At 43.3% G+C, this 72,089-nt stretch overlaps 1 long non-coding RNA gene across 1 annotated transcript; it reads left to right on the top strand.

Moving 5' to 3' along the window:
* The first annotated feature begins 34,596 nt into the window (after positions 1 to 34,596).
* LOC126991808 (uncharacterized) lies at positions 34,597 to 68,864 on the top strand. The gene is made up of 3 exons (XR_007745863.1): positions 34,597 to 34,728; positions 49,340 to 49,418; positions 68,778 to 68,864. It is a non-coding gene; the product is annotated as an uncharacterized LOC126991808 (long non-coding RNA).
* The last annotated feature ends 3,225 nt before the right edge of the window (positions 68,865 to 72,089 follow it).

The raw sequence follows: 72,089 nt of genomic DNA, 5'->3' as shown, positions 1-72,089 counted from the left end.
ATGTACATATAACTACCCCGGCCCGTAAGTCGTTTAGCTAGCTTGAATCATCCCCCACAAACAAATACGTGCACTCACTGGCAGCGACACTCGCGATTAACTTGAAGATGTGAGGGAAGCACAAGCCTAACTAAGACGTACCTGGGGACTCGGGTTTGTACTCCCAAAAGATGGCAACAGGAGAAGACTGGAGAGTCGAAGGGTAGCCCACGCCGTTCGACTTACCAGGGAACGACCAGCAGACAGAAGAGCGATGGTATCGGTGTGGAGTCTGGCTGTGAGTTCGTTCTGTGGACGCGCTGGCTGGGTAAGAGGCAACTTCTCATCGGCTTCAATGAAGCAACCGGCTGAAGCTCTGAAGCACCCCCGAATCCGGTAGAGGGAAACGAGCGGTCGGCCGAGGGCAATCTAACTAGCCGACACTCCCTCACACGCGCTGAGGCCAATGAAACAAGCACTCTGCTCGTTCAGGAGGCATGGAAAAGTGATTGCCTTGACACGGCCCCCCAAACAAGAATCTACTGAAAGTAGATTAATTAAAGGTAAGATTAATAGGAAATACCCAACAAAAACTAAAGGAACAAAAAAATAACCCCGAAGTATAATCAGAATTAAAAAGTTACCAAGCCCTGCTTAGGAGATCCGTCCCTAAGTTATCTTTTCCAGCAATATGAACAATGCGGAACTTGTAGGGCTGTAAACTCAAGGACCATCTGAGTAACCTGTTATTCTTTCCTTTGAAGGTTTCCAAGTAGACCAACGGGCGGTGGTCTATTTCTAGTAAAAATTCCTTACCTCAAAGGTAATAATCAAACCTGAGGATGCTGAACACATGGTACATAGAATAGCGTTCTCCCGGTCGAGCAACTTCCGGCTGGCGTACAAGACAGGATGTGGCTGGTCCTCATAGTAATGGAGAAGAACCGCATCCAGTCCATGATTTGAGGCATCCGTCCTCAAGACGAAAGGCAGCTGAGCGTTAGGAAGCCTCAACACGGGATCCGCGACCAACGTCGACTTGAGATAGGCGAAGCGGCTGAGGAGGTCGGGACTCCAGCGAGTGACTTGCGAACGTGTTTCTTGAGGAGGTCAGACAAGGGGCTGGTGTATTCAGAAGCCTGAGGAATGACGAGCTAGTAAAAGGACATCAGTCCTAAAAAAATACGGAGCAGTTTATGGTGGCCGGAAGAGAGACGTTATTCAAGGGTGCCACTTTATCATATAATGGCCAGATATAACGACCATCAAGCCAGAATCCAAGGTATTGAATGGACTTTACTCCGAAGCGGCACTTGGAAGGTTTGACGGTGAGGTACAAACCTAACTGGCAGCAGGTGGGTGGTCCACTCCTGAGAGTAAACAAAGATATTGTCAAAGTAAAAGGACACATTTGACAATCCTGCTAATACCATCCTCATCAGGCGGATGTAAGTGGCGCAGGCGGTGACGAGCCCGAATGGCATCCGACAAAACTCCATTAAGCCCATATGGGTAGGAAAGGCTGTTAAGGGCTGAGCCTGGGAAGAGAGGGGTACCTGGTAGTAAGCCTTGGATAGATCCAGTTCCGAGAAATACTGGGCTCCTGAAAACTTGCGCAAGTCTTCTTCCATGTTGTAGGTAGGCTCGGCATGGCAGCGAGTGATGGAATTTAATTGTCGAAAGTCAACTGCCGTCCGATACGTTCCATCCGCCTTCTTCACCATAACGACAGGAGAACAGTGCTGGGAGAAGGAACGTTGAATAATGCCCTGCTGCATGAGGGTTTCTACTTCCTTTTCAAAGAAGGCTTTAAGGTGAACTGGCACAGGATAGACCTTCGTCTGTACTCTATCGGTGGTGGTTAACTTGATGTCATGTTCGATGGTACTTGTGCAGCCTGGTATATCGGAGAAAACGTCACCAAACTCTGTTAGAAGGTCCTTCAACTCACCCTGTTGAAGTGTTGACAGGACCGGACCTATCTCAGGATGGCGGCTAGTCGGTGGATCGTCGGTTAGGCCATCCGGAGTCACGGGCAGAGTTACTGCTGGATCCACGTCAGGATGGTAGTCGTTTTGGAGGACAGCAGCTACCGTTTCCTGGTCGGCTTCTTCATCCAGGTCGGCTAGAGGGGAAATTTCATCAAACACAGAAGCCAGCCCAACCTGTGCGCGGCGGTAGTAGCGCTCTAGGATTTTAACATGATACAATTTGGGTCCCTTGGGTTCGGCTATGACATAGTCGACCTTGTTGCGCCTTTCCATTACCTTATCAGAGAGAGAAGTAGCCGCTTCTTGTCGCTTGGCAGCAACACCAGCACTTCGTCTCCGGGCTTAAACTGGCGATCCTGGGACCTAACATCAAAGTAGGCCTTGTATCGGGTGGTACTCACGTCGGCATTCCGGGCAGCAATCTTCGCGCACTCATCCAGTTTGTCCCGCAGCTCGATGATATACTGGAAGGTATCACGCTCTTGGTCTTCAATGCTGCGGTCTTCCCTTAGGTCCCGTAGTACTGTTAAAGATCCCCGTACAGAGCGGCCATACAGCAGGTCGAAGGCTGAAAACCCGGTTCTGTCACTTTGTATCTCCCTGAGGGCGAATAAAGTTGGTATGAGGTAACGGTGCCACTCACGGGGTTTGTTCTCACAAAACTTCCTTAACGAGGCTTTCAGGAGTCCATGGAGTCCATAGATCCTGCCATTAAGTGCATGGGGTAGGAAGGGCCCTCAATGGAGGGTTGCGCAGAAGAATCTCCAGGTTTGGCATCACAGTGTTGATCAGGCGACGCAACAAAAATTAGCTCTTCCTTGCGCAACTAACCTTACGATGGAAAGGTATCATATTTTAACATGCTGTCTCATGAGAAATGTTGCATCCGAGGAAAACTGATCGGATGCCTCAAAATAATCAATTGTTATGTGATTTTACGAATGTGGACAAATATAAATTGTTTATGATCGACAACACGTTTCGAACGATATATAATGGCACAGAAAAGCGCAGACAAATATATTAAAGCTGTACCATTTTGTCCCCATCAGCATTGTAATACGAGAATGGAATAAACTCCTTCCTTCAGTGGTCCAGTGCAACACGATTGATTCACTTAAAAACAAGCTCGAGCTTCACCTCATCCACCTTAATAGTCGCTCAAGAAGGAATGAAAAGTGTTGGTGGCCATTAGATGTCATGAAATTTCACTCAAGGTAAAGGACTGACCACCTAATTTGAATTATACGGCCTGTGTGGTCTAAATAGCTATGGAAACTCTCTCTCTCTCTCTCTCTCTCTCTCTCTCTCTCTCTCTCTCTCTCTCTCTCTCTCTCTCTCTCTCTCTCTGGATGCATGTCCCTCCTCCTCCTATTTAAGTTTTCTCTTTACCGTTCCTTTAATATCTTTCCCTCCTCTTCCCTCTATTCTCCTGTATGTCTTAATTTTGCCATACTTTTTCCTCTCTTTCTTTTCTTTTCTTACTTTATCCATTTTTTTTCATTTTCCTTATTTCCAGTTATGTCCATATTTTCTTTTCTTCCTTTTTTTATTTATTCTTTCCTTCTCGTGCAGGTCCGTATCCCTTGCTCTCATCCATCACCTATTCCCTCCCCTTAACAATATTTTTCTCATCTCTGAACTCTTTCCTTCCGTTTCTCGCAGATGAAATTTTCTATGTCCTTTTCCTCCCTGTCCAGCTCTTCTCTAGAATGAATCCACTTATCTCCATTCTTTCCTTTTCCTTCTAGCTTTCTCCCCTATATTTATCTTCTTAATTCGCCTCTGTTCTTATATTCTTTCTTCCCTTTCTTTCTATTTTTTTATCTTTTCCTTCCTTCTCGCCCTTCCCCTCTTTTCATCTCCCTGGCCTCCGTTCATATATTATCTGTCTGTTCATCCTTTCCCTGTTTCCTTTCCACGTCTTTTTGTTAGCAGTTCCTCTCCTTGCTCTCTCCTTTACCACCCTTGACCCTTTTATCCTCCCTTTTCCTTACTCCTACTTCCTCCCTCTCAATCTTCCATTTCGTGCCCCTCCTTTTCCTCCTCCTCGTCGTCAAGCTCATCCTCTTCCCTTACCCAAAGAGCTCAATATCCAATAGAAGGAAAGTCCTTTCACCCTACCTGCTCCACCTCCATCTCCTCGACCTCTTTCGTCCCTCTCCTCTCCTCCAACTTTTGCCCTCCCCCCCACTTCTAAGACGAAAGGCAGAGAATCAAGCCAAATACACGTGGACTGACTTATATAAAGTGAGTGAACCATCCCCCACCTGCCCTGCCCCGCCGCTGCCCCTGGAACGGCGAGTCAAGCCGCTATTTTAGTTTTATTCCGTCCCTTTCAATCTGCGAGAACCCGAATCCTCGAAGCAGAGCCGCTGAGCCAGAAAGGATGTGAAGTTGCGAGGCGTTTGGGCTTGGTATATTATTGGGTGTTGTTGTTTTGTTTCTGCTGTTGCTCTTGCTATTGGTGGTAGTGGTGAGGCAGCTGTTGTTGGTGCTGTAAGTGATGCAGGTGCTGCTGATTTTATGGTTACTTTTGCTACTGAGATGCTCCTATACATATTACTGCTTGTGATACTATTGTTTACAAAGGTTAAATGAAGCTGGAAGTGTCAAAGTGCAACGTTTATTGAAAAGCGGAAATGAAGGAAACGAAACCAATAAAGAGTTGGCTTTATTATCAATTTGGACTGCATGGAGCGTGTTCAAAGGTAAATCTAAAACAGTGAAAAAGGGGAGGCGGTGCCTGAATGGTCAGCGCGCTGGCGCGTCGTCCAGGAGGACGCATGTTCTCGTCCCGCCCGTTACTACAAACAAGCTGGCAATTATTCTGTTATCGCCGAGTGGTATTAGACTACCCATAAGATGTACTGAAGACTACCTATCTACTCGAACTTCAGATTCTCTCTGAGAGAGAATCAAACATGAGCCCTGGGGGCCAGCATGAGCCAAGCAAGACGGTGCCACTATATACACTTCCCTTCGCCATGACGCGTGCTGCGACCGACCACCAGGCCCCATCAAGGAAACCCACCTGCGCCATAGGCGAAATTAAATAAATAAAGTAACATTTTACAAATGTGTGTAAACCTTCCATTTATGTGCAGGGTCAGATGTATAAGCCGGTTGCCATTTATAGGAACCAGGTTTAGAACATTTTTTTCAAGGCGAGTGGAGCGGTTGGTCGTGATCCACTTTCCGAAGCTTTTATTTCTTCCATTTATCACACGATTTCCTTGATTCTAACATGTATCACCCGAGAACGCATACACATATTGCGTCGTTAAAATTGTCAAAATATTTCATCTACTACTACTTCAACAAAGCTACTCATCACTTGCTGTACGGTAAATCACCTGCAGGGGTGTGTCAGGCAGTCCATCTAGGATCATATCTTTCCATCTTTTCTTTTAGTTGTATAGTTATGGTGTATACCTCACTGATGGGGGTCCTCAGATTATATGCGACAACCAGCAAAGAGGCGGCGCGCTTCTTGCATTATGCTTCAGTTTGGTGGGATGACCTGAGGGTTATAATTTTCCAATTTCCTGTATAATGATTACGTCTTCCGGGACAGAGACCCTCTGTGCTGACACTCTTAGTATTATTTCCTTATGCCTCAACTGGCGAGTAATTGCAGGGATGACAATCGTAATAGTACATCTACACCTGCGTCAGGTAGCGAATAGTTACTAGGCCGATACCGTCAATAACACTGCCCACACCTGTGTCAGTGTAGGACTAATATATCCAATGGCACTGTTAATAGGTAGGTTAATGTAGGTAGGAACAACCCCTCACATAACTATTGCTTAAATGACACTCTCATAAGTAGGTCTGGGTGCGAGAGGGATTTAGGGGTCTTAGTGAGCTCTGATCTCCGTCCAAGGGCACAATGCATTCAAGCTAGAAATCGAGCTAATAGGGTACTGGGATTTATTTCAAGGAGCGTAAGCAACAGAAGCCCCGAAGTCTTCCTCAAACTATATTTAGCATTAGTTAGACCTCATCTTGACTATGCGGTTCAGTTCTGGTCACCCTACTATAGAATGGATATCAAAATGTTAGAATCGGTGCAGAGGAGGATGACTAAGATGATTCAGGGGTTGAGAAACTTGCCATACGAGGAAAGACTCAAACAGTTAAACTTGCATTCTCTAGAAAGGCGAAGGGTGCGTGGAGACATGATCGAGGTTTATAAATGGATGAAGGGCTTTAATAAGGGAGACATTCATAAGGTTTTGTTGGTAAGAGAACCGGGTAGGACACGAAGTAACGGGTTTAAACTGGATAAATTCAGATTCAACAGGGACATAGGCAAAAATTGGTTTACTAACAGGGTGGTGGATGAGTGGAATAGGCTTAGCAGTCATGTGGTGAGTGCCAATACAATTGTCACATTCAAAAATAGACTAGATAAATTCATGGACAGCGATAATAGGTGGGGTTAGATACACGGGAGCTTAGGGTCAAAGGAGCTGCCTCGTACAGGCCTACCGGCCTCTTGCAGACTCCTGCGTTCTTATGTTCTTATGTTCTTATAACTGATATATATCTGCGTCAGGTTGCGATGAATGATCTTGGATGACAATGCCAATAAAACTCCCACATATGCGTCAAATGGCAACGTTAGTGGCAGGGCGTTAGGTCATTAGGTCATTATTAGTGCCCAGGGTGATACTTTTAGCAACAGTCTGCATCATCGTTAGGAGACGAATGATGCCGTTTCTTTTTCTTTTATCACGAAAAGAAATAAAGCTCAAAACATTGTTTTAATAAACCAACTTTGGAATATTTTTTCACATAAGCGAAAGATGAGAAGGAAAATAGTATATAACTGGACATGTCAAAACCGAAGGTTTCTTTTATATTTAAGGTTAGAAATTACGGCGCTCCCGAGTAATTTCAGGAAATTTGAGGGCAAATGCTACAGTGGCGCGTGACCATGGTGGTCACTTCCGTCGCAGTGACTCTTGATCTTGAGCCCGTGGTTAGTAAGAAACCATTACCACGGGACATAAGAGACCGTGTGACATCCGGGTAACCACATTTTACCTTCACGAAGTTTCCCCCGGTACCCATTATCGCCCAATTCAAAATGGAGGATGAATAGGTGGGTAAAGTGAACGCCGACTCCAAGAGGTGTGATTCGAACCCAGTCCTGCCGATCCTGGCGATCTTCTTGCTCTCTTAACTGATTCTTGGTCATCCTCTCTTAGCCGTTTCGGTGAAACTTTCTCAGTTGCGCTAGACATCAAAAGCTTTCGATAGAGTCTGGCACAAGTCTGCTTTCTAAACTGCCCTTTCTCGGATTCTGTCCTTCTCTCTGTTCCTTTGTCTCCAGTTTCCTTTCCAGCCGTTCTATCTCTGCCGTGGTAGACAGTCACTGTTCTTCCCCTAAACCTATCAACAGTGGTGTTCCACAGGGCTCTGTTTTATCACCCACTCTCTTCCTCTTATTCATCAATGATCTTTCCAAAACAAACTCCTATCCACTCATACGCTGATGACTTCACTCTGCATTATTCAACTTCTTTCAACAGAAAACCCTCTCAACAGGAATTACGTGACTCCAGACTGGAGGCTGCAGAACGATTAACCGGGGACTTTCTACCTGAGATATTTTGAAAAAATGTTTTTTTTTTTTATTCGATATTCCAATCCTAATAAAAAAGACCTTTAATTTTGCGTAACGCAAATACGCCGCGTCGCACATTTAAAGGGCTAGCCGGGCGTGTAAAGGGCCGCTGACAGTTGTCAGTAGCTGTCAAATATCTTTAAAAATCCCGAAAAGCTGTTTTTTCAATGTGAAAGTGGTAATTTCTTCACACGCATTTTTTTTTTTTAGGCTCCCCTTGCTTCCTATACGTTTTCTCTAACCCGTGGCCGGCGATAGAGGATGGAGGAAAAGGAGGAAGAGGAGTCTTATCAGCTGATCAGCGGATGTGGTTGTTTACATCCGGGGAAACGCTGGTTTTTTTGTTTGTTTCACCATTCCCTACTCCATTTCCATGGATGGGAAAGAAGCACAGGAAACTGCAGAAGCTACAGAAGGGCTATAAGCAGTGGTTGGAGAGGAAAAACCGTGGTGATGACGAGTCAAGACCTACGGTGAGTAGCATACCACCACCACCTGTTGCTCCAGCTGGTCCATCTACTGCTACAAGTACTCCTGTTACATCTCCTACCTCTGAAGATGAAGATTTTATTAAAAATGTGGGTCTTCAGTCTACTTTGGATAAAAGAGCATCATTGAAAATGGGTCCATCAACTCTGGCATTCTTCATCGGCTCCAGTTGAAGGATAAGGCAAGACTCCGGCAAGCGCAACGCTCCACACCAAAGAAGCGCAAGAGGGAAGCCAGTGATGATAGCTATGCTGCAGGAGAGTTTTAGTGTGGCATTGGGTTGGATTTGCAGTTGAGTGAAGGGAAGGAGCCCACCACTGGTACAAAAACACCCTTTCACGACGAAACTGCTTATCCGAGAACCCCCAGTGGTGAGGTTCATAGAGGACCGGCAAAGGCTCATTAGGTTAGAAACACTGTATGCCATTGATTTATTTACATGTGATCAGGTATGTGTAGAAGTACTTCCATACCAAAAATCATAGTTGTAGGGCAAAAAGAAATGGAGTTATTAAAGAAATTGCAAAGTTTTTCTTCTTTTAGCTCTCCTGAAAAAAAGCATTTTTTCGTACTAAAACATTTAAATTTTCTATATTTATGAACCGATTTTCATGAAACAAAGTGCATTTTAAAGCTCAACGTGTCTGCAACAGCGTCAAAGGCGCCTTTTTTATCTATTGTGCTATTTTATATATTTTTTTTATTTTATTTAAATAGGTGTATACCCCCCTTTTTCAAAAAATTATAAAAAAAATCTATGATATATATAAAAAATCTAAGCCTTACACGTTATTAGAAAAGGATTGAAATATAACATGTTAAAAAACCATGATCGTAGATAGAAAAATGAAAGAGAAATAAGCTTATACGTTAACATGTAAAAGATAGGGGTAGAAAGTCCCCTTAACCTCAGACCTTACTATCGTTTCCGATTGGGGTGAAAGAAACCTTGTGTCTTTCACTATCTCAAAGCCCAATTTCTCCTCCTATTAACTCGACACAATCTTCCAAACACCTATCCCCTATTCTTCGACCAAACACCTATCCCCTACTCTTCGACAACACTCAGCTGTCACCATTTTCAACACTAAACATCCTCGGTCTATCTTTAACTCAAAATCTTAACTGGGAACTTCACATCTCCGCTCTCACTAAATCATCTTCCTCGAGGTTGGGCATTCTGTATCATCTCCGCCAGTTCTTCTCCCCCGCACAGTTGCTATCCATATACAGGGGCCTTGCCCGCCCTCGTATGGAGTATGCCTCTCACGTGTGGGGGGCTCCACTCACACAGCTCTCTTGGACAGAGTGAAGTCTAAGGCTCTTCGTCTCATCAGCTCTCCTCTTACTGATAGTCTTCTGCCTCTTAATTACCGCCGCCATGCTGCCTCTCTTTCTATCTTCTATCGTTATTTTCACGCTGACTGCTCTTCTGAACTTGCTAACTGCATGCCTCCACCTCTCCCGCGGCCCCGCTGCACGCGACACTCTACTCATGCTCATCCCTATACTATCCAAATCCTTTACGCACGAGTTAACCAGCATCTTCACTCTTTCATCCCTCATGCTGGTAAACTCTGGAACAATCTTTCTTCATCTGTATTTCCTCCTGCCTACGACTTGAACTCTTTCAAGAGGAGGGTATCAGGATACCTCTCCTCCCAAAATTTACCCCTCTTTCGGCCACCTCTTTTGATTCTCTTTAGAAGCAGCGAGTAGCGGGCTTTTTTTTATTATTGTTTCTTTTTTGTGTGCCCTTGAGCTCTCTCCTTTGTTGTAAGAAAAAAGAAAAAAAAATATATATATATATATATATATATATATATATATTTATATATATATATAAATATATATATATATTAATATATTTATATATATATCTATATATATATATATATTTTTATATGTATAAATATATATATATATATATATATATATATATATATATATTACAACAAGGAGGCAGCTCATGGGCACAAAAAAATAAAAAAAAGCCTGCTACTCGCTGCTCCCAAAAAAGATTTAAAAGAGGAGGCCGAAAGAAACATCAATTTCGGGAGGAGAGGTGTCCTGATACCCTCCTCTTGAAAGAGTTCAAGTCGTAAGCAGGAAGAAATACAGATGAAGGAAGATTGTTCCAGAGTTTACCAGCGTGAGGGATGAAAGAGTGAAGATGCTGGTTAACTCTTGCATAAGGGGTTTGGACCGTGTAGGGATGAGCAGAAAGTCGCGTGCAGCGGGAGGGAGGCATGCAGTTAGCAAGTTCAGAGGAGCAGTCAGCGTGGAAATATCGATAGAAGATAGAAAGAGAGGCAACATCACGGCGGAATTTAAGAGGTAGAAGGCTATCAGTAGGAGGAGGAGAGCTCATGAGACGAAGAGCCTTAGACTCCACTCTGTCCAGAGGAGCTGTGTGAGTGAAGCCCCCCCACACGTGAGATGCATACTCCATACGAGGGCTGACAAGGCCGGAGACGATACAGAACGCCCAACCTCGAGGAAGCTGATTTAGCAAGAAAGGAGATATGAAGTTTCCAGTTGAGATTTTGAGTTAAGGATAGACCGAGGATGTTTAGTGTTGAAGAAGGTGACCGCTAAGTGTTGTCGAAGAATAGGGGATAGGTGTTCGGAAGATTGTGTCGAGTTGATAGGTGGAGAAATTGAGTTTTTGAGGCATTGAAGGACACAAGGTTCCTTCTGCCACAATCGGAAATGATAACAAGGTCTGAGGTTAAGCTTTCTGCAGCCTCCAGTCTGGAGTCGTGTATTTCCTGTTGTGATGGTCTTCTATTGAAAAAAGTTGAATAATGCAGAGTGGAGTCGTCGGCTTGGACAGGACAGTTTGTTATGTAAAGAAGATCATTGATGAATAACAGGAAGAGAGTGGGTGATAGGACAGAGCCCTGTGGAACGCCACTGTTGATAGGTTTAGGGGAAGAGCAGTGACCGTCTACCACCGCAGAGATAGAACGGCCGGAAAGGAAACTGGAGATAAAGGAACAGAGAGAGGGATAGAACCCGAAAGAGGGCTGTTTAGAAAGCAAAGACTGGTGCCAGACTCTATCGAAGGCTTTCGATATGTCTAGCGCAACAGAGAAAATTTCACCGAAATGGCTAAGAGAGGATGACCAAGAGTCAGTTAAGAGACCAAGAAGATCGCCAGTAGAACGCCCCTTTCGGAATCCATACTGGCGATCAGATAGAAGGTTAGAGGTGGAAAGGTGCTTTTGAATCTTCCGGTTAAGGATTGATTCAAAAGCTTTAGATAGACAGGAAAGTAAAGCTATAGGGCGGTAGTTTGAGGGATTGGAACGGTCACCCTTCTTAGGCACAGGCTGTACAAAGGCATTTTTCCAGCAGGAAGGATAGATAGATGTTGATAGGCAGAGACGAAAGAGTTTGACCAGGCAGGGTGTCAGCACAGAAGCACAGTTTTTAAGGACAATAGGAGGCACTCCATTAGGTCTATAAGCCTTCTGAGAGTTGAGACCAGAGAGGGCATAGAAAACATCATTTGGAAGAATCTTAATAACAGGCATAAAGGAGTCAGAGGGGGGATGAGTAGTAGGAATATGCCCAGAATCGTCCAGGGTGGAGTTCTTACAGAAAGTTTGAGCGAAGAGCTCAGCTTTAGAGACAGATGAGACGGCAGTGCTGCCGTCAGGGTTAAGGAGAGGAGGGAAAGAGGAAGAAGTGAAATTGGAGGAGATATTTTTGGCTAGATGCCAGAAGTCACGGGAAGAATTAGAAGAAGCAAGGTGTTGACATTTTCAATTAATAAAAGAAGTTTTGGTAAGTCGGAGAATAGATCTGGCACGATTCCGGGCTGAAATGTAAAGGTCAAAGTTAGTGGGAGTTCGAAGGCTCTGGAACCTTTTGTGAGCTGCCTCTCTATCTTTGACAGCACGAGAACAAGCGTGATTAAACCAAGGCTTTTAGCATGAGGAGTAAAGAAAGTACGTGGAATGTGTGCCTCCATTCCAGAGACAATCACCCATGTGATGCGCTGGGCACACACAGAGGGGTCTCTATCCTGGAAGCAGTAATCATTCCACGGGTAATCGGAAAAGTACATCCGCAGGTCGTCCCACCGAGCTGAAGCAAAATGCCAGAAGCATCGCTTCTTCGGCGGGTCCAGAGGATGTACATTAGCAATAGGACAGGAAACAGAAATAAGGTTATGACCGGAGGAGCCCAACGGAGAGAACAGTTTGACAGAGTAAGCAGAAGGATTAGAGGTAAGGAAGAGGTCTAGAATGTTGGGCCTGTCTCCAAGACGGTCGGGAATACGAGTAGGGTGCTGAACCAACTGCTCTAGGTCGTTGAGGAGAGCAAAGTTGTAGGTTTGTTTACCAGGCTGGTCAGTGCAGGAGGATGAAAGCCAAAGCTGGTGGTGAACATTGATATCTCCCAAGAAGGAGATTTCAGCGAAGGGAGAGTGAGTCAAGATGTGCTCCACTTTAGAGTTCAAATAGTCAAAGAATTTTACATAGTTAGTAGAGTTAGGTGAGAGATAAACAGCACATATGTATTTAGTAATAGAATGACATTGAAGTCTTAGCCAGATGGTGGAAAATTCAGAAGAGTCAAGGTCGTGGGCACGAGAGCAAGTGATGTCGTTGCGCACGTAGGCGCAACATCCAGTTTTGGATTGAAATTTAGGATAGAGATAGTAAGACGGAACGGAGTAGAGGTTTCTGTCAGTAGCCTCAAAAACCTGTGTTTCGGTCAGGAAGAGAAGGTGGGGTTTAGAGGAGGAGAGATGGTGTTCCACAGAATGAAATATATATATATATATATATATATATATATATATATATATATATATATATATATATATATATATATATATATATATATATATATATATATATATATATATATATATATATATATATATATATATATATATATATATATATATATATATATATATATATATATATATATATATATATATATATATATATATATATATATATATATATATATATATATATTAGGGAGGCGATGACTGAGTGGTTACCGTGTGGGCCCCGAGTTCGCCGCGACATGGACGACGTGGGTGCAAATCCGCCACCACCACATAAGATTTTTCATTCACTAAGAATACCCACATGCTGTCCTGAAGACCACCTATCAACCCGGACCCTGGAACTGTTAAAGTGAATTAAGAATGAACTCCGGGGGCAGCATGAGCCAAGAGATGATGACTCCACTATAAACATTTGCCTGCGCTACAACAGACTGGGGCCGACCATCAGGCCCTATAGAGGTTTTGCAGCTGACGTCATTAGTGGGGGTGCGGGGGTAGCGCGGGCCTGCACGGCCATCTTGGTGGTCAGTGGCGGTCTTCACTTATCAAAGCAAACCTTAGTGGCGGCTGCACAAGTGCTCTGTGTGTTCGTCATGGGATACGTATGCTGTGCGGTTGGATGTTCTAACCGACACGGGAGAGCTACTGTGTCATTTATAGATTTTCAGCGAATCCAGAAGGGCGGGGGAAGTGGATAGCAGCTGTGAGGAGGGAAAACTGGCGGCCGTCTGCTTCATCTCGACTCTGCAGTGCTCATTTTGTCAGAGGTAAATATTACAGGAAAGACTGATTAAATTATTACATGAGGTAACACTCATTTAGGTATTGCCCCGGGTCCCCTAGCTTATTGTGTGGCGGTGGATTACTATGGAACGGGATTTACATGAGATGGCGGAGGTAAACACGCATGGCGGCGCTCAAGCAGGGGAAGAAAATAGGAAAGGAAATTCAGTGGAGGCAAAGTGCACAGAGGGACAGAGCTCAGTGCTGGGTGGAGTACATAAGTGTACGCAGGGAAGTGATCCTCAGAGAGTGCGTAGTGTAAGATGACTTGCCGTCACCTGCCCTCACGTACCTGTCGTCACTTGCCCTCACCTGCTTGCCTGCCTGTGCTGCCTACCTGGGCATCACTGGTCAGCAACAGGAGATCGGCCAGGCAGAGGGACAGCCAGTCGACCGACCAGCCAGACAGTCAGCCAACCAACCAATCAGCCAGTCAACCAGCCAGCCAGCAAACCAATCAGACAGTCAATCAACCACCCAGTCAGTCATCCAGTCAACCAGTCAGCCATCCAGTCGGTCAGTTAGACAGACAGTCAGTTTACCAATCAGCCAGCCAATCAACCCACCAGGCAACCAGTCAACCCACCAGTCAGCCAGACAGCCAGCCAGCTAGACAGCCAGTCTACCAGTCTCCTCCTCCAAAAGCACTAATTTGTTCGATATATCTTAGCTTCGCAGCATCCTCAAGCGATCTCGCGTAATCACTTAACACAAATGATGCTGAGGGTCCTGTCATTTGCCCGCGGGTAGTGACTTGGGGATGGGGCACACGTGGTCCGTCTGCTCACTCTGCTGGGGAGATGACCCCAACGGGTTTGCAGACGACGCACAAGGTACAGACGACGCTATTTCGTGACGTCACTGCAAAACCTCTATTAAGAAAGCCTACCGGCGCCACAAGCAAAAACGTTTTTTTTTTTTTTTTTTACGTCGCGACCTATTGCGCCGGTAGGCTTCTTCCCGGTGGATCCTGATGGTCGGTCCAAGGCTTCGTCCCGGTGGGTCCTGATGGTCGGCCCAGCCCGTTCTGGCGCAGGCGAGTGTTTATAGTAGCGCCATCTTGCATTGGTTCATGCTGCCCTCCCGGAGCTCATCTCTAATCCTAGAATCTAGAGTCCGGGTTGATAGGTGTTCTTCTGGACAGCATGTGGGTAGTTTTAAGCCACTCGGCTGCGGCTGAAAAATCCCAGCTTGGTGGCACCGGTCGGGGATTGAACTCGCGTCCTCCTGAACGCGGGGCCGTCTTGCTATCCGTTCAGCCACCGCCTACCCAATATATATATATATATATATATATATATATATATATATATATATATATATATATATATCTATATAGATATATATATATATATATATTTTGTTTCACGTGTTCGCCTATAGCCCCGGTAGGCTTTCTTCAAGGGCCTGGTGGTCGGTCAAAGCTCGTCATGACGCAGGCAACTTTTATAGTGCCGCCATTTATTCTTGGCTCATGCTGCCCCCCCGGAACTCATTCTTCATTCACTTGAACGGTGTCTTCTAGAGTCCAGGTTGATGGGTGGTCTTCAAGACAGTATGTGGGTAGTCTTAGACCACTCGGGGGCGACTGAAAAATCCCAGGTGGTAGCGTGGGGATTCGAACCCGCGTCGTCCAGCACGCGGTGAATGCAGAGCCCGCACGCTAACCACTCAGCCACCGCCTACCACCGCCACAGTATATATAATAATAATAATAATAATAATAATAATAATAATAATAATAATAATAATAATAATAATAATTTTATTTCGCCCATCGGCATATATATATATATATATATATATATATATATATATATATATATATATATATATATATATATATATATATATATATATATATATATATATATAAACAGACAAGTAAACGAACGAGATCAATCGAGATATATATAAACTTATAATTATATATGCGTGTGCACGGCACACTTATACACAATCTACACGAACAGAAGGCCCAGCCACTCCCGGCGGATAGATCCACATACATAGACCGAGCTCTGTCTGATGAAGATGATGATGGAGTTCCCCGATTGTTCCACATATTGTACGCTTCGTGGCGACGCAGCACAGCCAGACAGTTCATCCTGTGCCCAGTGAAGGCCACGGATGAGCTAGTCCATCTAGGAAGCCCCGGAAGCTGCTTGAGGATGTTGTTATGACAGACCCTAAGACGATTCATGGAGGCAGCCCTATACCGCGACCACAGTAGACGATCACTGTTCTCCCCCTAAACCTATCAACAGTGGTGTTCCACAGGGCTCTGTCCTATCACCCCTCTCTTTCTGTTATTCATCAATTATCTTTCCATATCAAACTGTCATATCCACCCATAAGCTGATGACTCCACTCTGCATAATTCAACTTCATTCAACAGAAGACTCTCTCAACAGGAATTACATGACTCCAGATTGGAGGCAGCAGAACGATTAACCTCAGACCTTGCTATCATTTCCGATTGGGGTAAAAGGAACCTTGTGTTCTTCAATGCCTCAAAAGCCCAATTTCTCCACCTATCAACTCGACACAATCTTCCAAACACCTATCCCCTAATCTTCAATAACACTCAGCTGTCACCTTCTTCAACACTAAACATCCTCGGTCAGTCCTTAACTAAAAATCTTAACTGAAAACTTCACATCTCTCTCACTAAATCACCTTCCTCTAGGTTGGGCATTCTGTATCGTCTCCGCTAGTTCTTCCCCACCGCAGAGTTGCTATCTATATACAGGGGCCTTGTCCGCCCTCGTATGGAATATGCATCTCACGTGTGGGGGGGCTCCACTCACACAGCTCGGACAGAGTGGAGTCTAAGGATCTTCGTCTCTTCAGCTCTCCTCCTCTTATTGATAGTCTTCTACCTCTTAAATTCCGCCGCCATGTTGACTATCTTCTATCGATATATTCACGCTGACTCCTCTTCTGAATTTGCTAACTGCATGCCTCCCCCCTTCCCGCGGCCTCGCCGCGCACAATTTTCTACTCAAGCTCATCCCTTTACTGTCCAAATTCTTTACGCACGAGTTAACCAGCATTTTCACTCTTTCATCCCTCACACTGGTAAACTCTGGAACAATCTTCCTTCATCTGCATTTCATTCTGCCTACGACTTGAACTCTTTCAAAAGGACACCTCTCCTCTCGAAATTGACCTATCTTACGGCCACTCTTTTTAGAAGCAGTGAGTAGCGGGCTTTTTTTTCGCTATTGTTTCCTTTTTCTTGCCCTTGAACTGTCTCCTTTGCTATAAAAAAGTATATATATATATATATATATATATATATATATATATATATATCAACAAACCACTTGTGCCAGGAATCGAACCCGTACTTTCTGAATAGAAATCAAGGCGCATACCAACCATGCCACCTGATGAGCTAAAAGACTTCACGCCAGAGGTTGCATTTAATCAGCCAACCTGACTTACCCTCTTACGAGGAATGAAAGGTGAAGAAGTCTCGCTCACGCTCGGGGCAGTCGGAAAGAACTTTAATCAATCCCAGACGACACAACGCCGTGGTATATATATCAAGAAACTGTCTTTAACCGACAGAAAAACATCTCAACAAACCACTTGTGCCACTTGTCTGGGATTGATTAAAGTTCTTTCCGACCCAAACCTCTGGCGTGAGTCTTTTAGCTCATCAGGTGGCATGGTATGCCTTGATTTCTATTCAGAAAGTACGGTTCGATCCTGGCACAAGTGGTTTGTTGAGATGTTTTTCAGTTAAAGACAGTTTCTTGATATATATATATATATATATATATATATATATATATATATATATATATATATATATATATATATATATATATATATATATATATATAATGGCAGAGAAACCTTACCCGAAATTACAAGCTCTCACCGAGGACTATGAGGAGTGGGTAAAGGGAAAGGACATTGACGTCAAGGATAACGGTAACTGTCATGTCAGGAGTGGTAGCAGTCTTCAAAGGGTGCTTGCTCCTCCTTCTTCTAAGCTGCATGAGCAACCAAGAGGTATTTACTTACCTTACTAATCCCACAATGGCTTCTGCCCCTAATCTCCCACTAACAGCAACAGCAGTTAGGCATATCCCAGGTACGGAGGCAGATTATTCGGTCAGGGACTTCTTGTTTCAATGTGAGGTTGTCATGAACATTTCATTCGTGTCAGATCCGGGAGATAAAATATCTCTCAGCCGCTCTAGGGTCAAACCCGGAACAGGAACCGCGGCTCTCATAAACTGGAGCGCGTTCACGGAACGGAAGAATTATGATGCGTTTCGGTTACTTTTTCTTGAAACATTTGGGGAAGATGGGGAACACAGCCTCGTAAAGGGTGTAAATTTGCTGTGGACACTGCAAACGAGTGGCCTTTTTAACAGGCCAGTGGACGCCTATCGGCTGTCTACTGATTTGATCTCGTGTTTAAAACAAGGATTTTTTTTTATAGAGTTCCTTGTGTACATGATTGTCCTTAAAGTTCCTCTTCGAAGGAGTTCAATGTCCCTTGACTACAGCCCCACTGACAACCTGCACTATTTTGTACTTAAACTCAAGTCCAAAATTGAAGAGAAGGACAATAGGCACAAAAAGGGTTCTCGCTCAGGGAAAACCGAACGTGCCCCCTATAACAACCCAGAGTAGAAACTCTGAAGTCGAATGGAAATCAGACTGCGATTGGGCCGAACGGTAGTACTTTGTTTGAATATATCGTGGCCGCGTGCAGTCAGCCAACTTTTATGGCACTTAAAGTAAATTTGGGTACTTTTGAAGCTTCTTTTGCCGTCGACACGTTCGTCGGGAAGGGGGCCTTCGCGACCCTCTGACCTAAACCTTTTTGGGTGTCACCAGCGGTAATAAAAAAAATATTAAAAAAATCCTTGGTGTGTTCTTTTACCCGTTCTTTAGGTATAAATAGTCAGATAAGTAGGTGGACGGAAATTTGAGCTTTACGATCTACTTTTTAATTCACAGAATTGTGCATAGTAATCGTCTCCAAAGACTAGCGCCGGCTTGAGGTTCAGCCTGACACTGCTTTGTCCTACTTTCCACCACACGACTATAACCTGCATCCTCGCATCTTTTCATGCGAGAGGGGAGTGCTTGAGTAATACTTTTCACTCTAACCCACTATTTTCTTTTATCGCTGAGTTGATGTAAGGCAGTCAGTCTTCTTAGTTTTTTGGAGCCGTAGAAACCGAGGGTGTAGAATAACAAAAGGATAGGAACTTTTTAACCTTGAACCTCATGTGCTTCTGCTTGAAACAGACATTTTTATCTGCCAAGACAGACTTAACTAAACTTGAGCAGATGCTGTCCCTAACTTATATTGTAACCAGCATGTGAATATCTGTAAGTTTTGGAAGTAAGCAGTCAAGTCTTATTTGCCCTTTTGCTTGACACACCACTGTTACCCGTTACGGGAATTATTTTTGACGTCACAAATGTCAGTCATCCACGTTCGTTACGATCGGGGGATAGGTGGAAATTTGTCTTTTTAATTGATGTTTATTAATGCTGGAATTATTTTAATCAATTATGCTGGAATTATATATTTCAGTGACACTTGTTACAACGGTGATTTCACAACTTGGTGACTGGATTTTTTTTTTATAGTACTGTAAACCTGAAAAACGGAGTATCAAGAGTCAGTGGTGCTGACAGCCGATGATTCTTAGGCTCTCCAGACTTGTCCTTGTTATCACATTGTAACTATTAGGAGACTCTACGGATAACATTACCTCTTTTCACACACCCTCATCTATTGTTGCAGACCCCGCCCGTCTCAAAGTCGTGCCGAGGGTAACGACACTGGCAATTAATTGTCACGCCACGGATGAGTGTTTCTCTGCGACAGTTTTGTGTCAAGGTGTGACTCGAAGGTTCAGTGTGTAGCAGATCTTCTTCAAGGATTTTTACTATTCCAAATAGCTCCATTACCATGTATCCTAATGACAGTTTAGTCAATTTAATTTTTCTAGGATGTATCATGTAAATAATTTTTCGAGCTATTATTTTGTTTTCTCGGAATAGAACTCAGCTTCCACGTCCATGACTCTAGCCCTGTTTACCTCAACCTGTATGTACATTACCCATTTCTTGTTACTTCCATGATTATTATCATTGGCATTTCCCTATGTTGTATCGTTAGGCGGGCTCTGACTTGTGTGATAATCTTTAAAGCAACTGTAACAAGACCACGCTTAGCTAGTACACATTGCGCGACTGTAACATGGGTAGGTACCCTAATTTTAAAGGTGGGGTGAGTCGCGGGGTCGCGACTTTTAGGGGACCGAGCGATGTAATATATATATATATATATATATATATATATATATATATATATATATATATATATATATATATATATATATATATATATTTTATCATGTGTATATGAATGTATGTGTGAATGAATATGTGAAGTAGCATAGGAGGGGAGGGGGGGGGGTGCCAGCAGACTGGACGAAAGCCATCATTGTCCCAGTTTACAAGGGGAAGGGCAGGAGAGGGGAATGTGGGAGCTATAGAGGTATGTCTCCTGAGTATACCCGGAAAGGTATATGGAAAAGTCTTCTACCTCTTAAATTCCGTCGCGATGTTGCCTCTCTTTCTATCTTCTATCGATATTTCCACGCTGACTGCTCTTCTGAACTTGCTAACTGCATGCCTCCACCCCTCCCGCGGCCCCGCTGCACACGACTTTCTACTCATGCTCATCCCTATACTGTCCAAACTCCTTATGCAAGAGTTAACCAGCATATTCACTCTTTCATCCCTCACGCTGGTAAACTCTGGAACAATCTTCCTTCATCTGTATTTCCTCCTGCCTACGACTTGAACTCTTTCAAGAGAAGGGTATCAGGACACCTCTCCTCCCGAAATTGACCTCTCTTTCGGCCACCTCTTATGATTCTTTTTTAGGAGCAGCGAGTAGCGGGCTTTTTTATTATTGTTTCCTTTTTTTTTTTGCCCTTGAGCTTACTCCTTTGTTGTAAAAAAAAAATAACAATAATAATAGAGAGGGTGCAAAGACTTACAGAAGAGAAAATCAGTGAAATACAAGGAGGCTTCAGGAAGGGAAGGGGATGTGTGGATCAGATATTTGCCTCCAGGATGGTAGTAGAAAAAATAATAGCAAAAGGAAAGAAACTATACGCTGCCTTCATGGATTTGGAAAAAGCTTATGACAGAGTCGATTGGATTGCATTGTGGGATGTTTTAAAGATTTATGGTGTGGGAGGAAAACTGCTTAATGCAATAAAGTCTTTCTATGAGGATGCATCTGCATGTGTCAAAATTACTGAAGAAACAAGTGAACATTTTGAAGTAAAAGTGGGCTTAAGACAAGGGTGCGTCATGTCACCATGGTTATTCAATATTTATATGGATGGTGTTATTAGAGAAATTAAGGGTAAAATTGGAGAAGTTGGAGTAAGACTGTTTGATGAGGGAAGGAAGTGGGTACTGAATTCGATACTGTTTGCTGATGACACGGTGCTCATTGCAGAAAATGAAAGTGACCTACAAAATCTGGTCAGTGTTTTTGATAGTGTCTGTAACAGGAGAAAGCTGAAAGTAAATGTCAACAAATGTAAAGTGATGGTTTGTGAGTGAAGTAGAGGTGAGGTTGTAGATGTTGTATGCCCATATAGAGTGGGAATTTAATGTGAAAAAGAATGCAAAATAATTTTGAATGGTGAAGAAATGGAAGAGGTCAATGAGTTTAAGTACCTTGGATCAGTTATGTGTAAGCACGGTGGTATGGAGGGAGAGATAAGAGAAAGGGCATTGCAAGGAAGAAGGGTGGTAGGGTCTTTGGGACGAATCATGAATGGCAGAAGTGTGAGCATGGAGGTAAAGAGGGATTTGAGAAATACAATAGTAGTACTAACCCTCAGATATACAAGTGAAACGTGGGCCTGGAATGAAAGTCAGAGGTCTAGAGTGCAGGCAGTGGAAATGAGTTATTTGAGGAGTGCTTGTGGTGTTAGTAGAATGGATGGAATGAGTAATGAAAGTGTGTACGAGCGTTTTGGAATGTGTCACAGGGGTGAAGGGAAGAAGTGTGGAGTGGTGGAAGAAGTGAAGCGACAGACTTTAAAGTGGTTTGGCCACATGGAGCGAATGGAGGAGAGCAAGATGACCAGAAGGGTGTATGTGAGTGAGATAGAGGGAGGGAATGCTAGAGGACGACCTCCAGTGAAATGGAGGGATAGGGTTCAAGAGTACGTTAGGGAGAGGGGGAAAGATCTTTGAGAAACTTTGAGCAGGCAAGGAGGGAGTGTCTGGATAGAGAAAGTTGGAAGCTCTTCTGCCGTGGTCATCCCCTGGTGGGAGCTCCTAGGAGTAGGCGTCGATGAAATGAATGAATGAATGATGTATATGAATGTATGACTGTGTGTGTTGCGACACCGAGTCGGTGTCGCACCACAGGATGTTTAACAATACGTAGTGCTTTTGGCCGTGGGAACAGATGCTGAGCTAACGCAAGAATCAGCAAATGATGACACATCATCCCAACTCATCACCGGAAGCCACACCCTTCCGGACGAATCAATAAGCAAATAAAACGAGCGTGCAACGCGAAGAAAGAGAAGCAGACGGGTGACGGGTGGCGAGCAGAAGACTCCTCCGTCCGCGCGCTGGGTGTGGCTTGCTTTCGTTTCGTGTGACTCGCTCACATAAACTTTGTAACTATAGTGTAAAATTGTCAATACCATTTTTATACTAAAAACCACACACCTTTTAATGTCCCTGTGAGAGAGAGAACTAAAGTGAACTAAAGTGAACTTATAACGGCTTCCGCTCGGCCACACATCAACTACCTCACTTAACTAAAGGCTATTGTGTTATCTCACCTACTACAATCAACTTGTGAAGCAGGCCACGGTAACACCGGCCCTGTGACGAGTGAGATAACAGTTCGCGTCATTAACCAAATCACTTCACACGAACCACTTTAAAAATAACACTTAAAATCACCTAACAGATATATATATATATATATATATATATATATATATATATATATATATATATATATATATATATATATATATATATATATATATATATATATATATATATATATATATATATATATATATATATATATATATATATATATATATATATATATATATATATATATATATATATATGTTACAGTCAAACTGTGAAACCAGTCATTTTGTAAAATGACTAAAACTGTTAGTCATTACATGTAATTCCTGTGGAGGTCAGTCAGTTCATGAGATGACTGAAAATTTTAGTATTTTCATGAAACGACTGATTTATTGTCATACTTGTTACACTATATGGCTGTTATAAATTAGGCAAAATGTGAAGAAGCAGTTTGGATAGTTTCGGTCGGAGCCGGTCGGAACTGTTTCACATTGTTTACATTCCTTCCACTTGAATCCACCCAAAGACTATAAACGGAAGATAGGAAAACTGACCGAAACTCTGTGAGCAGCGTTTTTCTAACTCGCTTCGGTACCGATACGCCCATCACTACGCTCAGCACTGCCACGTTGAGAGCACACTACACTAAGCTCCGAGTCTCCTACTGTGAGAGCACATAATGCGGGAAATTTGCTCATTCCAGTTGAATCAGGTATCTTCACAACATGTCTGAGAGTATAGTTATAATTTCGTGAAGAATTATTTTCTAGGTATGAGAAGTGTCGCAAATATCTCATTCCGAAAGAAGAATATTTCCAACTGATTGAGGACATTCGTAAAGCTAGTGAAAGGAAGGATGGTATTGCTAGACGCGAAGGCTAGCGTCCTTTCCTGTCGTTCGACCATGTAGGTAGGCAAAGTTACTTCGTCCCTCGACCGTATTGAGAGACCAGCCCGCCAGCAGCCCCCGCTGCATCTGGCTGCATCTGGGTGTTGGTACGCCTGATCGGCATAAGCTGGCCACGCACCGGCCCGATTTCCCGTTTTTTCAAAAATCATGTTTCATATCGGGACTACATTAAGAGAAAAAGATAAATTTAGAGATAAACAAAACAGAAAAGCTAGATATAGCCGTAATTAATGGAAGAAGACGAGGTGCAGTGCATAAAATTTATTTCAGCAGTCATACATAGAAGAAATTATAAGGAAGTACTCTTTTAAAAATAATAGCATTTAAGAAACAAATTCAAATTAAACAATTATGAAAAAAAGAAAAATGAAAAAGATAATGCAGAGTGCCGATATGAATGCATATTCCGCCATCACAACAACGCGCGCGCACGGAAGCTGATTGACAATGGACCGCGCTGCACCACTTTCGTCAAGGCAGAGGAGAGTCCTGGTGCAGCTAGTGGAGGGAAGGCCTGTCCTTCAAGATAGGCCAACCAGCACTGCGGTCCAGCACAAGAAGAACTTGGCGTGGGATGAGATCGCCAAAAACTTCAACGCCATGCACCCTGATCTGGAGCCACGATCAGTTCAACAATTGAAAAGAAGTTTCAACCGCATCAAATTGAAGTAAGTAAATGAGGTGCATTGATTTTACGCTGTATATAGTTAACCTTTTGACCAGTATCGCTTTGTATCGCTTCTTAGGTCCTCCTCTCCTCGATCCTTTCAGTGCGCAACGCGTCATGACCCCTGTGCGCTGTCGGGCAGGGGGGAGGTGAGTTCTATTTTCACCTCCACACCTCTGTAACTGTGCATTGTAGCAAATATTCGGCATATCATTGAAAAGATAAAGGCAAATAATATACAACTTGCTTAATTATATTGCCAGTTTCATATGATGACCGAATAAACAATTATATTTTGCCATCGTATCTAAAAAAATAACCGCTATTATAATATGTATTGGTAGTATAGTTTGGTATATATTATTCTCGCTTTAACTTAGTGGTTGTAACAGCCAACTAGGCAAGACAATTCACCCCGTTCTGGTGACAGGCAGCATGTTTCACGTATGAGTATGTGGTTGCATTATGTAGGTGTCGGTGGACATTAGATCAGAATAAATTTACAATGGGGTGTGGAATAGTGTTGGAACATGTATTGTGAGCGGGAGATTCAAAACACCACCAGCACAGACAGCGCGGCGTCGCTGCCACAATTTAGCAATAAAAGAATTAATGCTCTTACTGTGAATTACCATATAGTTCTTGCATCACGGGGTCACGGGGAAAATGCTTCCACCTCAGCGTGCGGTTGCGAAGCAACTGGGGGTCACATGCCACTCCCTCCCCCCTGAGAATTAACATACTGCTTCCCATCGACCATGCCTTTATACCCACCATTAATATGATCTTAGAATGTGCCCTTGTAACATTCTGTGTGGCATCAGAATGCCGCGGAGCCTCGCTTGTCTAGTTCCCTCCCATACTCAGATGTGCCCCCCTTTGATAAATACCTATCCACTCCAGTGTTTGGGTGATGATTAAAATGATCAACTTTTCACCTTTTGAGACACAGATTACATCAATAATGTGTTCTCCAGATCCAAAATAATCATAATGCATTAAAAATAGGTTACAACTAATTTGTCAATGAGTATAGTTATTTTTCATTGTTATTACATGTTATTTGCTAGGCTTAAAGAAAGAATTACTGGTAGAATAGCAATAAGCATAGAGCAGGTGTAGCTCTTACATATGATAATATTATACCATTGCTGATCAAATAGTAATCCATTCTTGCTTTGTTGGTTAAGAGTTATTTTCTAACTAAAATAATTCCTTATTATCAACCTAATTGAATGACAATATATCCTTAATGCAAACACTATTAATTTTAATAGACACTAGAATATTAACCCTATCTGCAACAGTAATATTAATTTTGGTACAAGTTGTTTCCAATGCACTTTACTATATTTGGTCAAAGGGTAAAAAAAAAGGCAAAGGAAAAGGTTAAGTTGGGAGCACACGCTATAGCTGCGGGTGGTGCCAGTGCTCATTTCCATCCCATTGGTCCTTTGAGCCTGTCGTGAGAGAACCCATAAACCAGATACAGTACCAGTGTAACATCTGGGTTACCACAGTTTACTTTCCCTGGGTGCCCCCAGGTGTCCATATATTGACCCGGGTGAAAGGAAGGATGAACGGCTGGGTGGCTGCATGCCAACTGCCCAGGCCCGCAGATTCATTGTTAGGGACTCGAATCACTGCATTGCAGAGGTGTATTCTTAAAGGGTTTATAATTCAGTATGCCTTTGACATATTAACATGTTATTAAAATCACGTTTCATTGCAGTGTGAAAAAGGAAGAGAGAGCTTACAAGCTGAAGGTGAAGAAGACTGGTGGTGGCCCTCCTCCATCACCTCCCAAGTTTACAGAAGAACATGAGACTGTTGCCTCCATGATCTCTGGAGAACTAAACATGGGCGAGGATGTCCTTAGCACTCTTGCCATTCAAAATGGGCATCCAGTGGATGAGGCAGGCACTCCCATCATGGGTGCTACTCTCAGTAAGTTAATCATTGCTTGAAAGAATATTACATTATATTTTCCAGTTTCCTGCATTCTTGTTTTGGTGCTGCATGGAAATAGTATCATTGTTATTCTAATCATCAATTTTCACTTTTTGATACACTGGTTTAGGTTAAAAGATATGCATATATATATATATATATATATATATATATATATAGAGAGAGAGAGAGAGAGAGAGAGAGAGAGAGAGAGAGAGAGAGAGAGAGAAAAAAATAATAATATATATATATATATATATATATATATATATATATATATATATATATATATATATATATATATATATATATAGATAGATAGATAGATAGATAGATAGATAGATAGATAGATAGATAGATAGATAGATAGATAGATAGATATAGATATAGATATAGATAGATAAGTTACTCATTTCTGGGAACAAGCTCTGAGGGGGCCCAGTCTAGGATTAAATTTAAATAACTATAAATGCAATAGATATCAAATTCCCTCTGGTGCCTTTATTGATGGGGTAGTGTTTTTTCAAGTATTATAAGAAAAGAAAAGAAGCTAACATTGTTATTGAAGGAAAAAAATTCCCGAGTCACATCATCTTTCATGTATAAGTATGATTGATAATGCATTGTATTATTTCACAGCTGTGAGTGGAAAACTGCCACCGACAGAGGTCCCCTCTGCTACTGCTGCCGCTGAATGTGCTGAAGCACCTGCACCTTGCTTCTACATCTTTCCAGCCAGAAGCTTCATCCTCTGCATCCACTGCACCATCACTAACTACATTTACATGTAATGTGGCCTCCTCTTCTTCTGCTGCCCCACGGCAGAGGAGGAAATATTATGCAGAGTACCAGGCCTGTCGGAAGCAGCAGGATGAGTATCACCAACTCCTTCTTCAACAGACCAGAGAGGAGCACGACCAACAGATGAAACTGTACCAGTTTCACAGGGAGGTGTTGCAGCGGCAGCTAGATGTCTTCACGGAGACTTGCCATCATATCCGGGAGGCAGCAGACACCTGCAAAGCCAAATTTTTGGACAGTTTGGGGAATGCCGGAGAGTAACATCCATGATGGGATTGCCTGCCTCATCAACTGCATGCCCATCTTGTATTGTAAGAGTGTCGAGGACACACTCGCCCATACTGAGTTCTCCAGAAATCATGGAGGCAACGGCCTCGTGTTCTTCGGAAAGCTTGGGAGGTGATTGAGGAGGGCCACCACCAGTCTTCTTCACCGTTAGCATGTAAGCTCCCCCCAACATCACTACCTATGAATTTATCTAAACATTTTATTAATGTGTTCATCTTATTGACTCTCATAACATGAAGGCCAGGCCTGTTCCACTCATTCTCTTGTTGGTAAAGTATTTTTTGCCTATGACCCTGTTGAATCTGAATTTATCAAATTTAAACCCATTATTACATGTCCTACCCAGCTCTCTTACCATCAGAACCTTATAAATATCCCCCTTATTAAAGCCCTTCATCCATTTATAAACTTCGATCAAGTCTCCTTGCACCCTTTGCCTCTCTAGAAAATGCAAGTTTAATTAACTGTTCGAGTCTCCTTATATGTCAAGTTTTTTAACCCGTAAATCATCTTTGTCATCCTCCACTGTACCAATTCTAACATTTTGATACCCATTCTACAATTATGAAGGTGACCAGAAAGAAACACATTATCATGATAAGATCTAACTAATGCTAAATATAGCTTGATGACATCAGCACTTGTTGCTTACTCTCCTTGAAATGAATCCCAGTACCCTATTTGCACAATATCTGGGATGAATGCATTGTGCTCTTAGATGGAGATCAGAGGTCATCAAGATCCCTGAATTCCTCTCACACCTTGATCTTCTTAGGGGAGTGTCATTTAACCAATAATTATGAGGGGTTGTTCCTATATACACTCAGAGTACTGCACATCCAGATGTATAAATAAAAACCAACACTAGCAGACGATAGTTATATTTTTAACCAAACAGTTTCGGTGGACACTGCCACCATCTTCAGTGGTCATTCTTTACACCACTGAAGATGGTGGCGGTGTCCACCGAAACTGTTTAGTTAAAAATATAACTATCGTCTGCCAGTGTGGGTTTTTATTTATACATCAAGAATATTACGTCTGAGTGATTAGCCCATTCTTTGCACTTCCAGACATTGAACTCCATCTGCCACTTCCCTGCCCATTCACGCAATCTGTCTAGTTCATCCTGGAGAATACTAGCGACCTGATCCGACTCAATTACTCTGCCAATCTCTATCTTACAGCTGGTCGACCGGCGACCGGCTTATCGGGAGTCATCGGGACCGGGACCGGGAATATGTGAGAGCCCCTTAGCTCCTCGAGCCTTTTTCTTATCAATTTCTGCAACATTCGCGGTCTTCGTTCTAATTTTCATTCTGTGGAACACCATCTCTCCTCTAAACCTCACCTTCTCTTCCTCACTGAAACACAGGTTTCTGAGGCTACTGACAGCAATCTCTACTCTGTTCCCTCCTTCTATCTCTATCTTAAATTTCAATCCAAAGCTGGATGTTGCGTCTACGTGCGCAACGACATCACTTGTTCTCGTACCCACGACCTTGACTCTTCAGAATTTTCCACCATCTGGCTAAGACTTCATTGTCATTCTATTACTAAATACATCTGTGTTGTTTATCTCTCACCTAACTCTACTGACTATGTAAAATTCTTTGACCATATGAACTCTAAAGTGGAGCACATCTTGACCCACTCTCCCTTCGCTGAAATCTCCATCTTGGGAGATTTCAATATTCACCACCAGTTTGGATTTCATCCTCTTTCACTGACCAGCCTGGTGAACAAGACAACAACTTTGCTCTCTTCAGCGATCTAGAGCAGTTGGTTCAGCACCCTACACGTATCCCCGACCGTCTTGGAGACCGGCCCAACTTACTCTCGTCAAACTGTTCTCTCCGTTGGGTTCCTCCGATCACAATCTTATTTCTGTATCCTGTCCTTTCGCTCCTGTACATCCTCTGGACCCACCGAAGAGGCGATGCTTTGGCATTTTGCTTCAGCTCGGTGGGACGACCTGAGGATGTACTTTTCCGATTTCCCGTGGAATGAATATTGCTTCCAGCAGAGACACCCCTCTGTGTGTGCCCAGCACATCACAGAGGTGATTGTCTCTGAAATGGAGGCATACATTCCACGTTCTTTCTGTACTTCTCATGCTAAAAAGCCTTGGTTTAATCTTGCTTGTTCTCGTGCTATTAAAGATAGAGTGGCAGCTCACAAAAGGTACCAGAGCCTTCGCACTCCTACTAACCATGATCTTTATATTTCTGCCCAGAATCATGCAAAATCTTTTCTCCGACTTACCAAAAACTCCTTCATCAATAGAAAATGTCAAAACCTTGCTTTCTCTAATTCTTCCCGTGACTTCTGGCATCTAGCCAAAAATATCTCCTCCAATTTCAATTCTTCTTCTTTCCCTCCTCTCCTTACCCTGACGGCAGCACCGCCGTCTCATCTATCTCTAAGGCTGAACTCTTCACTCAGAGTTTCTGTAACAACTCCACTCTGGACGATTTTGGGCATATTCCTCCTACTCATCCCCCCTCTGACTACTTTAAGCCTGATATTAAGATTCTTAAAAATTATGTTTTATATGCTCTCTCTGGCCTCAACTCTCAGAAGGCTTATGGACCTGATGAAGTGCCTCCTATTGTCCTTAAAAACTGTGCTTCCGTGCTGACACCCTGCCTGGTCAAACTCTTTCGTCTCTGCCTATCAACATTTACCTTTCCTTCCTGCTGGAAGTACGCCTTTGTACGGCCTGTGCCTAAGAAGGGTGACCGTTCCAATCCGTCATACTACCGCCCTATAGCTTTACATTCTTGTCTATCTAAAGCTTTTGAATCAATCCTTAACCGGAAGATTCAAAAGCACCTTTTCCACTTCTAAACTTCTATCTGATCGCCAGTATGGGTTCCGTAAGGGGCGTTCTACTGGCGATCTTCTTGCTCTCTTAATTGACTCTTGGTAATCCTCTCTTAGCCGTTTTGGTGAATCTTTCTCTGTTGCGCTAGACATATCGAAAGCCTTCAACAGAATCTGCCACAAGTCTTTGATTTCTAAGCTGCCCTCTTTGGGATTCTATCCCTCACTATGTTCCTTTATCTTGAGTTTCCTTTCCGGCCGTTCTATCTCTGCGGTGGTAGACGGTCACTGTTCTTCCCCTAAACCTATTAACAGTGGTGTTCCACAGGGATCTGTCCTATCACTCACTCTCTTCCTGTTATTCATCAACGATCTTCTTTCCACAACAAACTGTCCTGTCCATTTATACGCCAACGATTCCACTCTGCATTATTCAACTTCTTTCAATAGAAGACCATCCGAGCAGGAAGTACAGTCGCGATATGAAGTGATGTCGCCGTGTACGTTATATATTTTCAAGAGTACCATTATTTTCCTGTATCTTCATCAGAACTTAACTAAATATATTTTACAAGCTAGAAAAAAATAGAAAAGGAATATTCAATGATGTCTAAAGAAGAGTTGTCGAAATATTTTGACACAAAGTGTTTTCGTTCACCATGGAACAACTCAAATGAAGTCCAACTATCGACATATTACTCAAACAGAAAGTAAAATTATCTTTTCATGATCATTGTTGACAACAATAAATCTAACATATGCACAATATATAGGACATGCATAATTAGTCGATATCCTAAACTAGAATGGCGTAATTTATTTAATTTATACTCTTGTTTGATGATGACGTCATCGCTCGCGCACCATTTTACTATATACTTATTATTCACCCCTCTCACTCTTTGCCTTTCGTGGTCAACATAACAATAACAAAAGCTTTCCGTGGACTTCTAATTAATGATAGTGATCAAGGGAAGATGCCCACAACCTATAACTACCGTGTGATAGTCGGAGATGGAAAAATAAGAATAAATAGCTTCAGAATAGTCGTGTTTTGTAACTCCAAGCTTCTTGGTCAATATAACGAAGACAAAAGCTTCATGTAGACGTCTAATGCTTGGAGGTGATCAATGGAACATGTCCACAGCTTAAAAGTTCCATAGAATAATCGAGGAAGGAGGGGAAATAAGAATATATGGCTTTGAAATGGAGGTGGTGGTCGTGGCTGCGGGCGGGTAGGCTAATCGCAGCGTTGCCAAACATTAGGCTATGGTCGGAAAGTGTTCAGAGGCGTCCGGAATTTTTGATAGTTCAAAATAATTATATAAACCCTACCTGTAACGAAAGCATTCTTCATTCATCATCGTTACTGGAGCAGTATGTTACTATATATTTCAGTGCCCATGCTTATGATAATAAGCCATCATCGTGGAATCAAAAAGGTGCTTAATGAGAAACCTTATTATTTGATCGCCTCTTAATCAATAAAACTATAAAGTAACGCATAGTAACTGTCCATTCAACTTGGTGTCATACTGCGTGTGCAATATTAATATGCTGCAGAAGACAGTTCATGGAATGACCCAATATATATATATATACAGTCTTACGCCGTAAAAAAAATGTTACATCATGATTTTTGGTTACGTAAACCACAAAAATACTACAGCTAAATGGGTTTTATTCACCTTTATGAATTATAATATTGCACAAAATTGTTTACATTTTGACATTTTGTCATGCCTTTCCTTTCATCTTGATGACCCTCTCTGAATCCTCCTGGGCATGGAAGTGGCGAGAGTGGCGAACACTCCAAGTCCATCGAAATCCACTGCTTCTTCGGGGCCTCCTTCAGGAATATTCTGGTATGCTGCTGGTCGTTCCTTCTGCAGGTGTTCTTCACTTGTTCCATGCATTTTCGATTGAGATTGAGATCAGGGGAGTTACCAGGCCCTCCCAGAACGTTGTATGGTTGTCCTCGAGGGAATTTCTTCACCGCTTTTGATCTGTGTGCTGGTGCGCCAGCATAAAAAAGTTGCAGCCGTGTATCTCCAGAACTTCACCATGTGGTCATTTGCCAAATGGAACATCGATGTAGTTGTCTGACTTCATAGTGACCCCCACGTTCTTGGGTAGGAAGAATAAGCCCTTATTCCGCTGAAGGCACCCCACACCATCACGCTGTCGGGATGTTTCACGGTTTTGACTGTGTACTTCGGTCGAAGCGGAGGCATCTCGGGCGCCTGGCGATCTTCGAAGTACCCCTGATGAGTTGGAACGTACTCTCAGCACTGAACATGACCTTCTTCCACTCCTCTGATGTCCAGTGTTGATATTTCTGCAAAACTGCAGCCTTTTCTTTTTCATGTTCTCAGTCAGAAGAGGTTTCTTGGCGGCTCGACGTGTTGGCAATTTCAAGTCTTTCTGAAGTCGATGCTGTATCGTTCTGACTGTGACCTTCTTGAGCAGCTCTGAATGGTTTTCTTTTAGTTCTAACGCCGTTATACTAGGGTTTGACACTTCTCTCTTCAGAAGTTGGTCTGTGCGTGGCGAAGTCTTCCTTGGCCAGAAAGGCCAGAGCCCTTCTTCCGGCTCGTGGAGTGGTACCCAGAGGAAAAGCGCTACTTGCTCTCTTGAGTGGTAATCGTCATTCTTGCGACCTGCAGCTCAGCCGCCACGCGTATCACACACACATTCCTTGTTCTAATAGGTCAGGGCCTGACTCTTCTGCACCAAAGACAGGTGACTTTTTTGCCATTGTGACTGGTAGAAGTGGAGATACAGGGCGGGAGGTGGGGTCGAGTAGAAAATGGTGCGCTGGGGCGGCACACATTTGCCCCTCTTTCGTCGGCTCCGGAGCTCACTGAGGAGCGATGGGGTGGGAAGGGAGTAAGGGGGACCAAGCGCTCACGTCAGCACAAGCTCCGCCCACTTCTCTTATGGCGGAACGTGAGTAAAATGTTACGTTGATTCGCGTGTAACATTTTTTTTTTTTTTAACGCCAAAATGTAACATTTTTTTACACTGTATATATATATATATATATATATATATATATATATATATATATATATATATATATATATATATATATATATATATATATCACCTAAATCTGAACAACGATATAACAACTGTTTTGTAAAGATAAGCACACGACGTGAGCTAAATCATTTCAAGGTTGTCTTAAGTACTGAAGACAACACATTACATTTGGTAGTCGCATTTTTTTAAAGCAAATGAATGTATAATTGTAATTCAGGTACTGCTACGTTATTTTACCGTGTTTTACATCACAAGGTATTATAGATTATCATTAAAAGGAACATTATAACATAAACAATAAATACATCACTTCCGTTACTTCAAATGCTCCCGTATGAAACATTTTGAGAGCGGTGACATCACTTCATATTGCGACTGTACTTTACTGAACATTCAGTGAAGTTACTACAGAAATATTAGCATGAAAGTACAAAATACTGCTTCTCATGGAGATGGTTGGGAGGAAGGTGAAACACAAACTGCTTCCGAGCCGTGTATTGATATCCACACACAATCACACTTGGTGCCAGTAGCAGGAACAAGCAGGGGTGGCAGGAACAAGGTAGTGATGGTAGGAGACAGCAGTAAAGAGCTTGGCTGGCAGCTAACTTCACTCTACCTTCCCCTCTCTGCTCTACTTTCGAGGAAGCCTGGGCTGCCCAGTGAGATATGGATGTTATGAGGGAGAGGGGAAGGGTGCAGCGGAGGTATTGGAAGGAACAGCCCCACGTCACGTACTCCACTTTGAGCAGTGACATGTACCTGCTCAAACAATGGCCTGGCTAAATAAAAAAATTGTGAAGCTGTTAGGGAAAATATTGATATCAAAGTTAGAGTGTTTTCTTTATTTTTCCCTTCTATATTGTTACCTTGTAATAAGATCAAGGCTCAAATCAGTGATATTTTAAAAAACAAATTACTATGTAAATCTTTATTTAAATCAAAAGCTTTAAAAAAATTCTTTGACTTAAGTCTTGATTAAATAAAACCACTGATGTAAATCAAACAACCCTGCAATAAAATAATGAGGATTCAAAACTACCATTGATTTTCTAAAGACAAAGATTTTGGAGTCAATGCATTCTGCTTTTTTGCTGCAGAATGCCTTTTCTGATACATTTTTATATGAAATTCATTGAATTATTAAAATTAAATATAAGGTATATATTCCATTGCATCAGCCCTTTCAGAGAAGCAAGTAGCTTTTCCATCTCCTAAATGCCTGGGGATCAGACACTGCTCTATTGTGCCATAATTCAGCTTAGAAAGCCCCCAGTAGATGTCAGGCGCATCACGCACCACCAAGACTCTGTTCCCTTACCTCTGAAGGAATATATACATCAGTTTGAGAATTGCTAAACAAGAATCATGTGTGCCAACATAATTGTTTCATCTTAAAATACTGGTAAAGGCAAACTGAAACATGTTGTAGCAAAGTTTAGTGGCAGATTATTTAATCATATGTCTAATTTATCAGTTTTCTTCCTCATCTTTCAGTGGTAAATTGAAGGAAGTAATATTAGGACTCCCCAGTAAGAAGATGGCTTACAAGGCCTTCTTTAGAGCAAGCATGGTGGCCAGTGGTGCCCTCAGGCTCCATAACAAAACAAATGGACATCCTCATAGGTAAAGTACCTGTTATTTTTTGTAAGCTGCTGATTGCTCTAGCTTATTGTATCCATCACAGGGGTGTAGCCAGGATTTCAGTGAGGGGGGGGGGCACAATCTTTACCAGTCTGTCTCAATACTGATAAGGATTTACACCAGTGGTTCTTAACCTTTTCATCGTATGACCCCCTGAGACTCTCCAGGGTATTGCCGTGACCCCAATAATAAATTTTGTAATGGTGACCTTTGTGTAAAGGTAAGGTAAAACAAAACTATATGAAGATCCTGATTTATAGAAAATATTACAAATAAAAGACCTTGAAAAATGCCACAGATCTCCTACAAGTGCTATTTCAAAATCCATGGAACTAATGCACATAAAATAAAACCTACTTATTCAATCAGTGGGAGGACTGACGTCATTGTTTTGCAGCCATAAGTAGTACATCAAAGCGAGGAGCAGTGCTCAGCAGGCAACACCTCATGTCGCTGTCAATCACAAGTCTACTGCGTGCCTTCGTTTTCAGTGCCATCATTGATGAGAATCCAGCCTCGCAGCGATAGGTCGAGGTCCAGTATGGTCAGTGCACACACCGAAAGAAGAGGATAGTCGTCATTCAATGTCGCCCAAAATGTCGGAAGCTCTTGTTCAGAAAAATCGACTTTCAACTGAGTATCCTCACGAATTTGAAGAAATTCTACCTTCGCAGCAACATCAGTATCACAGATGGCACTGTCCTTCACTGAGAAGGGTCTGGAGATCCACGCATCAGTACAGCGGTCATCCAGTCCTGGAAAGTAACTTTTGATGGCGTCATTCACCTCCAGAAGATGAGCTGAGATCTCCTAACGGAAACTGCATTCAGCTTCAACCATAGAATCGAGGATAGTTGTCTTATGATGGAAGAAAGTTGTGTAACTGTCCTGAACTCTTTTCACGTAAAGTTGAATCATACTCTTGAATACTGCCACTTTGTCACGAACTGTGTGCAGCATTGCAAGGTTTCCCTTGGAGTGATATTCAGAATTCACTTCAGAGGAAGAAATGAACCAAGTAGGCAACCTTTTGTTATGAAACAAATATCTTGCATAATTTTGTGAAGATTTTCTTTCGAGGTACGACCTTCTTGCAACAGCATCGTTATTTCCTCTCGAAGTTGTAGCACGCGATTCAGAATTTTGCCACGTGAGAGCCAACGTACCTCCGTGTGAAACAGGAGAACAGAGAAGTCAGAGCCCATTTTTTCACAAAGCACTTTAAAAATCCTTGAAGTTGTTGCGCTCCCTCGGATATGATTCACAATCTTCACAACGTCTGTGAGCACTTCTTGAAGTCCTGGTGGGATAGTCTTCATCGCCAAAACATAAAGATGAATCATGCAATGAGTGAAGGAGACATGCGGAGCGACATTCTTCACGAATCATGGAAGGAGCCCCATCTGTACACAGACCGACAAGTGCTTTCCAACTCAGCCCATGTTTAATAAGGAGAAAGGCTTCTAGGATTTTGAAAATATCTTTTCCACGAGTTGTTGTGGCCACTGGCTCAGAGTACAAGTACTCATCCTTCATACCTTCCTTGTCAAGGTAGCGAACATAAACAATAAGTTGGGAACATGAGGCAACATCTGTCGACTCATCCAGTTGCAAGGAATAAACAGGACTACTCTTCATAGCACTCAACACATGCAGGAAAATATCCACACATGTCCGAGATCCTACTTTTGACTATATCATTCAAAAGGGAAATTGCCCTCAATTTGTGTGCCTGCTGTTCTACAAGAATCACCTTCGTTGCTTCCAGAATGCAAGGCTTAATCAGATTTTCACCAATGGTAGGAGGCTTCTTGGTCTGCGCGATTTTTAGAGCAATTTTGTATGAAACCTCCAGTGTGCTGCTTTGTTCTGATGAGCGAACTGACCAGTGGAATCGATGCGACTGGCCTTCAGAGCAGCTTCTTTTCGCTTGAAGTAGTCCAAGCTTTTGTCCATCAATTGGCTATGGTAAGACTCAAAGGTAACCTTCAGTTTTCTTGGCCTCATACTTTCATGACTCAAAACCTTGGTGCAACTGTTGCGTCTTGGGAGTCACAGCCAGGAGAGGAGCACGTACAGACATCCCCTCCCCCCACCCCCCCGTAACTATGATCTGGTTGACTGACTGATTGTGGTTGATGTTTTCAGAAGCTGGCCGCATCACGTACATGAAATAAATTATTTTCTCCCAAAGCCTCATGACCCCTTGAGAAACCCCAAATGACCCCAGGTTAAGAACCGCTGATCTACACTATATTATTTATTTGGCGGTCACAGCCATGCCCGGCATGTCCATTTCGAGAACGTCCAACAAACCCACAAACAAGGAGTTCCTGCAGGGGCATGCCCCTGTTCCCCCTGGCTATGCCACAGATCCATCATCATCATCATTATCATCAGCATCTTCAAATCATCATAGGAGATGCAACATGAAAAGGCATTGATACAACTTTATAGTTTTTAAACAGCAATGAAAGCTGCTCAAGGGCTTAAAACAGAAAACAAAAGGCCACTTAAGTGCTACTCAGCAAAAAAGAAAACAATATGGGAGGCTAAAATAGAGGGTCAGTTTTGATTAACCGGTAGCAGCGACGGGCCAAATTTGTGGCTTTACCTTGTTGCAGCAACGGCCAAATTTGTGAAATTATATAAACCCTCCCAAAATAGATGATACATAATCTGGTCACAAATGCTTTGATATATATTATGAATTGGTATGTGTGAGGGTGATTTTTCTCATTTTTCTCGCTTGGAGGACCATTAACAAACATGATCCTCGCTGCTACCAGGTTAAAGAGGTATTCTGATATTCCCCTCATGAAAGAGTTCAAGTTGTAGGCAGGAGGAAATACTGTTGAAAGAAGGCTGTTCCAGAGTTTACCAGCAAAGGGATGGAAGAATGAAGATGCTGGTTGATTTTTTGCATAAGGGATTTGGATGTCATGAGGATGAGCTAGAGTAGAAAGTCATGTAAGGGGTGGAGGGCATGTAGTTAGCAAGTTCAGAAAAGTGGCCATTATGAGAGTAATGATAAGATAGATAGAGAGGCATCACTGTGGTGGAATTTTATGACACACAGTTTGTTTATGCTTGAGACTATGCATCATACATCAAACCCTGTCATTGGCCCTTTGTTTTCAACATGCTGGATGCTTGGCCAATCACGTCCCAGCTTTTACAAGGATTTGTTTATGTTGTAGTCAGGCTCCAGATTTTCCTGTGGTGAGTACACAGTCGCAATGTGTGCTGTATTTTATATTTTTTTACCAATTTCTAGGCAAGATAGTAGACATATATGTATTTCCATGATTAAATAAGTATTTCAGGCACTTGATATGATACATGACAATACGTGAGAATTGTTTTTTTGTCTTCTTATTGACCTAGATAAGAGAGGAGTGTGCCACGAGAATCATGTCAGATGACGAGTGTGAGAAGACACTGGAGGCTTCCCATTTAGAGAAATATATAAGTTCCATTTGTTTATTTATCATTATACCATAGCAAAGAGCAACTTCTAAGCTTTCAAATGATATTTAATTGTCCCAGTGTTTGTTGCAATATTTTGACTGAACACTAAGGTATGCAAGGGAACACCTGTTAACCCCTTGACTGCGGATTTCCTACCAGAAGACCTCACCATGCTACAGGAATGGAACAAAAAGTGGTTGCTACAATTCAATGAAGAAAAATGTAAAGTCCTGCACCTTTGGAGGGGATATCCAGCACACCAATACCACATGGGAAATGCTCCATTATCCACCACAGAGGGAGAGAAAGACCTGGGAGCATATGTTACCAGGCTACCAGTAAAGGCGAAATCCGTGCCAATCGCAGTGGACGGGTTAACATTAGTTACCCGTGTTTTATGTACGTAACTTAACATTGCCCACTCATTTTATCACAGGGTATAAGGGTTAAGAGGTAGAAGACTCAGTAATAGGAGGGGAGTTGATGAGATGGAAAGCCTTTGACTGTGTCCAAAAAGGATGTGTGTGTGGAACCCCCTCCACAAGAGATGCATACTCCATATGAGGCAGACAAGGCTTTCCTATGTGGATCATCTAGGAAGGGAAAAAACTGGTGGAGATAAAATAGAATGGCCAACTTTAAGGAAGGTGATTTAGCAAGAGATTTGATATAAACTTTTTGAGTCAAGGTAAAGGTAAGGTAAAGTTGGGAGGATATGCTGCAGCTGCCTGTGGTGGTGTGCTCATTTCTGTCCCGTTGGCCCTTTGAGCCTGTGGTGGGAGGGAACCCTCAACCCCACACAGGGCCAGTGTAACATCTGGGGTACCACAGCTTTACCTTCCTCAGGTTTCCCAGGCACCCATTTATCAACCATCCTGAAAGGAAGGACGAGCAGCTAGGTGGGCTGCACACCAACTGCTCAGGCCGGGATTTGAACCCAGGCCCGCAGATATGTAGTCAGGATACTAGCCACTGCACCACTGAGGCATATCCATTTTGAGTTAAGAATAGACCAAAAATGTTTAGTGTAGAAGACAACAGCTGAGTGTTAGCAAAGAATAGGGGGTAGGTCTATGGATGATTGTCATATTAATAAGTGGAGAAATTGAGTTATTGAGGCATTCAATCAATCAATCAATCAGTCTATCATTGGGGGCATATGCTGGGGGCATCGCCTCACCCACCCCACGTCGCCAAACCTGGGGGTCCCATCAGGCGAGTCTCCATTCAGGCCCCTTCCCATCCCAAGTACCTCCTGGCAGGAGCTATTGACTTGCTCAAGCCATGAACTCTGTGGGTGTCCCCTTTGCCTCCTCCACTCCGAATTGTCTCTTACAGAAACAACCCAGTGAGCTGGGTCGGCTTCTGGGTAATGTGCCACGTGCCTGTATAGCCGGAGTTGGGTTGACAGACTATGCGAGTAATATATGTCGAATCAATTTCACAGAGTGGGCGCCAGTTTGACAGAGTCATTCCAGCGATATCCATGATTTTGCATAGGCATTTATTACCAAAGGCATCAATCCAACTCTCCATGTCCCCATTTAGTGTCATGTCTCACTGCCATAGAGTATGACAGGGAGCACAAGGAACTTGATGATCCAAATCTTTGTCCTTTTGCACAAGCATTGACAACACCATATACTCAAGTTGAGCAAGACCATAACACAGTGGGCCAATCCAATCTGCCATAAGACCTCCTAACAAGACCCACCATTGTTCTGAACTACACTACCAAGGTATGTGAAACTTTCCAAGATCTCGATGTCCTTGTCACGCAAATTAACAGACTGTACTGTTCCATCTAGCAAGCCTCCAAACAACTGTATCTTGGTCTTGACCCAGGGACCTTAAGTCTCAAGGGCTTTGCCTCCTCGTGCAGTGCCTTGAGAGCCATCACTAGAACCTCCAGTGACTCTGCAAGGATTACTGCATCATTGGCAAAAACAAGGTTGGTAACCCTGGTATTGCTGACAGATGCTCCACAATGACTCTGGTCCACAAATCTGAAGTGCTGAAAAATGATGGGGCAAGGATACAGCCATGCCTCACTCCTGCATTCACAGGAAAGAAGCTGGACAAGCCCCCCCTCACATTTCACAACACTCTCTGTCCCAGTATACAGGCCAGTCAGCAAACCAATAGTCCTTGCTGGAATCCCACAAAGTACACAGAGTCCAGGTAGGAATGACCAACCCCCTCTTCCAGTCAGGAGGAATGGTACTAGACTGCCACGGCAGTCAAGACTGCATGCAACCGTGGATCATGGACTCACCTCCAGCTTTGAGGGCTCCACTGATCTTACAGGTGCCAGGTGCCTTTCCAGCCCTCAGCTTTGCCACAGCCTCTCTGACCTCGGCCAGAGAAGGTGGGCTTTTGTTGATAGGTGGATCAGCATCTGCCACCTGCAACCCAGCAACTGGAAGCTGCCCACATGGAGGGTCTGCCATGTACAATTGCTCAAAGTACTCAGCCCAATGAGCTCTCTGCCCATCCATGGCCAACACGAGGCAGCCGTCAGCTGTTCGGATGGCGCTCACCTGAGAGGGAGATTTGGAGCAGGGCTTCTTCAGGGCTTGGTAAGCAGGTCGAAGGTCATTCGCATTTAAATGGCCCTTGACATCCTCAGCGAGACCCCTGACATACCTCTCCTTGTCTCTCTTCAGGAGAGCTCTAGTCCTACGCAACAGAGCCCTATATTGGTCCTGATTCCCAGCAAGTCTGGCAGCATGACTCTCCTCAATATTCTCAAGTGTCTCCACCGAGGCAAAGCCACTCCTAGATCTCGGGCGTTCTTCATTACACTCCTTGGCAGCTTTCAGAGTCTCATGCTTGAAGGTATCCCACAGTTCTACAGGGTCCTCCAGGATACCGAGCACATCGAAGCGATTTGAGACTGTCACTGCATATTCCTGAGCACATGCCAGGTCCTTCAGCCTCTCGAGATGGAACACAGTATTGTTGCATTTCGAGATTCTTCTGACCTGACATGGAGCTTGAATGGTGCAACAAGCCTGTGGTCAGTTGCAAGAACTCAGCACTCTGGAAAACTCGGTTCTCACTGACGAAGACAGGCAAAGCCTCCAAGAGGATTTGCACAAAATTTCAGCTTGGTCGGATAGATGGGAGATGCCGTTTAACGTAGACAAGTGCCAGGTCCTTCAAGTTGGAACGAGGAATAAGAAGTTCGATTACGAAATGCGCGGCGTTAAACTCAAAAGCGTTCAATTCGTCAAGGACTTGGGGGTCAAAATCGCGTCAAACCTCAAATTCTCACAGCAATGCATCGATGCAGCAAATAAAGCGAACAGAATGTTGGGCTTCATTAAAAGAAACTTTTTATTCAAGAATAAAGATGTAATACTCCCGCTCTACAACAGTTTAGTCAGACCCCACTTCGAATATGCGGTACAGTTTTGGTCTCCCCACCATGCAAAGGATAGTGCTAAATTAGAAGGTGTTCAGCGTCGGGCAACGAAAATGATCCCTTCCTTGCGCAACAAATCCTACGAAGAAAGGCTTTCTACCCTTAACATGTTCTCTCTTGAGAAACGTCGCCTCCGAGGAAAACTGATCGAATGTTTTAAAATACTTAATGGTTTCACGAATGTAGACAGATCAACATTGTTTATGATCGATGACACTTTGCGCACAAGGAACAATGGCGTAAAACTCAGATGTAGACAAGTAAATTCAGACTGCACCAAATTTTTCTTCACCAATGTTGTAGTGCGAGAATGGAATAAGCTCCCACCATCAGTGGTCCAGTGTAACACGATTGACTCCTTCAAAAATAAGCTCGACCGTCACTTCCTTCAACTTAATATCAACTAGAGTAGAAATGCAACGTTTTGGAGTCTTCTGATTAATGTAAAATCACTTAGGTTTAAGGACAGACCACCTAGTCTGGACCATGGGGTCTGTGTGGTCTGATTTTCTATGTAAATCTATGTAAATCCTTAGCTACCCCTCCGTCATCACTATACCAAGACCAGCGGTGCAGCTCTGGTCTCTGGTACAGGTAACTCTCGATTTACATGAGTATTGTGTCCTTGAAGAGGTCGCGTAAATCAAAAACAATGTAAATCAAACAAGAGGTAGGTTTCTATCGAAAAATAAATATTCACTTCATTCAGTGGAGAGAGAGAGAGAGAGAGAGAGAGAGAGAGAGAATATCCATATCACCGAGATATCCACTCAGGCACTCAGTCTCAGCCTCACTCGTGTGAGGAAGAAATGTGGGACACCATGAGCGACTGGCTAGTATTAGTACCGGTTCCGAGCAGTCTGGTACCTGTACCGTACCGTATAGCTGGTACCGTTAGTACCGGTACTGGTACCGTACTTGCCTATTGTTGAGTAGCGTGGCAGCGTGGGTACTATATTGTTGTTCAAGTGGCGCGCGGGAAGGAATGAGCTCAGCTGTGTGGCTGAGGCGCCGTGTGAGTCCAGTTGCGTGAGATATCTGGTGGCCACTCCATAAAATATCGCGTATAAGTGAAAAAAACGTTTGAATTAAACATTTATTTGGATTTTGAACCCCGCGTTATTTAAAAAACGCGTAAACCAAACTCCCATAAATCGAGAGTTACCTGTACCAAGAACCCACAATTCTCAATTTTCTGTATTTTGCAAAAATCAGGAGTAGAGAGCTGTTGATGTTCCTGGTATACCTGAACCATGGGGACCAACACATTGCTCGTAGCCAACCCTGTCAGTGCCAGTAGTAGCATTGAAGTCGCCCAGGACAATGAGTATGTCCCGGGGAGGGCACTGGTCTAATACGGAGTTGAGTTTGGCATAGAACATCTTCTCTTCAGTTTCATCAACTTTCATGCATCTCGGTAGGAGCGTACACTGCAACAAGAGACATGAAGCCCAGTGTGTGCTTCAGCTTCACTCGCATTATATGTTCATCAACCGGAGCAACCTCAACCACAAATGGCAGCAGTTGGCTGGAGATGCCCATAGCTACCCCCTTGACATGGAAACCATTGCTCATTGAAGGATATCAAATTTCTTATGCCCCTTTCAGAAGTAATTCCAAGGTCATAGGTTAAGCATTTTGTAGTGTCCAGCCTCAACTTCTCTTATTCCTGTTGGGACGGTCTTGTGTTAAATGATTTTGAATTATGCAGGATAGAGTCATTGGCATAGGAGTGGATAGAACAGTTTGTTTTGGAAAGCTCATTAATGAACAAGTGAGAGATTAGGAGATAGAACATAACCCTGCAGAACACCTCTGGTTATGGTTTTCCGGGTAGAACAGTGACTGTCTAGATCAGTTTGAAGGGAAACTGGAATTAAGAGTACAGTGAGGGGGAGATAATCTGTAGGAGAGTAGTCTGGAAAGCAAAGATTTGTACCAGACTGTCAAAAGCTTTCAAGATGTGTAAGGCAGCAGCAAAAGTTTCATTGAAGCAGCTATGAGAGGATGACCAGTCAGTTAGGAAATCTAGATCACCATTAGAATATCCCTTGTGGTACTGGTGATCAGAGAGGTCAGCAGTTGGTGGATGCTTAAGAACTTATTTGTTAAAGACTGTTTCAAAAGCTTAAGAAAGACAAGAAAGCAAAGCTATAGGGCTGTAGTTTGAAGGATTAGAGCAGTCACCCTTCTTGCGTATAGGCTGTATGTAGGCATACTTCCAGCAGGAAGGAAAGGCAGATGTTAAAAACTGGAGATGAAAAGGTTTACCCAGGCAGGGTGGGCAGGGTGTTAAGATGGAGGCACAGTTTTCAAGGAGAATAGGCTACACTTCATAGAGTCTAAGCCTTCTGAGGATTCTTACCAGAGAGGTCATAGAAAGCATCATTCTTAAGTATTTTGATAATAGGCAGTGGAGTCAAGAGGGGGATAAGTGGGATAATGCTTTCAACTTTTCAAAGTGGATTTTTAGAGGAAGTTTGCTCAAGGAATTCAGCTTTAGAGACAGATGTGACAGCTATCGAGGCATTGGAATTAAAATGAGAAGTGGGATGAAGAAGAAAAATTGTTGGAGATACTTTTTTTTTAATCCAAAAGTCTGGAAGAGTTGAGGTGTCGCCCTCTGTAGGCATCTTATCACCATTAGGTCTCAAGTTGATAGTTTTGTAAAATATCACGGTTTAACCCTTCGACTGCTGATTTCCTACAAGAAGACATCACCAAGCTACAGGAATGGAACAAAAAGTGGCTGCTACAATACAATGAAGAAAAATGTAAAATCATTCACCTTGGGAGGGGAAATCCAGCATACTAATACCACATGGGAAACACTCCACTATCCACCACAGAGGCAAAGAAAGACCAGGGAATATATGTTACCAGGCTACCAGTGAAGGCCAGTTCCGTGCCAATCGCAGCGGATGGGTTAAACATAATGGATTGACTTTCCCAGATGTTTAATACACATATAATTTTTGTAAGTAGAAGACATTTTTTAAAATTCATCATCTGTAATGACAATAGTTTCCTACATTGTTTGATAAACATTAGACCCTAGGCATATTCTGTGCCATTGAGAAGCTCTTAGTGTGGTGCGGCACAATGTATGTATTAATTAGGCTGCAGAGCTGAAGTCCACCTCCCTCATCTCTACCTCAGGAGCCTCAAACTCATCATCCCACATGGAGCCACCATCATCATGGCTACCATTACTCATCCCCACTACTGTCATCAGAAAGGTCATCCATAATGACTGGGAGATGAGTAACTCTCCTCCAAAGCAAAGACAAAGTGAACAAGTGATGGGAGCGTGTCGGGCCGGCCAGCCAGAGAGTGTGTTGTCATTAGAATGGCATCACAATTATTTCCTGTTTTATGATTGAATGATGACCATAGGGGGCAGAGCCAAGATCCGAGTGAGTGAGGCCTTCCAAGGACACACTGCCCTCCCTGTAGCTCAGTCCAAGATTTTAATTCCTTGGAGTCTACAGCACAGAGGGATGTCATGCCAGGTGCGTCACTGGATGGCTGTACAGGCGAGTCATGACGCCCCTCTGCCTCACCCCAGTGAATGGGTCAATTAATCTGTTAATACTAAAGTTATCATTGGCATGCTTTCAAAAGAAGTAATTTAATGTGTGATGCACTAAAAGGTGGTGAACACAGGAGTCTCAAAAAACGAGAAATGCTCAGAAACATTTCTTGATTACTGTACTCATGATTCATGCAAAACTCATGACCGTGCAAAAACGCATTCCTGAGCATTTTCAGATTTAGCAGGAGGTGTGTAGGTGCTGCCACCATAATAAAAGAAGTCATGTAATGATGAACCCTCGCTTGACTAACAGGGCAAGTCTGTAAGTCACCATAGAGTTGCCAGACAAACTTTCAGCATATTAGCACGTGAGGTCTGTCCGATCTTTTCCCAGCCATTACCCATGGACGACTTAATACACCCAATGTGCACTAGTATTTATGACTGGATAGTAAGGAATGTTTGGGGAAAAGAGGAATTGGTTTACAAAGAGGCTGGATAATGGATGAAGAAGCTGGAGATGATGTGTCTGAGTGTTCCAGTGTGGTACAATAAAGCTCTATCTAGATGGCAGCACCCCCATCTCATGACACACACTAAAGGTTCTTCTAGATGGCAACACTCCCACTTTCTGGCCAGTGCCTGAAACATCTTATTCACAGTACTCTGCTGATGTGTCACCTGCCGTCGTCACCCGTTTTCTGCTGTACGTGGTTGTGGCGACAAGATGCCTTCGGAAGGTGACGTCTCAGAATTAGCACATTTTGACATTTTCTGTTAATGAAGGAGTTTGTGGTGAGTTGAAAAAGAGATGTGGCATGATTCAAGGCAGAAATGTAAAGATCATAATAAGCAGGAGCTCAAAGGCTCAGGTATATTTTATGAGCTACCACACTATCCTGGATAACACAAGAACAAGTGTGATTAAACCAGGGCTTTTCAACATGAGTAGAAAAAGTACATGGAATGTGCATCCTCATCGTAGAGGTAATCACCTCTGTAATGCACTGAGCTCACGCACAGGAGTTTCTGATCAGAAGGCATTAACCCATCCGCTGCGATTGGCACGGATTTCGCCTTCACTGTTAGCCTGGTAACACATACTCCCAGGTCTTTCTCTGCCTCTGTGATGGACAGTGGAGTGTTTCCCATGTAGTATTGGTATGCTGGATATTCCATCCCAAGGTGCAGGACTTTAGATTTTTTTTCATTGATTTGTAGCAGCCACTTTTTGTTCCATTCCTGTAGCTTGGTGATGTCTTCTTGTAGGAAATTCACAATCAACGGGTTAATCATTCTATGGGAAATCAGAAAATTACATCCTTAAGTCATCCCACTGAGCTGAAGCATAATGCCGGAAGCTTCGCCTCACATTGAGTCCAGAAGTTGTACAGGAGCTATAAGACAATGCAGAAATAAGATTCTGACTGGAGGAGCCCAATGGATTGAATTGTTTAACAGAAAAAGGTGAAGGATTAGATGTCAGGAAGAGGTTTAGAATGTTACTCAAGTCTCCCAGGCAGTCAGGAATATATTTTGAGGTGCTGAACCAACTGCTCTATATCATTAACCCCTCTGTCCCGTGATTACAGTTGTAGAGATGGTGCTGAGTCCCATTTCTCCCTTTCTCTCCCTCTCCTCTCACTCTCCTTTCCCTCTTTCTCTCTCTCCCCCACTCCCTCCCCTGCAAGGAGTCCTTAACCCTAGATCACTGTCCCTCGTGATTATCGTCACAAGCGGTAGATCTATCATGTGTGCGACCTGGGCAGTACCAACCTTCACCACTCACAAGTCCTCTGTCTGAGGTGTGATCTACATGTGAGGAATGTAATTCTTTTGCTCCAGTGCATGCAGTTTTTGTCTGCCCCGAAAAAGATTATTGTATACAGGGACAGTGGAATTGTGGCACATTAGGATGCATTTGATTGGTGTGCATAATTTTTTTATATTAGTTTTCAGACATATTGTAATGTTTTAAAACTGTTTATTATACACTGCCTGGAGTTATCATGGGGCATGGGAGGAGAAGGAGGAGGCTGAACACTACATGGAAACATGGAAATGCTGGCAACAGAGAGCCTATTGGCTCATTGCAGGATTGCTCACTCTGGTGATTTGATCTGCTTGACAGCCCCTTCATGCCTGCAGCTCAGACGAAAGTACTTCGATATTCAATTTACTCCTGATGCAATGAATTGACAGTCGATTAAATTTTTAGAGGCTGATGGAGGAGTACATGAACCAGCCAGGTATTCTGTCCACAAGTTGTGAAGAAAGTGAATGTGCAGTAAGAAATGAAAGTGAAAGAGGAAAGAGGAAGGAAGTGACTGACAGTGACACTGAGGGTGAGGAAGGTTTCAACCCAGCCATAACCTCCACACCAGGAAAAATACACCACAGCATTGCACCAACCCCATCTCCATCTCCACCCACAGTTCACCCCAAACCTGGCCCCTCCAATGTGGAACACCCCAAACCTAGTCCCTATAGTGTCCCAACAAAGAAAAAATCATGGGTCCAGATGAAATATCAGGCCTAGTACTGAATGAGTGCAGTGAACAGTTACTAGAACCAATTGATGATGTTATAAGTTGTTTGATTAAGACTGAGAAAGTCCCAGTGCAGTGGAAGAGGGCACACATGGTCCCACTATATAAGAGCAGAAATAAACAAGAGCCACTGAACTATAGATCGGTTTCCCTAACAAGTGTAATGTGCAAACTATGTGAGAAGGTAATTAAAAGACAGTGGGTGGACCATCTAGAAAGAGAGAAAATAATAAATGAAAGTCAATTTGGATTCAGACAAGGTAAATCTTCTGTCACAAATCTAATACATGTATGTTTTTACTCAAGAGTAATAGATATAGTACAGGAGTGAGATGGATGCATATTTTTGGACCTAAAAGAGGCATTAGATAAGTTCCACATAAAAAATTGCTGTGGGAACTAGAACATAGAGGAGGGTTAGGGAGAAAAATGACGGAATGGATGAAAAATTACCTGACAAACAAAGAAGTGAGACTCGTGTTGAAAAGATGAAAAACCGTATTGGAGAATGGTCACAAGTGGAGTTCCACAGGGATCAATGTTAGTGCCTAAGATGTTTTTAATGTATTTAAATGATATACCAGGAAAAGTAGAGTTACATGAGTATGTTTGCTGATGATGCCAAACTGCTCAGAAAAATAAGAGATGAGGATGATTGTAACAAACTGCAGGAAGATTTAAATGAAATACATGAATGGTGTAAAGAATGGGAAATGGAGTTTAATAAAAAGAAATGTCACAATGATAATGGGAAAGAGTAAAAATAGACCAAGTGGAGTGAATAGGATGGGAGGAACAATCATCGACATGGTGAAGGAAGAAAAAGACTTAGGAATCATAATACAAGATACACTGACACCTGAGAAGCACATAAACAAGATATTTGGAGAAACATACAATTTGCTGCAAAATATTAGAGTGGCATTTCACTATTTGGATGGGGACGTGATGAAGAAAACAATAACAACATTGATTAGACCAAGATTAGAGTATGCAGCAGTTGTTTGGTCACCACACAAGAAAAAGGACCTAAGGAAACTCGAAAGGATTTAAAGGATTGCAACTAAGATGGTACCAGAACTATCAAGCCTGCCATACGAAACTAGACTGGGGGAACTGTGCCTACCAACACTGGAAGAAAGAAGAGAGAGGAGACCTGATAGCATTGTACAGGAACACAAGTGGAATGGACGTGTTGGATAGAAATGATTCAATACAGATGGAAGGAGGAGGCAACTAAGAGGGCACAGTAAGGAATTGAGGAGGAATTGTTTGAAAGACAAAAGGAAGTACAGTTTGCCATACAGGAGTGTGCATACGTGGAATGGACCAAGCAGTGATGTTGAAGCGGGCAGTGTCTATAAAATGAAGGAAAAGTTGGACAAATATAGATTGGGAGACAGGACTGACTGAGTTTGAGTCCAGGTCCTGTATACTACAAATAGGTAAATAAAAATAGGTAAATGCACACACACATGCATGTACCGTATGTACTGATGCATGCACGCAAGTACGCATTCACATACACACTCTTGCACACGCATGCAAGCATGCTTCACACACATGCACACACACACGCCCATAGTAACACCTGTATGTAAATATTTTCAGATGACACCGTGAAGCTACTTGAAGCCATGCGAAGGGAGAGAAAAGCTTTGGAATCCCTAGAGGAGAACCTGGACTGCATGTATGTTACCCTCATGTAGCGTTATGTGTTCCATGTCTGTTACCCGATACAGTGGCGCTGATGTATGTATTCTACTCTGACTTATTGATGGTTGTCTGTGTGTGTTTCGCGTATATGGTGTTAATGATATATGTATGTTTTGTTGAAGTAGTTTTGGTGATGTATGTTTTGTGTAGAGTTGGTGATTTTTACAGGGTGAAGCAGGTGTGTATGTCATGCCCCGGGATTTTATTTTTTCTGTTTTTCTATTTTCCTACATGTCCTCTGCGTGTATCGAAACACACGAGAAATTAATCAAGACAAAGTGAGGGTATTTGCCGGCTGCCTGGGATTGAACCCGCGACCAGCGTGACGGGAGAGCCAATCCTTTACCGAGTCGGCCAAAGAGGTACCCCACTGGCTAAGTGGGTTAGGGGAGGCTCGTTCATCAGGCATAGTCGCTGCACTACATGTATAGGTTGTATTATAATGACTGTGTTGACTGCTTTAGTGTGTATCAGTGCTGGGTACTTCCGCTATTTAGTCTGCAAATCCGCAATAGTGGAAGTTCCATTTCATTTGTGGATCTGCGTTTGCGACAAAAAGGTCGCTAATTTGCGGGTTAGCATTTACGGTATTACTTCCGCTAACCTCCACTAACACGTAGAGGAGCCAACCCGGTTCAGCCTGGACAGCCTCAATCTGATAGATTCTTCAAATATTAAAATAAAAATGATTAACTAAAACTTGTTTTAGCTGTTGCCTTTTCCAGTTTTTACAAAAAGCACATTCACCTAAACCTCTCAGGGGATCTTATTATAAACATCATAATCAGTATTTTGAAGGAGACAGGGCATATGAATATGGATTTAGTTGTGATAGTCACAATGATGAACATCCTTTGGTCCTTCTCATTAAAAATAACTTTAAAATAGGTGCTTATTAGATTATTACACAATAATTAGTATGATTACAAATCGTCCATACTTGAAGTAGCAGTATCGTATGTATGGTCAGTGCCTAGCTACAGAATTACATCACAAATAGAGTGAAAATAGATTCGAGAACTATGGATAATATAGTTTTTGTTTGCAGTTTGCATTTGAAGTGTGAAGTTTTGTGACGGAAGACTGCAAATATTGTGTAGCTATTTGCGATAGTGGATTTGCAATTGCAATTTAAACCAAATCTCAAAATTTACAGAATTGCGATTGCGAAAGTTATGGAATAAGTTAGCGGATTTGTGATAGCAGAAGTTCAAATTTGTTAGCGATGCCCAGCTCTGGCGTGCGTGCATGTATGGGGTAATAGACTGTTATGTGTGTAAGTATGTTTTGCTGGAGTGGCAGCATACTTACTTGGCTGTTACGTGGATGTGTGTCCAGTTCTAACAGATTCATGTGTTTGTTTATATTATGTTGGGATGGCAGTATACTCAATTGGCAGTGGTCTGGATGTGTGTATGGGGTGATAGATTTTTACATGTGTGTGTATTTACCTAGTTGTCTTCACCTAGCTGTGGTATACGGGAGAGGAGCTACACTCGTACTGTCCTGTCTCTGTATCTACTGTAATCCAATTAAATTCATGAATCGTCTCTATGTAGACCACATCTTTTTCCCGGCTCGTCCAGCCTCCGCCACCCTTTGTGGAAAGTTGTTCATCTTAATGTGTTTTCTACAGGCTTCCTTTTTTCATCTTCCTTCCATGACCTCTTGATTCTCTTATGTCCACTTTCTCCATCCCACTCAGCACCCTATAAACCACAATCAGATCCCTATTCTCTCTCCTTTGTTCCAGTGTCGGTAGGTTCAACTGCTTCAATCTCTCTCATCATCATTTCATCGACGCCTGCTCCAAGGAGCTCCCACCAGGGGATGGCCACGACAGAAGAGTTTCCAACTTTCTCTATCCAGACACTCCCTCCTTGCCTGCTCAAAGTTTCTCAAAGATCTTTCCCCCCTCTCCCTAATGTACTCTTGCACCCTATCCCTCCATTTCACTGGAGGTCGTCCTCTAGCATTCCCTCCCTCTATCTCACTCACATACACCCTTCTGGTCATCTTACTCTCCTCCATTCGCTCCATGTGGCAAAACCACTTTAAAGTCTGTCGCTTCACTTCTTCCACCACTCCACACTTCTTCCCTTCACCCCTGTGACACATTCCAAAACGCTCGTACACACTTTCATTACTCATTCCATCCATTCTACTCACACCACAAGCACTCCTCAAATAACTCATTTCCATTGCCTGCACTCTAGACCTCTGACTTTGATTCCAGGCCCATGTTTCACTTGCATATGTGAAGGTTGGTACTATTATTGTATTTCTCAAATCCCTCTTTACCTCCATGCTCACACTTCTGCCATTCATGATTCGTCCCAAAGACCCTACCACCCTTCTTCCTTGCAATGCCCTTTCTCTTATCTCTCCCTCCATACCACCATGCTTACACATAACTGATCCAAGGTACTTAAACTCATTGACCTCCTCCATTTCTTCACCATTCAAATTTATTTTGCATTCTTTTTCACATTCAATTCCCACTCTATATGGGCATACAAAATCTACAACCTCACTTCTACTCCGCTCACAAACCATCAATTTACTTTCAGCTTTCTCGTTTTACAGACACTATCAAAAACACTGACCAAATTTTGTAAGTCAATTTCATTTTCTGCAATGAGCACTGTATCACCAGCAAATAGTATCAAATTCAGTACCCACTTCCTTCCCTCAGCAAACATTTTTACTCCAACTTCCCCAACTTTGCCCTTCATTTCTCTAATAACACCATTCATATAAATATTGAACAACCATGGTGACATGACACATGCCTGCCTTAAGCACACTTTTATCTCAAATCCCTCAAGCTTTTAGCACCACCAGCAAGTGACGCTAGTGCTCGCTCTTTTAACCTCTGTATCTCAAAAACTGTTCATCACAGCTAAAAACCAAAAACACCATTGGAAAGAGGAGGCCAAGATCTATATGATTTGGTAATGTAAGTCTCTCCTGCGAAAGTACAGGCACGTTCAGGGGGTGTTGCCTGTGAAGACGTACATTTATACGTGCGCAATGGTCAGCCGTAAGGCAACTACTGTAGATCTCTTGATGATGGGGTGCTGGCAGGGCAGTATTGCCAACTGCAAAATTTACAACTATTTGGTCAAAATATCAGTCATGTGATAGGTGAAGCTATACAAAAATGACGCTATATTGGACAACAACATCCACCAGTTGCTCGTCCATAGATTTTCTGCGCTGGGCTGACATGATTTTCCACCAAATTTAGTGAAGAACCCACTCAATTGGCAATTCTGTGTTGTCAGAAATATTGTTGGAACACTCTCATACCCGGGAGATTTGAGTGCAGCTGGAGCTCGCAGCGAGCGTTTAGCACCACCAGCAAATGCGCCTACCGCTCGCTGCGAGCGTTTAGCAATGAAAGGGTTAATGCTTTCATTTCCCAGTGTATAGTTACCTGAAATTTTCTTCTTGCTTTTTCTGAATTCTAACACACTGCACTTTCTGATGTTGAATTTCATTTCCCATCTACAACTCCATTCCCATATCCTGTCCAGGTCCTGTTGCAGTGCCTGACAGTCCTCGTCACTTTCACTCTTCTTCAGTAACTTGGCATCACCAGCAAACAAACTCACATAACTGTTCAATCCCTCTGTCATGTCACTAATATAAATTACAAACATGACTGGAGTCCGCACCGACCCCTGTGGGACTCCATTAATCACTTTCCCCCACAAGGACCTCACATCCCTGATGACCGTCCTTATTTCCCTGTTTTCTAAAAAGTCCTTCATTCACCTCAAAAGTCCCCCTCTCAGTCCTCCAATAATGCACTCCACTTCCACAGAAGCCTCTTGTGTGGCACCTTGTCAAATGCTTTCTGGAGATCCAAGTAAATTCCATTGGCTCAACTTCCCCTTTCCAGCCTAGTGAGTGTATATATTCCATAATTGTGTTCATGAAATTTTTTTTGTGTGTGCATATAATGGCAAAAAACACATTCAGTTTCGTAAGGAGTTATTTTTATGAGCATCAAACATGCGTAATATGTAGCCTAATATGAATAATCGCGTTGGCAGGAGAGGAAGCATGCTGTGTGGTGGCGCGGGGCAGGAGACCCAGGTCCAGGTCAACAGCACCAGCATGAACACGTGTGCTCGGCTTGGCCAAAAATAGCACCTCTTCCCAACATCATATCTCTGCTGTGCTGCAACCTAGACACTTCCAATTTATTTCATCATGGAGAGGAAGGATTGGTGGTGAGAAAACGGTATAAATTATTATGTTTTCATTTGAAATTGCCACACAGGGCATTAATGAAAAACATCTATTTTTCCTAAATTTATCTACACCGCCCGCACACTGTGAGGATGACAATAGTCCTCTATCCCGATGTCTATGGGTTAAGAAACATGATCCCCGCAGCTACCGGATTAAATGTGAAACTTTCAAAGCTGCTGAGGAGTGCATTGGAGAACACCCAAAGTCTAGGAGTGGCATTGCCTCGAGGGAGACACTGGAGAATATAAAGGAGTCGTGCTGCCAAGGTGGATGGGGACTCAGAGGGATACAAGACTTTGTCACGAAGGACTTGAGTCCTTTTGAGGAGGGATAAGGTAAGATCAGAGATCTCACTGAGGATGTCGAGGGTTGTCTAAATGCAAATGACCTTAACTAGGAAAAAAGCCCCGCGCCACCACACAGCATGCTTCCTCTCCTGCCAACGCGATTATTCATATTAGGCTACATATTACGCATGTTTGATGCTCATAAAAATAACTCCTTACGAAACTGAATGTGTTTTTTGCCATTATATGCACACACAAAAAAAGCTTTCATGAACACAATTATGGAATATATACACTAACTAGGCTACATATTACGCATGTTTGTAGCTTACATAAAAGTAACTCCTTATCATGACGGGGCTGCCGTGGTTGGATACCACGAGCGTCATGAACACAACGATGGGCACCAACACCATGTCGGCCACCCCTGATACCACGCTGAGCCCCAAGGACACGTCCTCATGCCCTTTTATGTCGAGGTGGTGAAGGGTGTGATGCAGTGAACGCAGACGATGGAGGTGTGGGTGATGAAGGTGTGGGTGATGAGGGTGTGGAGGATGAAGGTGTGGGTGATGAGGGTGTGGAGGATGAAGGTGTGGGTGATGAGAGTGTGGAGGATGAAGGTGTATGTGGGTGATGAGGGTGTGGAAGATGACTACAGTACCCTCTCAAGTTTCGCGCTATCCGAGTTTCGCGATCCTCGAGTTTAGTGCTTAGTCCTAAATTCTTACCATCATGACTTTCGCGCATTACCGTCACGAGTTTTGTGCACCTTTGACATGTTCGGGTCACGTCTACCTACCGTCGGCATCATGCGTGCTGCCTTAAAAGGCGGTGTCCAACTAATGGGGGTATGGGCAACCGTGGTTGCCCATATGCCCAACCGGGAGCGAGTTGTTGGTTGTCCGTATGAATGGAAAACGGTTGTGGGTACGAGCGTGGGTACTTCACGGCTGTATGCAAACAAACAGACGACAGCAGTGGCTGAGGAGTGAGGAGCAGTGGAAGATGGCCCACCAAGAGACTTGTAAAATGGACTGGCAGAGCTGCTTTGCTTACTACTTGATTAACAAGATAAGAGAACACCCCGTGCTGGGGAACCACAGTCCAAAAAAGATTTTTCTCGAGTCTATGAAAATTGTAGATCTTCCAGTGATATTTTCTTCTTCTTCTTCTTCTGTTGACCTGTAATGCATGGCAGCAACGGTGAAAAGTAACAGTGGAAAATAGCAAAAGGGCATAGAAAACCAAAATCAGGGAAAGAAAAGAACAGAAAAACACCTAAGTTCAGGGTGAAGTGTATAAGTGCGCACTGTGAAGTAAATAAGGGCCGCTTTCACAGTCACTGTTTGTTTTGATCGTTACCAATGGCGGCGATCGACGCTATAGTTTTCCGTGTGAAATTGGCCAATGGGGTAGTGGCGGCTGCAGAGAAAGCGACAGGTGTTGAGAGTGTGTGGTAAGGTGCGGGGCGAGGCTAACCCCGCAGCCGCCACGAGGTGCCGTTGTAAAGGCAATACCTCCGACACCATCACATCACATCACTACCCATCGGTCAGTTTCACGTGGAAATACTAGAGCGGCGATCGCCGCCATTGGTAACGATCAAAACAAACAAAATGACTGTGAAAGTGGCCCTAAGTGCATGTTGTGAAGTATAAAAGTGTGGAGAAGGAGGACCTAAGAAGCGATACAAAACATTACAGGTCAAAAGAAGGAGAAGGTCCACTACACTGGCTGGTGTTGCGAGAAATATTTTCCCGCTGAAATTAGTCATTCTGCTGTCCACCACGCATGCGCGCTGTGGGAATACACAGCATTAAAAGTGTTAATTTGCCTGGATTTGTTCTTTTTTGTTCGCTTGTGGTCTTGGAAATATAAGAACATAAGAACATAAGAACGTAAGGAGTCTGCAAGAGGGCGGTTGGCCTATACAAGGCAGCTTCTGTACACTCAACCCCACCTTACCTCACCATCCATGGCTTTATCTAACCTCTTCTTGAATGTATCTATGGTACTGGCACCCACAACATGGCTCCCAAGCCTGTTCCATTCGTCCACCACTCTATTGGTGAACCAATTCTTGCCTATGTCTTTGTTGAATCTGAATTTGTCTAACTTAAAACCATTGCCACGCGTCCTACCTGGCTCTTTTACTATCAAAATTTTATTGACATCCCCTTTATTAAAGCCCTTCATCCATTTATAAACTTCGATCCAGTCTCCTCGCAACCTTCCCCTTTCTAGAGAGTGTAGATTTAACTGCTTCAGCCTGTCTTCATAAGGCAAGTTTCTCACCCCCTGAATCATCTTTGTCATCCTCCTCTGTACAGATTCCAACATCTTGATATCCATTCTATAGTAGGGGGACCAGAACTGAACTGCATAATCGAGATGAGGTCAAACTAGTTCTAAGCAAAGTTTGAGGATGACTTCAGCGCTCCTATTGCTCACGCTCCTTGAGATGAAACCTAGTACTCTGTTTGCCCGATTTTTAGCCTGAATGCATTGAGCCCTAGGACGGAGGTCAGCGCTCACTAGGACTCCTAAGTCTCTCTCACGCCCAGACCTGCTTAGAGGAGTGTCATTTCAGGAGTAATTGTGTAAGGGGTTATTCCTACCTACACTCAAAATGCTACACTTCCCGACATTGAATTCCATCTGCCACTTCCTCGCCCAATCATATAGTCTGTCAAGCTCATCCTGGAGAACGGTAGCGTCGCTGTCTGATTGGATTACTCTACCGATCTTGGTATCATCTGCGAACTTACTGACATCGCTACTAATTCCTGTGTCCAAGTCATTGATGTAAATAATAAAAAGCAGAGGACCCAGCACCGACCCCTGTGGGACTCCACTCGTAACACTGCCCCATTCAGATTTCCTACCATTGATTTGCACTCTCTGCTTCCTACCACTAAGCCACGCCCTGATCCAGTTCAAAACTTTCCCATCTACGCCGTGAGCCTGTAATTTTAGTAATAGCCGGTGATGAGGGACTTTGTCGAACACTTTACTGAAATCTAGATATAATATGTCATAGTTTTCATCTCTGTCAACCGCCTCGATCACTTTAGTGTAGAAGGACAACAGATTAATAAGGCAAGACCTACCCTTTGTGAACCCATGCTGTGAGTCATGAATTAAACTATGCTTCTCTAGATGGTCCCGAATGCTCCCGGGTATAATTGACTCCAACATCTTTCCTACAACTGATGTTAAGATGATTGGGCGATAATTTGAGGTGGCTGACTTGTCTCCCTTTTTGAAAATCAGCGTCACATTAGCTACTTTCCATTAATTGGGCACATACCCAGAATTTACCGACATCTTAAAGATATCGGCAAGAGGGCCACTAAGGACTTTCTTGCACTCTTTCAGAGCCCTTGGAAATACCTCGTCTGGGCCCGGCGATTTGTTTTCTTCAAACTACCAATCTCATCCTGGACTACTTGCCTAGTGATGATCACATCCCTCAACTTGTCGTTCTCGTCGCCCTCGTATACCTGAACTCTCTCCGGAATGGTTGTTAGATTTTCCTGCGTGAAAACTGAGAGGAAATAGTCATTCATCATTTGGCTCATATCTTCTCCATTCTCAACGAGCTCGCCCTTGTTTGTTTTCAACGGTCCAATTCTGTCCCTTGTTTTCGTCCTGTACAATTTGAAGAAGCGTTTGGGATCGCTCTTGGCCTCGTTGGCTACCCTAATCTCATAATTTCTTTTTGCTAGGCGGGTGTTCTTCTTCACCGACCTGGCTAGCTCAACATACCTACCCCTGAGGTGGATCTCTCCGTTCTTTATTTTCCTATAAATTCCTCTCTTCAAGCCTATTTCATGCTTGAGTCTGCGGGTCATCCATTTGGGGTCGTTATTTTCCTTCCTACGTGCTTGGTAAGGGATATGCTGTCTCTGACCCTCTGCAATTTCTCTAACTAAATTATTGTAGGTCATTTCTACATGGTTCCCCTGTCTTTCCGGTTCCAGCCCTGAGATCTGGCCCTCATCTAGCTCTAAGGTTTCCCAATTTACCTCCTCAAGGTGTCTTCTGAGCCCCTCATAATCAGCTCTTCTAAAGTCGTGCACCAACACAGAGTTGAATTCATGGGTCACCGCCCAGTCTAATTTAAACCTAATTTCCTTGTGATCACTGCCACCTAATTCTCCCCCAACATCTAGCTCACTGATCATATACTCGGTGTTAGTTAAGACCAAGTCCAGAATGTTGTTACCCCTGGTGGGCTCTGTTACTGCCTGCTTGAGAAAATTATCTTGTATTACTTTCAGAAAATCCTCAGACTCTAGATCACCCACCACGCCTTCCCAGTCTATATTCCTATAGTTAAAATCCCCCATTATGCAGACATTTTTGCTCCTGCTTGCCCTGCCTACCTCTTGTAGTAATATATAAGTGTCCTGCCTGGTAAGGTTGGGTGGCCTGTAAATAACCCCTAGAATTAGTTTGTCTTTCCCTTTGTGGACGTCCACCCAAACTGATTCTGAGTTGCCATTTGTTGGAACAGAATTGTTAGCGGAACATTTAAGTGTGTCTTTAACATAAAGTGCCACCCCTCCTCCCCTTCTTCCCTTTCTATCTTTGTGAAACATCTGGTAACCATCTATTTCATACTCTGACATGAAGTTTTTGTTGGCAGTATCCACCCATGTTTCCGTGATAGCTATAATGTCGAATTTCTCGACACATGCTTTCCCCCTCAGTAGATCTATCTTGTTCTTGAGACTCCTACTGTTGGTGTAATAAGCCGTTAGCCCATCCTTTCTTATATCCTTTCGATTTCTCCTGCGCCCCCTAGTCCCAGTCTGCAATGCATTGACAGGCCCTCCCCCCTCGCCTACTCTAAAAAATCCTGTAGGGTGCTAAGTGATCGCTCGAGGGAGTCTGCGAGAACCTCCACCCCCTGGAATGACAGGTGCACGCCATCCTTGGCATACAAGGTGCCTTTATTGTAGAAGAGGTCCCAATTGTCAAGGAAAAGCCAACCATTTCGCTTGCAGTGGGCCGCCAGCCTGCTGTTTACTGCTAAGGCTCTGGAAAGCCATCCCTCTCCCACCCCCCTCCTCGGCAAAACCCCACAAACAGCCGGCACCCCCCCGAAGTCCCTCACTTTAGCAAACGATTCCCTGAAGCGCTGAAATATCTCTTCGCTACCCACCTTACTGATGTCATTACCACCGTAACTGCAGAAGACGATTGGCTGTGTCCCCTCCCGTGCTAAAATTTCCTCCATTCTGTCAGATACGTGCTGGATGCCTGCCCAGGGAAAGCACACTCGAAGCCTATTTTCCTTATCCCTTGAACAAAAGTACCTGTCAATGAACCTGACTTGAGAGTCCCCAACCACCAGTACTTTCCTCTTATTAACTTTGTCAGTAGACGGAAGGGAAGCCACTACAGGAGGAGAGGGAGGGGCGGCAGCAGGGGAGGAGGAGGAGGAGGAGGAGGAGGAGGAGGAGGAGGAGGAGGAGGAGGAGGAGGAGGACGATGAGTGGAAGGAGAGAGATGAAGGGGATGACGTCGAAGGGGGAGGGGGGCAGGAGGAGTTGGCTGAGGTGGTGGGGGAGGCAGGGGAGGAGGGGTGGGAGGAGGAGGGGAGAGGGAGGGAGGTGGGGGAGGACAAGGAGAGAGAATGCGAGGAAGAGCAGGAAGAGTCGGAAGGGAGGGAAGAGGTGGAGGAAAGGGGAGAGGGAGGTGATGAATGATAGTCAGCGGCGGCAGAAGGGAAGGGAAGTATGGTGGGTGTGGAGAGGGGAGATGGCGGGTGAGGAGAGGGGAGAAGGGGGGAGAGGAGAGAAGTGGCTGGAGGAGTGGAAGGGAAGAGGGAGATGCAGGAGGAGGGGGAAGTGAATGGAGAAGGCACTAGCGAGGAGGGGGAGGCAGGCGGGAGAAGGGAGGCTGCTGTATGGGGAGGAGCAGGGGTGGAAGGAAGGGGGGGTGAGGTACCCCCATGAGTAGATGAGCAGGAACACCTGCTACACGCTGTGACTCGCTCCGCTAAATATTTCATGTCCCGTGTTAACGAGTGGATCGTGGATTCCAGGTGCTTGATTTTTCTTTCATCTTGCTCTGCCTTGATGCAGAAATGGCAAGTCTCGCTTGCCCTGTTACTTGTCCTAAAGTACTGCGGAGCTTGGCGAAGGCCACAGTTAGAACAACGTTTCAAATTTGAGGGCATATTGGCTGATCCTTCCGCGGACCGTAGTGAAACAGAGGGTCCCGGGTGAAACAAAGGGTCCCCTGGGAATACGGCTGGCGAGCGGGGTGTCGTCTGCTGGCCTGGAAATTTCCGTTTAACAAGGAAAATTACAGCCTGAAACAGCACTTAATATAAACACTTCCTGGAAAATGAATAGGAAAAAAAAATACGTGTAGAACGTTTAGAAGGAGCTTGCGTACACCACCGTGAGGTTGTGAGATGTATGGGGTTAGTACAGCGAAGGAAAGCAAGTGTGTTAAGGTGAGGGTGATGGAATGTAATGAATCAGAAATAACACTTAGCAGAGCAGAGCAGTAAACAAGTTGAACCTCTTTGCGAGCTATTTTGTGATTGCGGCGGCGGTTTACGTTCAATAGGCATTGAAAAGTCAATCATGATGTTAGTGATTTGATGATATATAACAGAAAGAGTTAGCAGATTATACCATAACACACAGAAAACTACCAGAAGCTATAGGTTTGTCCAACTGTACCACGGGTGACCGCGAGCAACCGCCCTTACATGGATCACAAGCGTGTATTCAGAACTGCCAGCCCATTGTAAGGCAGCCGCCTTCAACTGTGGCTTCAGAACGACCTGTTCTCACTTCGCATTTTCTGCCTATTACCAAGGTATGTATTTTGAGATAACAAGGGAATAAAGTCGAAAAAAATTGTGATAACAAGGGAGTCAAGCTGAAAAAAAAAAGTATTTTTTTCCACAGGCCGGAACCAATAAGCGCTTTTACATGTATTTCAATACCTCGAGTTTCACAGTCCTCGAGTTTAGCGCCATACCTTCGGAATGAAGCAAGCGCGAAACTCGAGAGGGTACTGTAGGTGTGGGGGAGGGTGTTTGATGGCTGCAGGGCCAGCGGCAATGACGTTTTGGAGCCACACTTCTCTCAGCCTCTGTCTCGCTTCATGAGTCATTTACCTTCCCAGGATCATCAACATGTCCTTTGTCACTTTCATTGACAGTAGATGTGATTGGAAAAGCAGGAAAAGACTGTGTTGTGGTGGTGCGAGGCAGCGTGCTGTGAACAGCCGCCACAGAAACAGACTGTGCCCCAATCTGTTTTAATTCATCTTCTAACTCCTCAGACCCTGAATCACCACTTTCCAAAGGAGAAAGCATCTCATCAAACAGGGCTCTTATGACACTGCTGTTATTCAAAATTCCCGTATACGGTGGCTTAGCGCACTCCATGATATTAGAGGTAGAGGAACAGGGGCCCGGTGGCGCACTCCCTTCCTCCACGCATCCGGACATGGGGAAATCATTTTCAGCATGTGTAGTGCGGCGACGGCCTGATGAACGAGCCTCCCATGACCCACTTAGCCAGTTGGGTACCTCTTTGGCCGACTCGGTAAGGAGTGGCTCTTCCGTCACGCTGGTTGCGGGTTCAATCCCAGGCAGCCGGCGAATACCCTCTCCTTGTCTTGATTAATTTCTTGTGTGTTTCGATACACACAGAGGTCATGTTGGAGAATAGGAAAAGAGAAAATAAATACCTGGGTCATGACACATGTTTCTCCATCATAGTGGTCTGTAGTGCTCTGGGATTTGGTGTGAAACATAGGACAGGGACTGCCATCAACCACTGGACACAATAATTACATCACAGGAGTACAAATCTTGGCAGGACAGCAGAGGGCGGGAACTCCCGCCACCCGACGCTCTCTGCCTGAGCGGGAATTCCCGTCACCCGACGCACAAAGGTTAAAGGCCCCTCTGAGCGAGAAAAATAAGAAAAATCATTACTTGCACAAACCATTTCATAATATATATCAACGCATTTGTGATCAGTTTGTGCATCATCTATTTTTGGGGGTTTATATCATGGGAAATATTTGGCCCATCGCTGGTACATGGTAACACCGCAAATTTGGCCTGTCACTGCTAACAGGTTAAAAGTATCTCACAACTCTCCATGGTCCTCCAAAGTACCAAGCACTTTAAACCGATTTGAGACTGCCACTGCATACTCCTGAACACACGCCTGGTCCCTCAGTTTCTCAAAATGGAATCCTGGAGGGTTGCATCTTGAAAGGTTTTTGTACCTGATGCGTATCCTCAGTTTTGCAGCAACAAGTCTGTGGTCGGCCATAAAGTAGTCAGCACTCTGGAGAACCCTAATGGTCCTGGAGGATCCTTCAATGAGTACTAAGAAGGATGTGATCCTTCTCCAGCATTGCCGCCCATTGTTGTTGAATATATATTTTGACTGTGTAGACACACAGTTGAATGAAATTTTGAAATTGAACGATTCTTTAAATTTGTGTGCATCAGATGCAACTCATAATAACTTTTCACCCAAACTAAGCCTTCCTGACGTGCATAGTGCACCTCCTACTTTGTTTACAAGTTTACAGTCACTGCCCTCACCTTACCCTCTCCACAAGACTGTTTTTCAGAGCTGTAGAAATTTATATTTATACAGCTCTACTACAGCTCCCTTATGATGCCTTAATCTTTGGTGCAATAATTAGTCAGTCACTGGTAAACTCTGGAACAGCCTTGCTTCATCACCTTCACCCTGCAGCATTAGTGCCTTCAGCGGAGCATCTAAACGCTGACTCACTTTTCCTCTCAGCTACTTGTATGGTCTGCTTGCAGGAGCAGCACCATAGCCATATGTTTATGTATTGTATTTTGCTACTAAGAAATTCTACACAAAAAAGTCCCACCAGTTCCAAATTGATAAAACCCATTGAAACAACACCTCCATTAAGCGTGAATTCCATTTAATGCCAATTTCTTAAGTTCCTATCTGATGGTCTGCTGCACTGCACCAGCAAATTATTTTGTATGTTTATCTTTATAATATTGTCACAATATTAAGAATTCAAGATTTATTTGAAATGAAAATGTTCTCTTATTATTTACTTGATTTCCTTATCTCTGAAAAAACATGTCACACTCGTGATGCGTCACCGCACCCCCTCCCCCCATAGGTATTTTGTATGTCTTGAACAGCCCCTTATAAGATATTGATCCTTACAGAAAGAGTAATGATTTGATCGGCATGATAAATGAGCTAAAGGAAGGAAGGAAGCAGTAGCCATAGGGTAAACATTGTTTTCCTTAACCTGTCTGCTGTGATTGGCATGGATTTTGCCTTCACTGGTAGCCTGGTAACATATAGTCCCAGGTTTTTCTCTGCCTTTGTGGTGGATAGTGGAGTGTTTCCCATGTGGTATTGGTATGCTATGTATGTATGGAAAAGAAGATCACCTCCCAGGCTTCCCTCGTACCACACCTCACACTTTGGGGCCTCTTTCTCCCTGTACCAGTCAAGAGTTTCCTTTCATTCCATCTCATTCTTCCACTTGCTCAATCCCTCATCTTTTACTGCCATATCTATCACATTCTTCCACTTTCTAACATCCCACTCAAACCCCTCTCCATTTCTGTTTGTTATTCTCCATTCAAACACATTTTGCCTATCTTCAAAAGGGTCGGTATACCCACCTACTTAGCGCAACATTCCTGTTTATCATTCGCCCACATTTATTCACCCATTTGCTATCTCTCAAGATTAACACTTTTCGTGTTAATCTTGCATCCTCCATTTGTTCCAGCCTCACTTTATATCTCAAGGTTGCCTTTACTAGTCTTTCCCTAAATGGGCTCCATCCCATGTCACCCCTAAGAGCCTCTATTGCTACAAACCTTGGTGCATTCAGTGCCATTCTTGCTACCCTATTCTGCCCCACTTCCAATTTTTCTATCTCACTGTCATTCCATGTCATCACATCCATTCCATACATAATGCTCGGGACAGCCACACTCTTCCAAACCTCACGGATGACATCATACTTGCTCGCTCTCATCCTCGCTGCACTCCCCAAACGGTCTACCCACTGGTTTGTCATACTTATCTTTACATTCTTGGCCCTATGGCATCCATTTACCTCCATCCACACCCCTAGATACTTGTATTCTTCCATCTGTTCCAACTCATTCCCTTCCAGTCTCCAAGTTGTTTCTCTCATCCTCTGACCTATTGACTATCATAATCTTGCTCTTCTCACTACTAAATCTAACACCACAATCTCTTCTATAGCCCCCTACCACATCTAACATTCTTTGTAAGTCTCCAGCAGAGTCACTCAAAATCACAACATCGTCCGCATACAACAACACACACAACTTGTCCTCTCCAACTTTCACTCCTGCATTCATTCTTCTCATCCTAACTGCTAGCTTCTCTGTATACAGGCTAAATAATGTTGGTGACAGAATGCAACCCTGCCTCACTCCTCTCTTGCTCTTCACCCAGTCTGTCTCTAGGTTCCCTAACCTGTATTTAACTCTTGTGCCTGCATACATACTCCTAATTATGTTCACAAACTTATCACTCAATCCAGTCTGCTCCAGCACTCTACACAACATACTCCTATTAACCCTCTATGCTTTCTCTATGTCTAGAAAACCTAAGTACAACTTTTCTCCTGCTCTCTTTTTCCTTTCAATCAGTTCATTCACCACAAACATATTATCTTCAGCTCTCCTGTCAACCCGGAAACCATTCTGTTCCTCACCTAGTACCCTATATCTCTCAATCCATTTACACAACTTTCATTCAGCACTGCACAAAAAACTTTCCCTATTGTGTTTACAAGGGAGATTGGTCTGTAATTCTTAAGCTCCTGTCTACTCTTGTGTCCACCCTTATGTATCAAAGTCACCTTACTCTCTCTTCCTCCCACACCTGGTTAAACAAGTCAGTCATTCTGTCAATAACACTCTCACCACCATTCTTATAAAGCTCGTACGGGATATCATCTGGTCCTGCTGCTTTTCCATCTTTCTGTCTCTTAATACACCTCTCAACTTCCTCCCTACTGATCCTTTCATTCAGCTCAGTTGCATCTTTCCTCTCCATGGTCACACCCGCTTCTCTCACGTTCATTTCTTCACCCACTCCTCCTATTTTCTCCCAAAACTCCTTGACTGCCTCCCTCATTTTCTCTTCATCTGTATTACACCATCCACCTTCAGTCTTTCTACATCATCACTGTCACTCATCCTCTCACCTCTTAGGAATCTATACCATTCATGGCCACCCTCAAGCCCCTTCTCTCTCAGGCTCTGAATCACACCTCTTTCGCAGTCAACCTTCGCACTCATAATCGTTCGTTTCGTCAGTCGCTGATGCCTAACATATCCTTCCCATGCATTCTGATACGCACCCTCAGCTTCCTCGCTATCATGCCTCTTTCTCTTCAGCTGCTGACACAATCTATTCAACCTCTTCTGCTCCTTCCTTGCTTCCCTAACACTTGCATTCCACCACGGTTTGCTCACACGCTTTCTACCATTCATTTTGACATACCCAATGTTGCGGACTGCAGTTTTTCTTACATTCTCTACAAGCCTCTCATTCAGTGCATCCACATCCTGCACACCATCAAACTCCCAGTTTCTTTCACTCAGATCTACCTGGAAATTCTCCCATCCTACATCTCTTAGCCTCCACTTCTTTTTTCAGACCTCTTTTGTCATTTCATTCTTACCCTTGGGGCTGCATGCTGGACTTGGTCTGGGCAGCTCACAGCCTTCCACCAGTCAGGCTTGCCTTCAGCAACTGAAAGTGGTGGAGTCTCTTGTAAGAATCTCAGATATATTGTTATGACCAAAGTGAGGTGAACACTGAGAACAGCTCTTTCCTCACATGAAAGTGGCAGAGTCTCCCATGAGAATGAGCTTGCTCGCTCGGTCTAGGACGAGGAAGGACAGTGAGTCTTGGCCCCAAAATGGCTCAGGGCATGACATCACGAGGTACAGATGTGCTCACTAACTATGACTACTAAAAATGTGAAATTTTGATGGCAAGCCTCTAATATTGAGATAAGGTTATTGGTATATTAATTCCATTATAATATTCTTCGTTCTCCAACAAAAATTTAAAGAAAGCAGATTATCAACTTTTAGCAATGGTATAATTATGTTCACAGCCACAACACCTGCAATTTTGTTAATGCAAACAGATTGTATGAGATAGAGCAATACAATGAGTATCCTTGTTTCACCATCTCTCTCTCTCTCTCTCGCTCCCAATTTCAAAAGAGCTAACTTCGTAGAAATCCGACGAAAACTAATAGAAATGCAACTATCAGATGACGGTAATGTAGAGGACGCCTGGCTAAGCTTTAAAAATCATTTACTCACTCAGCAGAACACATTTGTTCCTTTGCGTGAGAAGCGAAGTAACACTAATAAAAGCCCACCTTGGTTTAACAGCGAAATTAAACACTCAGTTAAGGAGAGAAAATTGTTTTACAGGCTAAAGAAAGAGCAAAGCACGCCCGAAAACATTAGACTTTACCATGATGCCAGGCGATGAGTAAAAAGATTAGTATGTCAGGTAAAGCGTAGATATGAAGAAACTATTGCAGCCAACTGTAAAAATAATCTGAAATCCTTCTTCAGTTACATAAACAACAGAAAAGCGATCAGAAATGGAATTGGACCCTTAACAAACAGCGATGGTGCACTAGTGACTGACAGCCAACACGTCGCAAACCTATTAAACAGTTACTTTTCCTCGGAGTTTATTACTAACAGTCCTCCCACCACTACCACCAACACCAGTACTAATGTAAATCCCGAGCATGCACTGCCTAACTTTGAAATAACAACCGATGAAGTCCTTAAAGCCCTCCAATCACTTTAAACAAATAAAAGTCCTGGACCTGACAAAGTATATCCTTCTCTGCTCAAAGAAACAAAGAGCGAAATACTCTCCTCCCTCACAACCGTATTCAATATGTCCTTGCGACAAGGCATTGTCCCTTCAGATTGGAAAAAGGCTAATGTGACTCCGATTTTTAAGAAAGGAGACAAAAAAGTACCAGGTAATTACAGGCCCATTAGTCTAACTTCGGTTGTAGGTAAGCTACTTGAGGGCATAATTAGAGACAAAATTGTGAGTTACCTTGAAAGCCACTCATTAATTGCGGACTAACAACATGGCTTCCGTAACAAAAGATCCTGCCTATCAATCCTATTAACCTTTTATAACGACCTCTTCACTGTTTATGACGTAACCAAATCATTGGACATAGTCTATCTTGATTTCCAGAAAGCATTTGATAAAGTCCCACATCATAAATTACTTTACAAATTAAAGCAAATAGGTATAGACGGTCAAGTAAACCAATGGATCGCGAATTGGTTGAGCAACAGACAACAAAGAGTGGTGATTGACGGATTTAACTCAGAGTGGGCGCCGGTCACTAGTGGCGTCCCTCAGGGCTTTGTTCTTGGCCCAGCGCTCTTCATTATCTACATCAACGATGTTGATGTTGGACTCAATAATCGCATTAGTAAATTTGCAGACGACACAAAGATTGGTAACTCGGTTCACACAGACGAAGACAGGCAAAGCCTCCAAGAGGATTTGCACAAAATTTCAGCTTGGTCTGTTAGATGGGAGATGCCCTTTAACGTAGACAAGTGCCAGGTCTTTAAAGTTGGAACAAGGAATAAGAAGTTCAATTACGAAATGCGCGGCGTTAAACTCGAAAGCGTTCAATGCGTTAAGGACTTGGGGGTCAAAATCGCATCAAACCTCAAATTCTCACAGCAGTGCATCAATGCAGCAAATAAAGCGAACAGAATGTTGGGCTTCATTAAAAGAAACTTTTTATTCAAGAATAAAGATGTAATACTTCCACTATACAATAGTTTAGTCAGACCCCACTTGGAATATGCGATACAGTTTTGGTCTCCCCACCATGCAAAGGACATTGCTAAATTAGGTGTTCAGCGTCGGGCAACAAAAATGATCCCTTCCTTGTGCAACAAATCTTACGAAGAAAGGCTTTCCACCCTTAACATGTTCTCTCTTGAGAAACGTCGCCTCCGAGGAAAACTGATCGAATGTTTTAAAATACTTAAATGGTTTCACGAATGTAGACAGATCAACATTGTTTATGATCAGTGACACTTTGCGTACAAGGAAGCGTAAAACTCAAATGTAGACAAGTAAATTCAGACTGCACCAAATTTTTCTTCACCAACGTTGTAGTGTGAGAATGGAATAAGCTCCCACCGTCAGTGGTCCAGTGTAACACGATTGACTCCTTCTAAAACAAGCTCGCCCGTCACTTCCTTGAACTTAATATTAACTATAGTAGAAATGCAACGTTTTGGAGCCATCTGATTAGTGTAGAATCACTTAGGTTTAAGAACAGACCACCTAGTGTGGACCATGGGGTCTGTGTGGTCTGATTTTCTATGTAAATCTATCTAAATTCTCTCTCTCTCTCTCTCTCTCTCTCTCTCTCTCTCTCTCTCTCTCTCTCTCTCTCTCTCTCTCTCTCTCTCTCTCTCTCTCTCTCTCTCTCTCTCTCTCTCTCTCTCTCTCTCTCTCTCTCTCTCTCCATATATATATATATATATATATATATATATATATATATATATATATATATATATATATATATATATATATATATATATATATATATATATATATATTGTTCCACTATCCCATGTTAACTATTTTCTTGTGAAAGAATACCATTACAATTGTAGTACATTTTTTTGGCCATTACAGCACCATGGAACAAATGCTTGATTTTGAATTGGGGGCTGCTGCACCTGTCACCACCACTCTCCCTGCAGCGGCTACTGCTGCTTCCAGTAAGTCCTCTATTACGCACTCACTCAAGTTCTGTGTTAACAAATATTTTTGTGTACAGTATTCACTATCCATTTGTTATGTAAGTTTATGTCTCTTAACTACCATTAATATTCTTATTTAAGTATTGATCTTGTGTGAAAGTCATCCCCTTAACCCATCCACTGCAATTGGAATGAATTTGGCCTTCACTGGTAGCCTGGTAACATATAGTCCCAGGTCTTTCTCTGCCTCTGTGGTGGACAGTGGAGTGTTTCCCATGTGGTATGCTGGATACCCCTTCCAAGGTGCATGAGTTTACATTTTCCTTCATTGAATTGTAGCAGCCACTTTTTGACCCGTTCCTCTAGCTTTGTGATGTCTTCTTGTAGGAAATCTGCAGTCAATGGGTTAAAACTGTCATATGTTCTATTGAGGAATAATTTAGCCCCTTGGAAAAGCGGTAGTAGGAGTAGTAGTAGTACAGGTAACTCTTGATTTACGCGAGTTTGGTTTACGCGTTTTTAAAATAACGCTGGGTCCAAAATCCAAATAAATGTTTAATTTACATGTTTTTTCCACTTATACGTGATATTTTATGGAGTGGCCACCGGATGTCTCATGCAACTGGACTCACACGGTGCCACGGCCACACAGCTGAGCTCAGTTTTTCCCGTGCGCCACTTGAACAACAATACAGTACCCACGCTGCCACGCTGCTCAACAATAGGGGTGGGCAGGTACCGGTACCAGTACCGGTACCAACGGTACCAGCTATACGGTATGGTATTGGTATCAGACTGCTCGGTACCGGTACCAATACTAGCCAGTCGCTCATGGTGTCCCACATTTCTTCTTCACACGAGTGAGGCTGAGACTGAGTGCCTGAGTGGATATCTCGGTGATATGGATATTCTCTTTCTCTCTCTCTCTCTCTCTCTCTCTCTCTCTCTCTCTCTCTCTCTCTCTCTCTCTCTCTCTCTCTCTCTCTCTCTCTCTCTCTCTCTCTCTCTCTCTCTCTCTCTCTCTCTCTCTCTCTCTCTCTCTCTCTCTCTCTCCACTAAATGAAGTGAATACTTAATTTTCGACAGAAACCTACCTCTTGTTTGATTTACATTGTTTTTGTTTTACGCGACCTCTTCAAGGACGCAATACTCGCGTATATCGAGAGTTACCTGTAGTAGTAGTAGTCGTAATTTCAAAAAAGATCCTATGTACTTTGCAAACATTAATATTACAATATTAAGTAAATTTCACCACTCACTTTATATGCAAGTGGACCAATATCCAAACAGCCCACTGCTAGAACTGGACCAATTTATTTTAGTTATCCATTTGTGCTGCAGGATGAACTGGTCGAATTCTGTCCCCTCTAGCAGGCCTGAGAAGGGGAGCCATAGTCAATCCCTAATTGTATGAGAGTGTGCTGGACCATCACTGGACCATTTTAGGCCCACATATCTGAGAATGCTGGGCTGATATAGTGAAGCAGTTATCAGTAAACATTGGTCCATTGTAGACCAGAAGATATTGGATATACAGTAATACCTTGGTTAACGAGTGCCTTAGTTTACGAGCGTTTTGATTTATGAGCAAAAGAAAATCACTAAAAATGCCTTGGTTTATGAGCAGTGACTTGGTTTACGAGCATCATGTTTGTATGAGTCAAAGACGTGAGCATGGGTTCCCTTTGTTTGCTGCAAGACGAGAGTGCTCAAAGCGGAAAACAATGGGAATGGGGTCTCAAGCTGGTGTCACAGCAGGAGGGTAAGCCGTGGATGACATCATCGGACTCGCAGTGAATCACAGCGTGTTTTTCAGAAATGTCAGCCACTCGTGAGGCATCCGCCTTCAGCAGTCTTCAAAACAACCTGTTCTCTCTTCCCATTTCCTTCCTTTTTCCATCATAATAAGACACACTGACATTTTATAATGTTTCTGAGATCATATTTTCTTTTTGTTCACTTTTTATTTCTAAGTGATTAAGGCGTTTGTGTTAGAATTAAAGGTTTATATTTTTAAGGTGAACTGTGTTAAATGGTGGTCTGGGAACTTATTTCATTGACTGCTTCACAATTACATCAAAGTAACGCTGCTTTTCGATGTCTTGTTATCTACAAACATACTTAAGGGGAAGAAAAAGAAGATGAGGAGATTGAGACAGGAAGATAGGAAAGAAAAATATGGGGCAGATGCAGACAGGAACAAAGGACGGAAGGGAGGAACGAGGGAAAGTTAAGACTGTCTTGTTATATCTGTTGAACGCTTTAGATGTTAAGGAAGGGAAGATAAGAAAAAACAAATTGGATGAGAAGGGCAGAGACTCGCCAATCCTCGCCGACAGAGCCGGCTTCCTGTTCATGGGCTGTCACCCGACAAAGACCCATGGTCCCTCCATGAAGGAACAAAATCTAGAGATGGGTGGATGAGAAGGAGGTAGGAAGATGAATAAAGAGGAAGGAAGGAAGGATGGGAGGGAGGACTGGTACTCCCGGGCGTTGGTGGTTCTGGGAAAACGTATCATAGCACTCACACTTCTCATGCCTCTCAGAGAGTGAATGTCTCCACATTTTATAAAGGAATTGGCTTCTCTTTCTTTCAAAGTTAAATTTCAAGTTGAAAACACATTTTGTAAGCATTTATATGTAAATATGATAGACCCAGTGTGACACCAGGTAACGGACAACTGACAACTCACTCCCGGATGGGCGAACGGGCGTTGCCAGTAGCCACAACAGTTAGAGGAAAACGGCCAGTGTGACACTGCCCCAAGGCAGTGAGGCCGCTGACCGGGTGAGTGCCAGCGATGACGTTATTGGACTCCCAGCGAATCACAAGCGTGTTTTTAGAGCTTAGCCAATCATAAGGCTTCATCTGTGGCTTTAAAACAATCTGTTTTCTCTTCCTGTTTTCTCTCTTTTTCCAAGGTACGTATTTTGAGATAATAAGGGAGTAAAGGACGAAAAAAAGTGAGCTCCGTGGGGCAGCATGAGCCAATTATAATGGCGCCACTATAAACAGTTGCCTGTGCCATGACGGGCTCGGGGCCGACCATCAGGCCCAAATGGATATTCTACTGGTACCAAAGCCCACATAAAAAAAAAAAAAAAAAAAAAAAATCCACGGGTCGGAACAGATAGCGCTTTTTCAGTGTTTTCAATACCCCGAGTTTCACGATCCTCGAGTTTAGCGCTACACCTTCGGAACAAAGGAGTGCGAAACTCGAGAGGGTACTGTATACAAAAAAAG

This window comes from Eriocheir sinensis, unplaced genomic scaffold (assembly GCF_024679095.1).
Source record: "Eriocheir sinensis breed Jianghai 21 unplaced genomic scaffold, ASM2467909v1 Scaffold345, whole genome shotgun sequence".
Lineage (NCBI taxonomy): Eukaryota > Metazoa > Arthropoda > Malacostraca > Decapoda > Varunidae > Eriocheir > Eriocheir sinensis.
Note: the sequence above shows the minus strand (reverse complement) of the source record. Positions and strands in the feature narration are given on the sequence as shown.